At 44.9% G+C, this 60,948-nt stretch overlaps 1 protein-coding gene and 1 pseudogene across 1 annotated transcript; one reads left to right on the forward strand and one right to left on the reverse strand.

Moving 5' to 3' along the window:
• The first annotated feature begins 45,210 nt into the window (after window positions 1–45,210).
• LOC125554511 lies at window positions 45,211–46,060 on the forward strand (annotated as a pseudogene).
• Window positions 46,061–48,077: 2,017 nt separating this feature from the next.
• On the reverse strand, window positions 48,078–50,537 carry LOC125550267 (ferredoxin C 2, chloroplastic-like). The gene is made up of 8 exons (XM_048713228.1): window positions 50,292–50,537; window positions 49,976–50,192; window positions 49,822–49,885; window positions 49,472–49,560; window positions 48,838–48,906; window positions 48,671–48,715; window positions 48,488–48,546; window positions 48,078–48,416 (listed from the first exon to the last, which is right to left on the reverse strand). The coding sequence occupies exons 1-7, from the start codon at window positions 50,315–50,317 to the stop codon at window positions 48,502–48,504; spliced, it is 555 nt and encodes a 184-aa protein (XP_048569185.1). The 5' UTR covers window positions 50,318–50,537; the 3' UTR covers window positions 48,078–48,416; window positions 48,488–48,501.
• Between the last annotated feature and the right edge of the window lie 10,411 nt (window positions 50,538–60,948).

Below are 60,948 nucleotides of genomic sequence, written 5' to 3' on the forward strand. Positions count from 1 at the left end.
ATATGCCCTAGAGGCAATAATAAAGTTATTATTTATTTCCTTATAATCATGATAAATGTTTATTATTCATGCTAGAATTGTATTAACCGGAAACATAATACATGTGTGAATACATAGACAAACAAAGTGTCACTAGTATGCCTCTACTTGACTAGCTCGTTAATCAAAGATGGTTATGTTTCCTAACCATGAACAATGAGTTGTTATTTGATTAACGAGGTCACATCATTAGTTGAATGATCTGATTGACATGACCCATTCCATTAGCTTAGCACCCGATCATTTAGTATGTTGTTATTGCTTTCTTCATGACTTATACATGTTCCTATGACTATGAGATTATGCAACTCCCGTTTGCCGGAGGAACACTTTGGGTGCTACCAAACATCACAACGTAACTGGGTGATTATAAAGGAGCATTACAGGTGTCTCCAAAGGTAGATGTTGGGTTGGCGTATTTCGAGATTAGGATTTGTCACTCCGATTGTCGGAGAGGTATCTCTGGGCCCTCTCGGTAATGCACATCAATTAAAGCCTTGCAAGCATTGCAACTAAATGAGTTAGTTGCGGGATGATGTATTACAGAACGAGTAAAGAGACTTGCCGGTAACGAGATTGAACTAGGTATTGGTATACCGACGATCGAATCTCGGGCAAGTAACATACCGATGACAAAGGGAACAACGTATGTTGTTATGCGGTCTGACCGATAAAGATCTTCGTAGAATATGTAGGAGCCAATATGGGCATCCAGGTCCCGCTATTGGTTATTGACCGGAGACGTGTCTCGGTCATGTCTACATTATTCTCGAACCCGTAGGGTCCGCACGCTTAAGGTTACGATGACAGTTATATTATGAGTTTATGCACCGAAGGTTGTTCGGAGTCCCGGATGTGATCACGGACATGACGAGGAGTCTCGAAATGGTCGAGACATAAATATTGATATATTGGAAGCCTATGTTTGGATATCGGAAGTGTTCCGGGTGAAATCGGGATTTTACCGGAGTACTGGGAAGGTTACCGGAACCCCCCGGGAGCTAAATGGGCCATGATGGGCCTTAGTGGAAAAGAGAAGAGGCAGCCCTACATGGGCTGTGCGCCTCCCCCTTCCCCTAGTCCTATTAGGACTAGGAGAGGTGGCCGGCCCCCTCTCTCTCTTTTCCCCCTCCGCGAATCCTATTCCAACTAGGATTGGGGGGGAATCCTACTCCCAGAGGGAGTAGGACTCTCCTGGTGCGCCACACCTTGGCCGGCCAGCCTCCCCCCCTCTAGTCCTTTATATACTGAGGCAGAGGCACCCTAGAACACACAAGTTGATCCACGTGATCTATTCCTTAGCCGTGTGCGGTGCCCCCTGCCACCATAGTCCTCGATAATACTGTAGCGGAGTTTAGGCGAAGCCCTGCTGCTGTAGTGCATCAAGATCATCACCACGTCATCGTGCTGACGGAACTCTTCCCCGACACTTTGCTGGATCGGAGTCCGGGGATCGTCATCGAGCTGAACGTGTGCTCGAACTCGGAGGTGCCGTAGTTTCGGTGCTTGATCGGTTGGATCGTGAAGACATACGACTACTTCCTCTACGTTGTGTCAGCGCTTCCGCAGTCGGTCTGTGTTGGGTACGTAGACAACACTCTCCCCTCTCGTTGCTATGCATCACATGATCTTGCGTGTGCGTAGGAAAATTTTTGAAATTACTACGAAACCCATCAATTTGTTACACAACGGTTACCATACGTGCATGCTACGGGACTTGCAAACCTCAACACAAGTAGTATCTCTCAAATTCACAATTACTCAACTAGCATGACTCTAATATCACCATCCTCATGTCTCAAAACAATCATCAAGTATCAAACTTCTCCTACTATTCAACGCACTTTATATGAAAGTTTTTATTATACCCATCTTGGATGCCCATCATATTAGGACTAGTTTTATAGCCAAAGCAAATTACCATGTTGTTCTAAAAGACTCTCAAAATAATATAAGTGAAGCATGAGAGATCAATAATTTCTATAAAATAAAACCATCACCGTGCTCTACAAAGATATAAGTGAAGCACTAGAGCAAAATTGTATAGCTCAAAAGATATAAGTGAAGCACATAGAGTATTCTAATAAATTCTGATTTAGGTGTGTCCCTCCCAAAAGGTGTGTAGAGAAAGGATGATTGTGGTAAACTAAAAATAAAAGTCTCAAATCATACAAGACACTCCAAGCAAAACACATATCATGTGGTGAATAAAAATATAGCCTCAAGTAGAGTTACTGATAGACGAAGACGAAAGAGGGGATGCCTTCCGGGGCATCCCCAAGCTTAGGCTTTTGGTTGTCCGTGAATTTTACCTTGGGGTGCCTTGGGCATCCCCAATATTAGGCTCTTGCCACTCCTTGTTCCAAAATCCATCAAATCTTTACCCAACACTTGAAAACTTCACAACACAAAACTCAACAGAAAATCTCACGAGCTCTGTTAGTATAAGAAAACAAACCACCACTTTAAAGTACTGTAATTAACTCATTCTTTATTTATATTGGTGTTAAACATGCTGTATTCCAACTTCTCTATGGTTCATACCCCCCGACACAAGCCATAGATTCATCAAAATAAGCAAACAACACGCGAAAAACAGAATCTGTCAAAAACAGAACAGTCTGTAACAATATGTAGGTTTCGAATTCTTCTGTAACTCCAACAATTCTGAAAAATTAGTAAGACCAGGAAAATTTGTATATTGATCTACTTCAGTTGGAGTTGGTATTTTATCGCTCCCTGGTAAGACATGAAAATTATTTTCGTGAGCGCATATTTTCTGTTTTTATCAGCAAGATCAAACAACAATCACCCAAGAAGATCCTAAAGGCTTTACTTGGCACAAACACTAATTAAAACATAAAAAACACAATCATAACAGAGGCTAGATAAATTATTTATTAATAAACAGGAACAAAAAGTAAAGAACAAAAATAAAATTGGGTTGCCTCCCAACAAGCGATATCGTTTAACGCCCCTAGCTAGGCATAAAAGCAAGAATAGATCTAGGTATTGCCATCTTCGGTATGCAATTCTTCAATTGAACGCTTATAACCCTTAGGAGGTTCTTTGTTTTTGCTAATGATCAAACTCCTAGGTAGGAAATCAAGAAATTCATTTGTAGCAAAAGGTTCCTTAATGATATCTAAAAAGTTGGGGTGAACACTTATTGATTTGAGGTCTTCATTTTTCTTACTAGAAGATTCACCCTTATTGATAGGAACATAGATAAACTTGGCAACTTTGGTAGGAGGAGGATTTGATGTATTTTTAACGGCAGAGAAAGCGGACCCCAAGTTGGTAATAATATATTCGAGTTTATCAATTCTAGTGGAATCTTGATCTATCTTCTCATTAACTATGGGTTAATTTTCCTTAAGTTTTTCAGAGTAACTCCTACCATAGATCCATATTGAGTAATTTGGTTGTGGATCTTTTTATCCAATTTTTTTATTAACTCTACAATGGCAATTTTATTTTCAATAATATCAAGCCTTTGCATCACATGTTCCAAAGTTAAAATAGTTCCATTGACCAAAAGAGGTGGTGGGCTTAAAAATCTATCATGGCATTATAAGAATCAAAAGTATGGCTTCCCAAGAAATTCCCTCCAGTAATGGTGTCAAGAACATATCTATACCAAGGACTGATGCCTACGTAAAAATTGCGAAGAAGAACGGAAGTAGATTGCTTTTTAGTAGATCTATTTTGAGCATTGCAAATTCAATACCAAGCATCTTTTAGGTTTTCTCACTCCCTTTGTTTAAAATTAAGAACTTCATTATCGGGAGTGTTAACAATGATAGGAGAACTAGACATGAAGGCAAAACAAACGATCTAACACACGGACACACAAGAAGCAAGCGAAAAGAGACGAACGGAAGAGGGGCGACTAAAACGGCAAAGGTGAAGTGGGGGAGAGGAAAACGAGAGGCAAATGGAAAATAAGGTAATGCGAGGGAGAAGAGTTTATGATGGGTACTTGATATGTCTTGACTTGGCATAGATCTCCCCGGCAACGACGCCAGAAATCCTTCTTGCTACCTCTTGAGCATGCATTGGTTTTCCCTTAAAGAGGAAAAGGTGATGCAGCAAGGTGGCATAAGTATTTCCCTTAGTTTTTTCAGAACCAAGGTATCAATCTAGTAGGATACAAGGCACAAGTCACCTAGTACCTGCACAAACAATCAAGAACCTTGCAACCAACGCGATAAAGGGGTTGTCAATCCCTTCACGGTCACTTGCGAAAGTGAGATCTGATAGAGATAGTAAGATAAATATTTTTGGTATTTTGTTGTATAGATTGGAAAGTAAAGACTGCAAAATAGTAAATGAGATGAAATAATAAAAGAGATGCAATATAATAAGAAAGAGACCCGGGCGCCATAGGTTTCACTAGTGGCTTCTCTCATGATAGCATGTATTACCGTGGGTGAACAAATTACTGCCGAGCAATTGATAGAAAAGTGCATATTATGAAGATATCTAAGGCAATGATCATGAATATAGGCATCACATCCGTGTCAAGTAGATCGAAACGATTCTACATCTACTACTATTACTCCACACATCGACTGCTATCCATCATGCATCTAGAGTATTAAGTTCATAAGAACAGAGTAACGCATTAAGCAAGCTGCCCCTACTGTCATTGGGAAAGGACACCGCAAGATTGAACCCAAAGCTAAGCACTTCTCCCATTGCAAGAAAGATCAATCTAGTAGGCCAAACTAAACCAATAATTCGAAGAGACTTGCAAAGATATCAAATCATGCATATAAGAATTCATACAATAGCCAAATAATATTCAAAGATAATCAAGTTCACAAACCCACAATTCATCGGATCTCGGCAAACACACCGCAAAAGAGTATTACATCGAATATATCTCCAAGAACATCGAGGACAACTTTGTATTGAAGATAAAAGAGAGAGAAGAAGCCATGTAGCTAATAAATATGGACCCGAAAGTCTGTGGTAAACTACTCACGCTTCATCGGAGAGGCTATGGTGTTGATGTAGAAACCCTCTGTGGTTGATTCCCCCTTCGGCAGATCACCGGAAAAGGCCCGGAGATGGGATCTCGCGGGTACAGAAGGTTGTGGCGGTGGAAAAGTGGTTTCGTGGCTCCCCCTGATGTTTCTAGGGTATAAGGGTATATATAGGCGAAAGAAGTACGTCGGTGGAGCTCCATGGGGCCCACGAGGATGGGGGCGCGCCTACCCCCCTGGGCGCGCCCTCCTGCCTCGTGGCCGCCTCACGGAGTTCCAGACTTCCACTCCAATTCTCTTGGTTTGCTTTCGGTCCAAGAAAGATCATCGCGAAGGTTTCCTTTCGTTTGGATTCTGTTTAGTATTCCTTTTCTGCGAAACACTGAAATAGGAAAAAAAATAGAAACTGACACTGGGCCTCTGGTTAATAGGTTAGTCCCAAAAATAATATAAAAGAGCATATTAAAGCCCATTAAACATCCAAAATATATAATATAATAGCATGGAGCAATCAAAAATTGTAGATATGTTGGAGACGTATCAATAATCACCCAGTTACGTTGTGACGTTTGATAGCACACAAGGTGTTCCTCCGGTATTCGGGAGTTGCATAATCTCATAGTCAGAGGAATATGTATTAGTCATGAAGAAAGTAATAGCAATAAAACTTAACGATTATTATGCTAAGCTAAGGGATGGGTCTTGTCCATCACATCATTATCCTAATGATGTGATCCCGTTCATCAATTGACAACACATGTCTATGGTTAGGAAACTTAACCACCTTTGATTAACGAGCTAGTCTAGTAGAGGCTTACTAGGGACACAGTGTTTTGTCTATGTATCCACACATCTATCAAGTTTCTGGTTAATACAATTCTAGCATGAATATAAACATTTGTCATGCATAAGGAAATATAAATAACAATTTATTATTGTCTCTAGGGCATATTTCCTTCAGTCTCCCACTTGCACTAGAGTCAATAATCTAGTTCACATCACCATGTGATTTAACACCAATAGTTCACATAAACATGTGACCAACACCCAAAGGTTTACTAGAGTCAATAATCTAGTTCACATCGCCATGTGATTAACACCCAAAGAGTACTAAGGTGTGATCATGTTTTTCTTGTGAGAGAAGTTTAGTCAACGGGTCTGCCACATTCAGATCCGTATGTATTCTGCAATTTTTCTATGTCTACAATGCTCTGCACGGAGCTACTATAGCTAATTGCTCCCACTTTCAATATGTATCCAGATCGAGACTCAGAGTCATCTGGATTAGTGTCAAAGCTTGCATCGACGTAACTCTTTATGACGAACTCTTTATCACCTCCATAACCGAGAAATATTTCCTTAGTCTTCTTAGGTAACTAAGGATAACTTTGATCGCTGTCCAGTGATCCACTCCTGGATCACTATCGTACCCCCTTGCCAAAATCATGGTAAGGTACACAATAGCTCTGGTACACAACATAGCATAATTTATAGAACCTGTGGTTGAGGCATAGGGAATGACTTTCATTCTCTCTATATATTCTGTCGTGGTCGGGTTTCGAGTCTTACTCAACTTCACACCTTGTAACACAGTTAAGAACCCTTTCTTTGACTGATCCATTTTGAACTCCTTCAAAATCTTGTCAAGGTATGTGTTTTGTGGAAGTCCTATCAAGCGTCTTGATCTATATCTGTAGATCTTGATGCTCAATATATAAGCAGCTTCACTGAGGTCTTTCTTTGAAAAACTCCTTTAAAACACTTCTTTATGCTTTCCAGAAAATTCTACATCATTTCCGCTCAACAATATGTCATTCACATATACTTACCAGAAAGGTTGTAGTGCTCCCACTCACTTTCTTGTAAATACAGGCTTCACCATAATTCTGCACAAACCATATGCTTTGATCATCTTATCAAAGCATATATTCCAACTCCGAGATGCTTGCACCAGTCCATAGATGGATCGCTGGAGTTTGCATACTTTGTTAGCACCTTTTAGGATCGACAAAACCTTTTTGGTTGCATCATATACAACTCTTCTTTAAGTAATCCATTAAGGAATGTAGTTTTGACATCCATTTGCCAGATTTTATAAAATGCAGCAATTGCTAACATGATTCGGACAGACTTAAGCATCGTTGTGAGTGAGAAAATCTCATTGTATTCAACACCTTGAACTTGTATAAAACCTTTTGCGACAAGTCGAGCTTTGTAGATAGTAACACTACCATCAGCGTATGTCTTCCTCTTGAAGATCCATTTATTCTCAATGGCTTGTTGATCATTGGGCAAGTCAACCAAAGTCCATATTTTGTTCTCATACATGGATCCCATCTCAGATTTCATGGCCTCAAGCCATTTCGTGGAATCTGGGCTCATCGTCGCTTCCTCATAGTTCGTAGGTTCGTCATGGTCTAGTAACATGACTTCTAGAATAGGATTACCGTACAACTCTGGTGCGGAACATGCTCTGGTTGACCTACAAGGTTCGGTAGTAACTTTATCTGAAGTTTCATGATCATTATTATTAGCTTCCTCACTAGTTGGTGTAGGCATCATGGGAACGGTTTTCTGTGATGAGCTACTTTCCGATTCGAGATAAGGTACAATTACCTCATCAAGTTCTACTTTCCTCCTACTCACTTCTTTCGAGACAAACTCCTTCTCTAGAAAGGATCCATTCTTAGCAACAAAGATCTTGCCTTCGGATCTGTGATAGAAGGTGTACCCAATAGTTTCTTTTGAGTATCCTATGAAGACGCACTTCTCCGATTTGGGTTCGAGCTTATCAAGCTAAATCTTTCTTACATAAGCATCACAACCCCAAACTTTAAGAAATGACATCTTAGGTTTCTTGTCAAACCATAGTTCATAAGGTGTCGTCTCAACGGATTCAGATGGTGCCCTATTTAACGTGAATGCAGTTGTCTCTAATGCATAACCCCAAAACGATAGTGGTAAATCAGTAAGAGACATCATAGATCGCACCATATCAATAAAGTACAGTTACAACGTTTGGACACACCATTACACTGTGGTTCTAGGTGGCGTGAGTTGTGAAACTATTCCACATTGTTTTAAATGAAAGCCAAACTCGTAACTCAAATATTCGCCTCCGCGATCAAATCATAGAAACTTTATTTTCTTGCTACGATGATTCTCTACTTCACTCTAAAATTCTTTGAACTTTTCAAATGTTTCAGACTTGTGTTTTATTAAGTAGATATACCCATATCTGCTCAAATCATCTGTGAAGGTTAGAAAATAATGATACCCGCCGCGAGCCTCAACACTCATCGGACCGCATACATCGGTATGTATTATTTCTAGTAAGTCAGTGGCTCGCTCCATTGTTCCCGAGAATGGAGTCTTAGTCATCTTGCCCATGAGGCATGGTTCACAAGTATCAAATGATTCATAATCAAGTGATTGCAAAAATCCATCCGCGTGGTGTAAGTGCATCTAGTGCCACCCCTAGTTGGTTTTGGAGTATTGACGACAAACCAAGTTGAGGGACTAATGTGTTTGTGAGAATTGCAGGATAACACAGGTAGAAGTCCCTCATTTGATTCGGTTTACCACCAGAGATGACCCCTAAAAATGTATGAAGACATTGAAGTCAAAGGTGGTATATGAAGATATTCACATTGAAGACTATGACAAGAGAAGACACGATATGAAGCCTATGGAGCTCGAAGACTTAGATCTTTCGTAGTTCTTTTTCTTTTGTGTTGAGTCATAGGAACCACCATACTGCTAAGTGGGGTCCAAGAGAACCAGTCAGAATGACTGAAGTGATGCCTAAACCAAAAACCTATGTCTTCGAGTGAAGACTATGAGAGTGAATCTTGTCCAGAGTCGGACAAGTCAGCTTTCCTTGTAGCCCAAGTAAAGTTGCCGTGTGAGTTTGAAATCTGACCGTTGGAACACGTGTCAGTTCCTTAGTGACCCAGGGTCATTTCGGACAAATCAGGTCGGGTTGCCAAGTGGCTATAAATAGCCCACCCCCTACAACCATAAACGGTTGGCTGCTCAGATTGAAAGTACGGCTTTTGTCGTTTGAGAGCAACCCACCTCGAAGCCTTTGAGAGAGAATTCCTTGCGAGGATAAAGCCCTAACCACCAGAGCCAGAGAGAATTGGGCATCACTTAAGTCTTCTTGTCTGTGTGATCTGAAGACTTATTACACTTGAGGACTGTGCATCCTCCAGCCGGTTAGGCGTCGCGTTCTAAGCATCCAAGAGACATTGTGGATTACCGGTGAACGAAGTCTGTGAAGGTTTGGGAGTCTACCTTGAAGACTTACCAAAGTGATTGGGCGAGGTCTATGTGACCTTAGCTCAAGGAGAATACGGTGAGGACTGGGTGTCCGGGACTGTGTGTCCTAAGGTTTAAATACCTAGCCGCTCCAACCAGACGTACAGTTGTCACAGCAACTGGAACTGGTCCAACAAATCATTGTCTTCAACGAGTCACTGGTTTCATCTTCACTTCCCTTTACTTACTGTTACTCCTTGTGAAGTCATTGTATGTTTGCACTATCATTTGTCTTCACTGAGTGACTGCGTGTTCTGTTTGGCTTCACAATATCTTCCTACCTGATCCTTACTACCTAGCTGCTATTAGTCTTTGTGCTTTCACTTCATTGAATACTTGACTATGGTTTGCCTAGTGTAGTCTACCTTCCGCTGCATGCTAATAGGTTTAATTTTATCGTTTGTCTTCAAAACTTCTATGTTCTGAAGACTTTCATAAAAATCGCCTATTCACCCCCCTCTAGTCGATATAACGCACTTTCAATTGGTATCAGAGCAAGGTGCTCCCTTGTTCTGTGTGATTCGCTTTAACCACCTGGAGTTTTAGCTATGTCGACTGCAGGGATAATTAAAGTCTCCGTTGCGTGCCCCGTCTTCGATGGAACTGAATATCCCTACTGGAAGAATAAGATGCGCATGCATCTTGAAGCCATTGACGTTGACCTATGGTATGTCGTCGAGAACGGCGTTCCCAAGGCTGGAGAAGGTGTCACTGCTGCTGATGTCAAGAAATTTGTTCAACTGGACTCTACTGCCAAGAATATCATCTGTGGTCATCTGACCAAAGGACAGTATGGCCGTGTGAGTGCTTTGAAGACATCCAAGCTGGTCTAGGACTGGCTCTCCAAGGTCAATGAAGGCATCTCAACCTAGAGAGATCAGAGAATCAGTGTCCTTCGCAACCTCTTCAACCGCTTCAAGCGAAATGACAATGAGAATGTCCAGCACACATTTAACCGACTCACTGACATCACAAATGAGTTTCAAGCCCTCGGCGCCACTGAGATTACCAAACACGAAGTCGTCAAGACGCTGCTGAGATCACTTGATAGTTCGTTTGACATCCTGGCCCTGATGATTCAAGAACGTCCTGATTTCAAGACACTTGATCCGTCTGACATACTTGAGAGGCTCAACACACATGAGTTTCAGCTTTTGGAGAAAAGAGATATCTACGGTCCAAACTATGGGTGAACTCGTGCCTCGAAGGCAAAAGCTGTCTCCTCATCTGAAGAACAATCTGACAGCAGTTCTGATGATCCTGAAGACATTGGAAGGGAACTTGCTATGCTTGTCAAGAAGTTCCAAAAATTCACCAAGAAGAAAGGCTTCAGAAAGTCTTCCCGATCAAGTTCAAGGAATGATGAAGCTCCTGCTCATGACTACAAGAAGAAAACATGTCACAAGTGCAAGAAACTTGGCCACTTCATCTCTGAGTGTCCACAGTGGGACAATGAGAACAAAAAGAAGAAGAAGAGAAAGGAATATGACTCTGACGACAAGAAGAAGAAGAAGAAATACTCAAAGTCTTCTTCCAAGTCTTCCTCAAAGTCTTCATCACACAAGAAGAGCTCATCTGGCAAGGCATGTGCGTTTGTTGGCAAGGAAATGGATTCAGAGGAGGAGTCTGCTTCTGAGGAGGCGGAGGTGGAGTCTGAGAAGGAATCCGACTCAGGCGTCGCAAGTCTGGCTACAGCATACGTTGCCAAGTCCATCTTCAACACTGAAGATAATGACTTCATCACCGACACCGATGCAAATGACAAGGACTACTCCGCTTCTACCTACTGCTTCATGGCACGCGGTGCTAAGGTAAACACACGCACTAATCACTATCAAACATCTAGTGACAATGACTCTGATTGTGGTTCAAAACCTAGCTACAAAACACTTGCTAAAGTTGCAACTGAACAACAGAAAGCTATGGAACATATTCAAAAACTGTTAGACAGAAGCGATGATCTGTTAGGTGCTGAAATGACTCGATCTGAATCCTTAATTGAAGACATAAAAAATCTTCACGTTAAGTATCAGGAACTTGAAAGTCGTCATGAAACTCTCTCAACAACTCATGAAAAGCTTTCCTATGATTATCTTCAAAGGAAGCAAGATCTTGAGAAATTGAGAGCGGTTCATGAAGATCTTCAAACTGAAAACGAGTCACTTCGCGCCAAACAGATCAGTCCCGCTCAGGAAGGATTTGAACCACCATGTCTTAAATGCATTGAGCATGATAATGCTACTTCTGTTGCTGAATGTTCTACTGCTACTGCTGTTGCAATATCTTCAACTGTTGATGTGGTAACTAACCCCTCTGCTGAGGATACCACCGCTATTGCTGATGAGAATGCTAGGTTGAAGACATTGCTTCAAACAGGGATGTACAAAAGTCTTAAAGGGCATCAGACACTGTGATGTCCTGAAAAAGCAGATTCTGAATCGAAACCCTAGGAAAGAGGGTGTAGGGTTCGTAAGGAAAATGAATGCAGATGGCTCTTACTGGAAACCTGAGCAGTACCCCAAAACCATGTGGGTTGCTGCAAAGGAACCTTCAGCAGATCCATCCAATCTATCTGGCTTCACTTGTGCTAACCCCATTATCATTGATGAATCCTTTGATGCAAACTATATACTGTTTAAGAATCAGAATGGTGAAGTGTTTGCCAGATACATTGGTACTAACTGCAGGAATAGACCGCCTATGAAGAAGATCTGGGTTCCGAAAAGGTGTCTGGAGAGCCTTCCTGTGAATGTCATCATGACACCTCACGTGAAGAAGACAAACCTCAGACCAAAGGCTTCATACTGTCCAAAGGCTTCATACAGACAGAGGACTCACCTGAGTCGCACTAACGCAAATGTTTTGCAGGGAAACCATAATCAGGCATATGAATATGAGAGCGGTTCATCAAACCGCCATGTTCATAAGACCAAGAACTATTCTGCTTATTCTTATGAGTACTATTGTCCGCCTGCAAGACTGTTTGCTAAGGCTTCAAAGCCAAAATTCTCAGATGCTGCACTTAGACTTATTGCTTCTAAGCCGCCCTTGATGTGGGTGGCTAAGAAAGCTTAACTCTCTTTTGCAGGGAAAGGTCTCCAGCAGAAAACCAAAATTGTCTGACGCTATTGCTGGGGACCTTAAACATCTTGTAGGGCGCAAGATCAAATGCCCAAATGGTCTTACTATGTACTTCGTACCTGAATCGCTTGCTACTCTCCCTATTAGTCCTAACCTGGATCTAAGCTTTCATAACCCACTGGTTCGTCAAATGTTTTTTCTTCACAATGCTCTTGGTGAAGCCTATCCCCCTAACTGCATTGTAGGGTACGACACCAGCGTCTTCAGAATGGATTATTGACAGTGGGTGTACAAATCACATGACTGGCAAAAGAAGTCTTCTTATGGACTCAACCTTACGTCCATCCGACAAGAGCCACATCACATTTGCTGACACTGGTAAAGTAAGGTATTGGGTCTAGGTAGAGTTGCAATCTCAAGGGATCAACACATGGATAAAGTCATGCTTGTTGAATCCCTTGGCTTCAACTTAATGTCTGTCTCAATGCTTTGCGATTTGAACATGATCGTAATGTTTGGAAAATATCGTTGTCTTGTACTAATGGAATCTGACAAGTCTCTAGTGTTTGAAGGGTATCGAAAAGATGATTTGTACGTGGTAGATTTCTTAGCAGGGCCACAACTTGCAGTATGTCTTCTAGCAAAGGCTTCAGAATGCTGGCTCTGGCATCAGAGGCTTGGACATGCTGGCATGAGGAACCTCCACACCCTTGCGAAGAAGAAGCATGTCATAGGCATCGAGGGCGTCAAGTTCAAGAAAGAACACTTATGCGGTGCCTGTGAAGCAGGGAAGATGACGAGGGCCAAACATCCCTCGAAGACAATCATGACTACTACTCGACCCTTCGAACTGCTTCACATGGATCTTTTCGGTCCCACTCATTACTCAACTCTAACTACTACTGCTTGCCTCTATGGCTTCGTTATTGTTGATGATTATTCTAGATATACTTGGGTGCACATAATCCTTTACAAGACTGAAGTGCAGGATGTCTTCAGACGCTTCGCCAATCAAGCTATGAACAATTTTGGCGCCAAGATAAAGCACATCAGAAGTGACAATGACACTGAATTCAAGAACACTGGCCTTGATACATATCTTGATACATTGGGCATCACACATGAATTCTCAGCCCCGTACACGCCACAGCAGAATGGCGTCGTCGAACGCAAGAACGGAACACTAATTGAGATGGCCAGAACGATGCTAGATGAATATAAGACCCCAAGAAAATTCTGGCCCGAAGCCATTGATACTGCATGCCATACAATCAATCGTGTTTATCTTCACAAGCTACTGAACAAGACATCTTATGAGCTCCTTACTGGCAAAAAGCCAAATGTCAGTTACTTCAGAGTATTTGGCGCAAGGTGCTGGATCAAGGACCCACATCACACCTCAAAATTTGCACCAAAAGCACATGAGGGTTTTATGCTTGGATATGGAAAGGATTCGCACTCCTACAGAGTCTTCAATCTCTTTCATTACAAAGTGGTTGAAACAGTGGATGTGCGGTTCGATGAGACCAATGGTTCACAAAGAGAGCAGCTGCCAAATGTGCTAGATGAAGTTCCATCCAGTGAATCAATCAAGCTAATGGGAACTGGAGAAATTATACCTTCTGAAGCTCATCCTGAAGAAGAACTTATCATTTCAGCACCTGATCAACATGAAGACAATGCTCAGCCTGAAGACATTCCTTCCAACAATGACAATGAACAGCAAGAGCAAAGTCTTCACCCTGTACATCCTCGCGTTGCCAATGAAGTGCAGATTGAAAGAATAATTGATAGCATCAATGCACCTGGTCCAGTCACTCATTCAAGGGCAACTCAGCTAGCAAATTTCTGTGGGCACTTCGCATTCGTCTCAATAACAGAACCCAAGAAAGTTGAAGAAGCCTTCATGGAACCTGAATGGATTCAAGCTATGCAAGAAGAGCTTCAACAGTTTGAGCTGAATAATGTATGGGAACTGGTTAAGCGTCCTGATCCACGGAAGCACAATATAATAGGCACCAAATGGATATACCGCAACAAGCAAGATGAGCATGGTCAAGTTGTCAGAAACAAAGCTCGTCTTGTTGCTCAAGGATATACTCAAGTGGAAGGCATTGACTTCGATAAAACATTTGCTCCTGTGGCTAGACTTGAAGCCATACGCATACTGCTGGCCTATGCAAATCATCATAACATACTTCTATATCAAATGGATGTGAAGAGTGCCTTTCTCAATGGCAAGATTGAAGAAGAAGTGTATGTTGCACAACCGCCTGGCTTTGAAAATCCAAAACATCCTGACATGGTATACAAGCTCAACAAGGCATTGTATGGCCTCAAACAAGCCCCTCGGGCCTGGTATGACACACTCAAATACTTCCTGGAGAGCAAAGGCTTCATACCTAGTTCCCTAGATCCCACTCTTTTCACGAAGACATATGATGGTGAACTATTTGTGTGCCAAATATATGTGGATGACATTATCTTCGGCTGCACCAATCAGAAGTACAATGAAGAGTTTGGATATATGATGCAAGAGCAATATCAGATGTCCATGATGGGGGAGCTAAAGTTCTTCCTTGGTCTTCAAATATGACAACAACACAATGGCATCTTCATATCTCAAGAGAAGTATCTCAAAGATTGCCTGAAGAAGTTCGGTATGCAACACTGCAAAGGCTTCACAACACCAATGCCGGCCAAACATCATCTGGGTCCTGACGACAATGGTAAAGAGTTCGATCAAAAGGTATACCGCTCCATGATTGGTTCTTTACTTTATCTATGTGCATCTAGGCCAGATATTATGCTTAGTGTTTGCATGTGTGCTCGATTTCAAGCGGCACCAAAGGAGTCGCATCACTTAGCTGTGAAGCGAATTCTTCGATATTTGGCTCACACCCCAACTCTAGGATTATGGTATCCAAAGGGCTCAGAGTTTGATCTGGTTGGATTCTCGGATGCTGATTATGCTGGTGACAAAGTTGATCGAAAGTCTACATCAGGCACATGTCACTTTCTGGGACGATCACTTGTATGTTGGTCTTCAAAGAAGTAGAACTGTGTATCTCTCTCCACTGCTGAATCTGAATACATTGCTGCTGGATCTTGCTGCGCTCAGCTTCTATGGATGAAGCAAACACTCAAGGACTATGGCATTCATCTGAAGCAAGTGCCACTTTACTGCGACAAGGAAAGCGCCATCAAGATTGCCAACAACCCAGTTCAGCACTCGAAGACAAAGCACATTGAAATTCGTCATCACTTTCTCAGAGATCATGTTGTGAAGGAAGACATTGATATCATACACGTCAACACTGAAGAGCAATTGGCAGATATCTTCACCAAGCCCTTGGATGAGAAGAGGTTTTGCAAGTTACGGTGTGAGCTAAATATCCTGGAATCCTCAAATGTCCTGTGATCAGGCACACATCCTAACCCTTATGCATATTGATGACTTAGATGTGCAACACACGAAGTAAAGTATATCTTCAATCAATGAAGACATACATTCTAAGTGTGAATACATCAATGTGGAATTTGACTTCGGAGCGCCACGATAATTGTGCGCCGTGTCTGGGTCTAATACTTCCTATACGGTGGGTAATGCCACCACCAAACGTTCCATTTTGAAGTGTTTCACTCATGGCGTTACCTTGCAATGTCTTCACATTTGGTTTGGCTTCGATATCAACATATTTTCATGATTATCATCACTATGTTGATTATAGATATATATATATATATATACTAGTGTTCTGTCCTCTATAGCATTCACTTATAGCTATGTCTTCGTGTTGAATCTTTTGAACTAAGTGAATGTGATCGGACCCTAACCTCTCTATGCTTTCTATCTCAAACTCTATCTCTCCAAGTCATATGCATTCTATTGAAACTGTCGAATGTCTTCTCTACGTCCTTGTCAGCAGAAGATACAAAGACAACCATTAAGTCCGTTTTCAATGCTCTTTCCTCCACATGAAATCCGGAGAAGTAGGAACGACCACCCGACAATCCAGACGTGCGTGGGTCGTGGAACAAACCCCAAAATTCCGCATAATGGCCATGTGTTCCTCAGATGCGAATCACCAGGGGCACCTGTGTAATAGCACAGTGTCGCCCCTGTACCTATAAATACACACTCACTGCGGTCATTATCTCTTCTTCCACCCTCGCACGAACCCTAGCGCCACAACTAGCCCTCGACGACGCCGGCGACGAAGCGCTTCGCTGCCGCAACCTCTCCGACGCCGTCTTCACGCCGACCACGGACATCGTCCTCTCCGGCGTCGCCGTAGGTGTCCTCTGTCGCCAAGTTAGGGCACGGAAGATCGAACTGCTCGGCCTCATCTTACACTCCGTCTAGCAGTTCTTAGTGTGGTAAATAAAACTTCCTCTTTTTACAGCACCATTGATCCTATGGATTTGTCACTTTCTACCACAAGCAATTTCTGTTCACACAAGCTATATCTCTCTCATACTGCATCTCATAACATGCCTAGTATATTCACTTGTGCTTCACAAAGTAGTTAGATTCCTCACTTGTACTGATCTGTGGATTCGTACAAATCTGGAACCAACTTCTTATCTATGAGTGAATGTCTTCGCACGATGAGGTCAATGTCTTCTAAACTGATTTATCTTCAAAATCTTCTGAGAATGCATATGACCTCTTCCCCTTCCCTCGCACCTTAATGCTGTCACAGGTACATGTCCGTGGGAGAATCCTTTGGTTCTCATAGTCTGCATTCATTTGCAGAATTCTTACAGCATCACATAAATTCTCCCGAAGCCAGTTCCTGTTGGTCCAGCAAACGAAAACCTTTGAAGCCTTTGAACATCTTGAAGCCTTTCAATTTAAAGTTTATGGCTTCAGAGAAAGCAGCAAGGAAGGGTGGCAGAAAGCGTCATGGTGAGACCTCTAGAGATCTGCCAGATGAACTCTCAGAAATGTACAAGACAGATCCTGAAGAGGATTACAGTCAGCGCAAGACCTGAATCCAATGGATTCGAAGATATTGGGCAGAACAATGGTTCAAATACAGATTTGTGACCCAGGAGTATGCTGAGAAAAATGCCATCAAGAGACCGTGGGGAGACATCCTATTCAAGAATCTTCTACCCAGGTCCAGAGATGAAGCCATTGCTCAAGGCTTCTATCCATGCATGGTCCGTGGACCACAGCCTGCTGATGCACACTCGTCGTCACTACTATGGTGTCATGACGACAATCTATTCAAGCGCAACTTCCAGTTTGCTCAAAACTCAGCGAAGCAGAACAAGAAGACTTTTGGGTTAGACTTCAACCCTGGTCCCTCATCTCCTAGGGCAGATGGGACACGACATGCAGAACCCAATGTCATCGGTCCTTTTGCCAACCTTGGAGGCCTCATCACCTACATCTTGGTTCAAGGGACTGCAGTGAATGAGCCTGCAGCTGACACTGAGTCTGATGACGCGCCTGCAGTGCCGAAGCCAAAGCAGTTGAAGAAGCCAAAAGCGTCAAAGCCGGGCCCTTCACCAAAAATCTCAAGGGCGAAGCCATTGGCAACTGCACCTCCTGAAGACAGTGTGCAGTCTGAAGACTTATCACGCGTCTCCAAGCCCCAGAAGGCCAAGATGCCTCTGTCTCACACTGGCAAAGAGCTAACAGCTGCTGCCATTCTGCGCAATGACGACATTGATCTGTCAAGTGATGCAGATCTTGCAGATGACGCTCTTGAGCAACTCATCAAGAGCAAAGAAGAAGCAGAAATCTTCAATGATCTGCCTCTCTTTGATGTCACCATCATCCACAACTTCATTGACGAGTGGTTTGACACGCCAAACATCAGCTTTGAAGATCTGCAGCTACCCATTGGCCTCAGTGTCGCCTTCCAAGGCGCCATTGCTTCAGAACTTGCTATTGCCCAGCGCATTGTTGAAGTGAAGCAGAAGATTGACTATGAAAAGGCTCAGTTCAAGAAGCATATGGCCAAGCTTAGCATGCAAGAAGTGAAGAACTTCAAGACAATGATGCACGAGCTCAAGGAAGCCTTTGTGAAGAAGCGTGCAGAAGCTCAGGGTTCGCGTGAGCGCATGAAGACTCTGGCTGACAGATGTGTGCAAGCCTATAATGAGGCTGAGAAGCGCAAGGCACTTGGGCGTCCTGGCATCGACCCTAGGATGGCCGCAAAGAAGAAGAAGAAGCCTGCTACGGCTAAACCTGATGCACCAAGGCAAGAAGCAGTTCCGATTGTCTTCCCAACTAGACTGACTGGCTTGAAGCCAAAAAGCCAGTCAACAGCTTCAGAGCTCAAGAAGACAAGGACTGCTGAGGCTGAAGCCAGGAAGAGAAAACACTCTGAAGCCTCTCCTACTGCCCCCTCCAAGAAGAAGAGGAAGACCAAGAAAGCTCGGGCTGCTTCCACAGAGCCCTTGATAGTTGAACCCATTTCTATGGTCTATCCTGAAGCTGAACGACAACTGACAATTCATGAGCCTGCTTCCACAGAGGCTCATGAAGCTGAAGACATTCCAGCAGCTGATCCCATCGCTGCTGAAGACATTGGTCAACATGACAATGTAGAATATGGTGCAGTCCTTCCTCGGCATGAAAATAGCGAACTCATCAGCATTGGTCGTCCACTGACGCCAATTGCACAGGATGCCTCATGGGCGGATCGCCCACAAGAGGAAGAATACTATGAGGCCCAGCCCACTCCAACTCCACAGGGGTCGTCTGCGTTCCGCAGGCTTCGCAAAGGTCCAAGGCCTCAAGTCTCTGCTGAAGACATTCTGGCTGCATCAGCCGCAGAAGGAGTCCCACAAGATCCCACTCCCCTGTCCCACCAAGAAGCAGTTCTCTAGGAGAATGTGCTTGTAACGGACCCTCCAGCTAGTCAAGTGGAGGATGAAAATCGTGAGGCTGCCACAACCACCAATGAAGCTAATGTGGAGCCCTCCCCAGCAAAAGCTTCAGAAGACAGCGAAGCCACTGATCCCGCCACTTCTATTCCTGAGTCTGCTGCCGGTCCCCAGTTCAACTATCATGTTGAGCACAGGCCTCAGGTCCAGAAGCCAATCCCAAGACTGCCAAGGTTTCCAGGTCCTGCATCAGCACCTGGCTCCTTCAACATTAATGGCTTCAGGGCAGACAACACATTCTTCAATAGCTCCAGGAACCCCTACTCAAGGGAAAGGATATCATCTGATCGGTTCTGGAGCTATCCTCAGCGAAGCTATTACTCTTGCATTCTTTACAACCAAGGTCGCATCTTCCCACACAAGCGCCTTGACGTTGAAGCTATAGCTGGTATGCCCTGTCTGGAAGAAGCTTTAGATTGCTTCAAGGAAGTTGGACTGCTGCCGTTCATTACTGACGAAGAGCATTGGAATGAAGGGCTGCTGCTTCAATTCTATGCCACACTTCACATCAGAGGGTACAGCAGAGATCCGAAGACTTGGGTCCTGGAGTGGATGACTGGCAACGTTCATCACGAAGCCAATACATCTGACATCATTGAGCTCACTGGCTTGCCCACTCCTGGCGATCTCTTTGAGCAAGGTTGTCAGCTGCATGCTGAAGCTATTGAGAGCATTTTTCAGCGGCCAGAACCTGATATGAGTCAGATGCTCAGCATGATGAAGCCATTGCCCCAAGATGCTGCTTATCCCACAGAGTTCTTCGTTGAAGACCTTGAGTACCTGCCAAGAACCATCTATCACATCATCAGGCGAACTCTCTGGCCTATCAAAGGCACTCTCAAAATGCCAAGCTTCAGGGTGCAATGAAGACTTTGGTCTTCTATATACTTCATGGCAAATGCTTCAATGCACAGGACTTCTTCATATGCCAACTTGCTGCATCAGGCATTGATCTGTTTGGTTTGAAGTTCTACGCCCCTTGGGTCATGCGGCTGATCAAGCTACACTCCACCATCTCGTATCAGCCCTCAGCCTGCAACCATCGGATCTTCTTGCCTGACGTGGACATGTCTACTGAAGCCATATATTCTGAGCCTGCCAAGCAACCTCTAAGTCTTCAGAATGCAAAACATCAGAGTTTTACTCAGAACGTTGAAGGAGTTGAAGCATTTTCTCGGGTGTATCCTTTGGTTGGCACTACACGTGCACCACACCCTGCTTCCACTGAAGCCACTGACAGTGCCACTGCTCCAAGACCCAAGAAGCGCACTCGTGTTCTCAACGACCGAGAGCTTCTTGTGGCTCTACATCAGAAACAAGATAGGCATCATGACTGGCTGAAGCATCAGATGAAAGCCTCTTGGTGGATGTTAATCGCACTCGAAATCTTGCCACCAAGAATGCTTTCGTTGCCCATGAAACCTGTCGCCACACATGGAAAGGGCTCTCGATGATGTGTTCTGAAGCTGATCTTCAAGAGGATGGCTTCACTGAGAGATTCAAGTTTGACTCCACACCTCCTCGAAGGGTTGTGCTGCTAGGAACTCCATCCCTTGAAGATTCTGAGTTCTCTTCCTCTGCTGCCACAGTGACTGCCAGAATTATTGAGGAAGAAGACGATGCTACTTCATCACCACCTCCTTCAGCACCTCCAAGCTCTTCTGCACTGCCAAACAACACCAACAACCCTGCTACTTCACCTGCTCCTCATGGGAACGAGTAGAGGCTCTATGTCTTCAAACCTTTTTGTTCATTACTGACAAAAGGGGGAGAAGCATATGAGATTGATAGTCTTCAAGCGGGTCCATATGGTTGGGTGCTCTATATTTTGCTTCGTGCTTACAACTCTCGTTTTTGCTACATTTGGTTCTTATGAGTTGTAACACTTAAACTAGATGGTCATCTACTACTTATTTGCCACCTTGTTTTGCGAAGATAAATTCCGCATGTGCGACGATAAATTCCGCACTTAGCTCATTCTGCAGACGTCCATTTTCCATTATGCATGTCATTATCTTCATATACTTTCACATGCATAGTGGATTGTCATCATAAGTTGAAGTGGATCTCCACAAGTACAACCTGCCATGTGCATTTGCATTCCAAAAGCAAATTAACTCATATGCACATCTTCAGGGGGAGCCCTTGCAACTTATGAAGACAATTCCTTATTCTTTACAATTTCACAGATTATATTCCTCGTTGAAAACTTCAACTAGTTTGTCATCAATCACCAAAAAGGGGGAGATTATAACTGCATCTAGTGCCACCCCTAGTTGGTTTTGGAGTATTGACGACAAACCTAGTTGAGGGACTAATGTGTTTGTGAGAATTGCAGGATAACACAGGTAGAAGTCCCTCATTTGATTCGGTTTTACCACCAGAGATGACCCCTAAAAATGTATGAAGACATTGAAGTCAAAGGTGGTATATGAAGATATTCACATTGAAGACTATGACAAGAGAAGACACGATATGAAGCCTATGGAGCTCGAAGACTTAGATCTTCCGTAGTTCTTTTTCTTTTGTGTTGAGTCATAGGAACCACCGTACTGCTAAGTGGGGTCCAAGAGAACCAGTCAGAATGACTGAAGTGATGCCTAAACCAAAAACCTATGTCTTCGAGTGAAGACTATGAGAGTGAATCTTGTCCAGAGTCGGACAAGTCAGCTTTGCTTGTAGCCCAAGTAAAGTTGCCATGTGAGTTTGAAATCTGACCGTTGGAACACGTGTCAGTTCCTTAGTGACCCAGGGTCATTTCGAACAAATCAGGTCAGGTTGCCAAGTGGCTATAAATAGCCCACCCCCTACAACCATAAACGGTTGGCTGCTCATATTGAAAGTACGGCTTTTATCGTTTGAGAGCAACCCACCTCGAAGCCTTTGAGAGAGAATTCCTTGCGAGGATAAAGCCCTAACCACCAGAGCCAGAGAGAATTGGGCATCACTTAAGTCTTCTTGTCTGTGTGATCTGAAGACTTATTACACTTGAGTACTGTGCATCCTCCAGCCGGTTAGGCATCGCGTTCTGAGCATCCAAGAGACATTGTGGATTGCCGGTGAACGAAGTCTGTGAAGGTTTGGGAGTCTACCTTGAAGACTTACCAAAGTGATTGGGCGAGGTCTGTGTGACCTTAGCTCAAGGAGAATACGGTGAGGAGTGGGTGTCTGGGACTGTGTGTCCTAAGGTTTAAATACCTAGCCGCTCCAACCAGACGTACAGTTGTCACAGCAACTGGAACTGGTCCAACAAATCATTGTCTTCAACGAGTCACTGGTTTCATCTTCAACTTTTATGTTTGCACTATCATTTGTCTTCACTGAGTGACTGCGTGTTCTGTTTGGCTTCACAATATCTTCCTACCTGATCCTTACTACCTAGCTACTATTAGTCTTTGTGCTTTCACTTCATTGAATACTTGACTATGGTTTGCCTAGTGTAGTCTACCTTCCGATGCATGGTAATAGGTTTAATTTTATCGTTTGTCTTCAAAACTTCTATGTTCTGAAGACTTTCATAAAAATCGCCTATTCACCCCCCTCTAGTCGATATAACGCACTTTCACGTGGAGTTTCTTCATGCGCTTTACACCAATATGACCTAAACGGCAGTGCCACAAATATGTTGCACTATCATTATCAACTTTGCATCTTTTGGCATCAATATTATGAATATGTGTATCACTATGATCGAGATTCAATAAACCATTTACATTGGGTGTATGACCATAGAAGGTTTTATTCATGTAAACAGAAAAACAATTATTCTTTGACTTAAATGAATAACCATATCGCAATAAACATGATACAATCATATTCATGCTCAACGCAAACACCAAATAACATTTATTTTGGTCCAACACTAATCTCGAAGGTAGAGGGAGTGTGTGATGGTGATCTTATCAATCTTGGAATCACTTCCAACACACATCGTCACCTCGCCCTTAACTAGTCTCTGTTCATTTTGCAATTCCTATTTCGGGTTACTAATCTTAGCAACTGAACCGGTATCAAATACCCTGGGGTTACTATGAACACTAGTAAAGTACACATCAATAACATGTATATCAAATACACATTTATTCACTTTTCCATCCTTCTTATCCGCCAAGTATTTGGGGTAGTTTCGCTTCCAGTGACCATTCCCTTTGCAGTAGAAGCACTCAGTTCCAGGCTTAGGTCTAGCTTTGGGTTTCTTCACGGGTGTGGCAACTTGCTTGCCATTCTTTCTTGAAGTTCCCTTTCTTTTCCTTTGCCCCTTTTCTTGAAACTAGTGGTCTTGTTAACCATCAACACTTGATGCTCTTTCTTGATTTCTATCTTCGCCGATTTTAGCATTGCGAAGAGCTCGGGAATAGTTTTCTTCATCCCGTGCACATTATAGTTCATCATGAAGTTCGAGTAACTTGGCGATAGTGACTAGAGAACTCTGTCAATCACTATCTTATCTGGAAGATTAACTCCCACTTGATTCAAGCGATTGTAGTACTCAGACATTCTAAGCACATGCTCACTAGTTGAGCTATTCTCCTCCATCTTGTAGGCAAAGTACTTGTCGGAGGTCATATACCTCTTAACTCGGGCATTAGTATGAAATACCAATTTCAGCACTTAGAACATCTTATATGCTCTGTGGCGTTCAAAACATTTTTGAAGTCCCAGTTCTAAGCCGTAAAGCATGGTGCACTAAACTATCAAGTAGTCATCATACCGAGCTTGCCAAACGTTCATAACATCTGCATCCGCTCCTACAATAGGTCCGTCACCTAGCGGTGCATCAAGGACATAATGCTTTTGTGCAGCAATGAGGATAATCCTTAGATCACGGACCCAGTCTGCATCATTGCTACCATCATCTTTCAACTTATTTTTCTCTAGGAACATATCAAAAATAAAAGGGGAGCTACATCGCAAGCTATTGATCTACAACATAGATATGCAAATACTATCAGGACTAAGTTCATGATAAATTAAGTTCAATTAATCATATTACTTAAGAACTCCCACTTAGTAGATAGACATCCCTCGAGTCATCTAAATGATCACGGGATCCATATCAACTAAACCATGTCCGATCATCACATGAGATGGAGTAGTTTTCAATGGTGAACATCTCTATGTTGATCATATCTACTATATGATTCACGTTCAACCTTTCGGTCTCCAGTGTCCCGAGGCCATGTATGTACATGCTAGGCTCATCAAGTTTAACCCAAGTATTCCGCACGTGCAAAACTGTCTTGCACCCGTTGTATGTGAACGTAGAGCTTATCACACCCGATCATCACGTGGTGTCTCGGCACGACGAACTCTCGCAACGATGCATACTCAGGGAGAACACTTATTTCTTGAATTTTTTAGTGAGGAAACATCTTATAATGCTACTGCCGTACTAAGAAAAATAAGATGCATAAAAGATAAACATCACATGCAATCAAAATATGTGACATGATATGGCCATCATCATCTTGTGCCTTTGATCTCCATCTCCAAAGCACCATCATGATCTACATCATCACCGGCTTGACACCTTGATCTCCATTGTAGCATCGTTATCGTCTCGTCAACTATTGCTTCTACGACTATCGCTACCGCTTAGTGATAAAGTAAAGCAATTACATGGCGATTGCATTTCATACAATAAAGCGACAACCATAAGACCCCTGCCAGTTGCCGATAACTTTTACAAAACATGATCATCTCATACAACAATTTATATCTCATCACGTCTTGACCATATCACAGCACAACATGCCCTGCAAAAACAAGTTAGACGTCCTCTACTTTGTTATTGCAAGTTTTACGTGGCTGCTACAGGCTTATAGCAAGAACCGTTCTTACCTACGCATCAAAACCACAACGATTTTTCGTCAAGTGTGATGTTTTAACCTTCAACAAGGAGAAACAGACACCCGCCAGCCACCTATGTGCAAAGCTCGTCGATAGAACCGGTCTCATGAACGTGGTCATGTAATGTTGGTCCGGGCCGCTTCATCCAACAATACCGCCGAATCAAAATAAGATGTTGGTGGTAAGAAGTATGACTATTATCGCCCACAAATCTTTCTGTTCTACTCGTGCATATCATCTACGCATAGACCTGGCTCGGATGCCACTGTTGGGGAACGTAACATGCAATTTCAAAAAATTCCCTACGATCACGCAAGATCTATCTAGGAGATGCATAGCAACGAGAGGGGGAGAGTGTGTCCATGTACCCTCGTAGACCCAATGCGAAAGTGTTAGGTTAACGCGGTTGATGTAGTCGAACGTCTTCACGATCCAACCGATCTAGTACCGAACATACGGCACCTCCGAGTTCAGCCAATGTTCAGCTCGATGACGTCCCTCGAACTCTTGATCCAGCAGAGGGTCGAAGGAGAGTTTCGTCAGCACGACGACGTGATGACGGTGATGGTGATGTGATCTGCGCAGGGCTTCACCTAAGCAATACGACGCTAGGACAGGAGGAGTAAACTGTGGAGGGGTGCATCGCACACGGCTATGAGAACTATTGGTGTGCCTTTGGGGTGCCCCCGCCATCGTATATAAAGGAGGGGAGGATGAGGTGGCCGGCTAGGAGGGGGCGCGCCATGGGGGGAGTCCTACTATGACTCCACTCCTAGTAGGATTCGCCCCCTCCCACTTTTCCTTTCTTCCGCCGGAGGGAAAAGGAAGGAGAAAGAGAGGGAGAGGAAAGGGGGCGGCGCCCCCTCCTACTTGTCCTATTCAGACTCCCTAGGAGGGGGGCGCCACCCTCCCGCGGGCTTCCCTCTCTCTCCCTTAGGCCCATGTAGGGCCAACACTTCCCCGGGGGTTCTGATAACCCCTCGGTACTCCGGAAAAATACCCGAATCACTCGAACCATTCCGATGTCTGAATACTACTCTACAATATATGAATCTTAACCTCTCGACCATTTCCAAACTCCTCGTCATGTCCGTGATCTCATCCAGGACTCCAAATAAACTTCGGTCACCAAAACACATAACTCATAATACAAATCATCATCGAACGTTAAGCGTGCGGACCCTACGGGTTCGATAACTATGTAGACATGACTGAGACACATCTCCGGTCAATAACCAATAGCGGAACATGGATGCTCATATTGGTTCCTACATATTCTACGAAGATCTTTATCGGTCAAACCGCAATAACAACATACGTTATTCCCTTTCTCATCGGTATGTTACTTGCCCGAGATTTGATCGTCGGTATCATCATACTTAGTTCAATCTTGTTACCGACAAGCCTCTTTGCTCGTTCCGTAATACATCATCCCGCAACTAACTCATTAGTCACATTTCTTGCAAGGCTTATTATGATGTGCATTACCGAGAGGGCCTAGAGATACCTCTCCGATACTCGGAGTGATAAATCCTAATCTCGATCTATGCCAGCCCAACAAACACCTTCGGTGACACCTGTAGAGCATCTTTATATCACCCAGTTACGTTGTGACATTTGGTAGCACACAAGGTGTTCCTATGGTATTCGAGAGTTGCATAATCTCATAGTTAGAGGAATATGTATAAGTCATGAAGAAAGCAATAGCAATAAAACTTAATGATCATTATGCTAAGCTAACGGATGGGTCTTGCCCATCACATCATTCTCCTAATGATGTGATCTTGTTCATCAAATGACAACACATGTCTATGGTTAGGAAACTTAACCAGCTTTGATTAACGAGCTAGTCTAGTAGAGGCTTACTAGGGACACTATGTTTTGTCTATGTATCTACACATGTATCAAGTTTCCGATTAATACAAATCTAGCATGAATAGTAAACATTTGTCATGATATAAGGAAATATAAACAACAACTTTATTATTGCCTCTAGGGCATATTTCCTTCACTAAAACCCATCATATACCGCTCACTGAGTTTTGCGAGATATGTTTGATTCCCTCTGACGAGGAATTAAGAGAGTCTAGACCGGCAGAGTTTGAGGACTTTCTCCTCACTTTGACACATGGTGAGGAAAGAGGCGTGTCGAAAGCCACCGCCACTAGTTTGCAGTTTCCTTCGGTGCATTACTTTGCTTTACTCAACGCGATGTGTTTAACTGCTAGGGAGAAAGCTGGTGCATTGAGTGCTCCCGACCTCGCCATTTTGCGCCGTGCACTACATGATGATCACACCTTTAACTTAGGAGCTATTATTGCATGTCGTTTGCACCTTAACAGAACTAAGGGCAAGATACATGGTGGTATTTATGCCACTCGCTTAGCGAGTCACTTTAATGTTCAGATACGCCAGCATGACTATCGGTTGCCTCGAATTTATCTAGATCACCAGGCGATGAAAGATCACCAGTTTATTGACATTGCTGGTTCCTTTAACAACATTCATTACAACTTGGTTTTCAGTGAGAAAACTCGTGATATTATCCCGTTTCCTGCACCTGCTTTGTTTGATTCTATCACGAGGAATGGATACATGATCATGCCAGCAGACATTATTGCCTACCGGAACGCCCACGCAGCGGCAGAACATGAGCCCCAGGAGTGGGATGCTCAGGTGCAACCGCCCCCGCACTTCCACATGGGACCGGATGACTACTATGGATGGTGGTTACCAAGCTGGGCCAAAAGCCTAAGCTTGGGGGAGTACGTATTTCCACAAACATTATATTCCGGCCGTCTCACACATTTCATTCCAGTTATCGGTGTCCACACTTTTTCATTATACTATCCATGTTAGATTTATTTTCTCGCTTTCTTCTTGTGTGATTGAAAAACTTTGAGAAAATCCAAAACTATTTCTTGCTTCTTTTCGGTTTTACTTTCTAGCTTAATTACTTGTAGTATTAAAAGAAAATGAAAAAAAATATTTCTCAATTCTTATTTTGCTCGTTGGGAGCTTTCCTGTGTAAATAGTTTTTTTTCGTTTTTGTTTTTCCTTATTTAATTTGCTTTCATCAAGAAAAACTAAAAACTCCAAAAATATCTCAGTGTGTTTCTCTGAAATTCTTTTCTTTTTATTGAGTCATACCAAGGGGAAGACCAAAATGAAAATGTTGAGTGGCTCTCATATGCATTGTTATTGATCTAACAAAGAGACCAAATTACCTTGTCTTCTCCTTTTTAATAAAATGTTTGCAGATTTCAACTTAGTCCACGACACTCTTGCACTATTATTATTTTCATATCATTCGGTCATGCAAGTGAAAGGCAATAATGACGATATTTGATGAAGTGATTGTGGCAAAGAAAAGCAGTTATGAACTCAACTTGTTTTTGGTTTTGGTTTTGTAAATATGTTTAACTCAGTATCCATGATTCATCATGTTATGATCAAACATGTTTGCAATGACAATTAGAGATTATAGTTTCTCATGCCATGCTTAAGTAGCTAGGAGTGGATAATGATTTATCTTAGGTGTCAACATGCATTAAAGTGATTGTGATGTAGTATGATGATATGGTATCCTCCTCTGAATGTTTCAAGTGGCTTGACTTGGCGCATGTTCACGCATGTAGTTGAATCAAAAGCAACATAGCCTCTATAATATTTATGTTCATGGTGTCAGTATCCTACTCATACTAGTATTCAATGTTAAATATTCATAATGCATGTTCATGACCGTTTTCTCTATTTAGATGGCTGCTTCTCAACCTATTTGCTAGCCTTCACCTGTACTAAGCGGGAATACTACTTGTGCATCAAAATCATTAAACCAAAGTTCTTCCAGATGAGTCCACTATATCTACCTATATATGGTATTACCCTACCGTTCCAAATAAATTTGCATGTGCCACCTCTAAAATTTCAAATGAACATCTGTTTTCTTTTCCTAGACTGCTCATGGAGCGATAGGGGGTGGTCAGTATCTTCCATTGTAATTCATTGTTGAGTCATCACCTTCTCAAACAAGCGCCATACCTGAGAGCATCATGATTGGATCCTTTCTACCAAGAATTACAATGTTTAGTCCTTGCTTGAACTTTGGAGGTGCTCTGCATTTATGTTTTGCGGTCTCGGAAAGGGCTAGCGAGATACCATTATTGTCATATTATATCATGATTGTTTTGACAAAGTGTTAGCATTTGAGATATCTTATTATTGCTCGGTAGTTGATTATGCCATTCATATGAGTTAATATAATTTCTAAGAGCTATTGTTGATATGCTTAGTCATGATCTTTGCTGAAAACCCGGGTGCTATTGAATCATATATATGTAAACAAGAACAAAAGTGTTCGTAAAAGTTTTTCTTTATCACTTTCAGTTTGTCAACCGAATTGCTTGAGGACAAACAATGGGTCAAGCTTGGGGGAGCTGATACGTCTCCATCGTATCTACTTTTCCTAATGCGTTTGCTCTTGTTTTGGACTCTAATTTGCATGATTTGAATGAAACTAACTCGGACTGACGCTGTTTTCAGCAGAACTACCATGGTGTTGTTTTTGTGCAGAAATAGAAGTTCTCAGAATTTGACGAAACTTTTTGGAGAATTATTTTGGAATAAATAATAATTTTTGGAACCAAAACCCACTAGAGGGGGTTGGCTGCCCACAAGACACCAGGGCGCGCTCTGGCACGCCCTAGTGGGTGGTGGGGCCCTCAAGGCCCTCTGACCCTAATTCCAACGCTATAAAATTCTTTTTTTCCAGAAAAAATAGGAGATGAAGTTTCATCGCATTTCACGATACAGAGCCGCCGCTACCTCCTGTTCTTCATCGGGATGCCAGATCTGGAGCCCGTTCGAGGCTCCAGAGAGGGGAATCTTCGGTCTTCGTCATCACCAATCCTCCTTCATCACCAATTCCATGATGCTCCCCACTGGAAGTGAGTAATTCCTTTGTAGGATCGTTGGTCGGTGTCGGTGTCAAAACCGGCGGATCTCGGGTAGGGGGTCCCGAACTGTGCGTCTAGGACGGATGGTAACAGGAGGCAGGGGACACGATGTTTTAGCCAGGTTCGGGCCCTCTTGATGGAGGTAAAACCCTACGTCCTGCTTGATTAATATTGATGATATGGGTAGTACAAGAGTAGATCTACCACGAGATCAAGGAGGCTAAACCCTAGAAGCTAGCCTATGGTATGATTGTTGTTCGTCCTATGGACTAAAACCCTCCGGTTTATATAGACACCGGAGAGGGCTAGGGTTACACGGAGTCGGTTACAATGGTAGGAGATCTACATATCCGTATCGCCAAGCTTGCCTTCCACGCCAAGGAAAGTCCCTTCCAGACACGAGACGAAGTCTTCAATCTTGTATCTTCATAGTCCAGGAGTCCGGCCGAAGGTATAGTCCGGCTATCCGGACACCCCCTAATCCAGGACTCCCTCAGTAGCCCCTGAACCAGGCTTCAATGACGACGAGTCCGGCGCGCAGATTGTCTTCGGCATTGCAAGGCGGGTTCCTCCTCCAAGTACTTCATAGAAGATTTTGAACACAAAGGTAGTGTCCGGCTCTGCAAAATAAGTTTCCACATATTGCCATAGAGAGAACAATATTTACACAAATCTAATCTGCTGACGTATTCCGTAGCGTGACATCACACCACGGCCAAGTCTTTATTCGAATCATTTTACTATCCCACCTCAGCGCGTTTAGCGAGGCGGTTTCCTTGGCACGTCTTGTCAAAGCAGAGATCGTGTCCCCTCATTTCGGGATTCTCATCAATACGGGCGTGGGTAACCCAACCGCGCCATCGATTACGGTGCTTGGGAGATAAGCGAGTTTTACCAGGCTGGTGGGGACACATAGTCGCGTCCGCCTATATAAGGGGATAAGGATCCACCTTTTCATCCACGCCTTCTTCCTCCTTTGCCTATCCATTTCTACGCACTCGAGCTCCAGCGCCCAAGTCTGCACACCCCACCTCAACCTTCTCCAGCCATGTCCGGAGCGGGAGGCAAGTGGATGGTCTCCTCCGTCACAGAGGGACACATCAAAAAACTGAGGAAGGTCGGATACTTGTCTAACGACATTGCGCACCGGCTTCCCGAAGAGGGGCAGCTCATCCCCACCCCTAGGCCCCATGAGAGGATGGTGTTCCTCCCCCATTTCCTCCGCGGACTGGGCTTCCCTCTCCACCCATTTGTCCAGGGGATCATGTTCTACTATGGCCTGGATTTCCACGATCTAGCCCCGAAATTTGTCCTCAATATCTCGGCGTTTATCGTCGTGTGCAAGGCTTTCTTCTGCATCCGCCCCCATTTCGGCCTATGGCTCAAGACTTTCAGTGTCAAGCCGAAGGTGGTGCGCGGCACCCAGGCGGAGTGCGGAGGTGCCATGGTGGGCAAGATGCCCAATGTCCTATGGCTCGAGGGCTCCTTCGTGGAGTCCCTAAAGGGGTGGCAATCGGGGTGGTTTTACATCACCGAGCCGCGCGACCCTGAATGGGTCACAGCCCCCGAGTTCCGATCCGGACCCCCTACGCGGCTCACCTCCTAGAAAGAGACGGGCCTGTCGAGGGGTAAAGAAGGAGAGCTGACCGGACTCCAAACATGCGTCCAAACCCTGGTGGACAAGAAGCTCAAACTTGTCAACGTAGTCCAGGCTATGCTCATCCGTCGGATCCTCCCGTGTCAACAATGGGCTCTCAACCTGTGGGAGTTCGACCCAGCGCAGCACCGACCTCTGAGCAGGCTCTTCGACACGATGTATGAAGATGCCTGGAAGTTCCTTTTCAAGGGCGCTGAGGCCCCCGCATCCGCTACCGAGGATCGCGGATTCAGCACGCAGCGTCACGCTCGTTCGGTAAGCTGTTTTTACCTTTTACAGGGTATTAGTTTTTCATAGTTTGACTCCATGCGGGATCTAAGCTCCCTTACCTTTGACAGGATTGGCAGGAGACGTCCGGACAGATCAACTGTCCAGCTCCTTTGCCCGAAGGCCCAGCGGACGCTCGCTTGGCGAAGCTGCTGGTTCCGGCACCCTACGTGGTGCCGGAGAAGAAGGCCACGGGGACTCAAAAGAGTGCCCGGCGCCAGGAGGTGTCGGATTCATCATCCGACGACTCCAAGACGCACTCCTCCCATGAAGACGAGGAGGAGGAAGAAGAAACCTCTCCCCCTCCAGCGGGGGGAGGGAAGAAAAGGAAGGCCGCCCCAACTAGGGAGGCCGAAGGGTCCAAGAAGGGGAAGACCCCTCCTCCGGACTACTCCACCAACGCCGACGACGGTGAAGAGGAGTGGCCGCACAGGGCCAAGCCCCTGGCAAGATCGTAAGTATTCAGACACCAGAGCAATTCATAGTGTTCCTTTCTTGCACAACCCCTCCTTACGCCGAATATGACTATGTAGTCCGCCCAAGGCCGGGCTCGACGAGTCGTCGAGTGGCTCCCTGGATTCGTCGGACGTGAATTCACTTCCGCCCGCTACCTCCCCCCACCCTACGGACGACGCTGAGATGCTGTCCCAACAGGTTCCAAGCTAGGAGGAGGTGGTCCTGGAGGCGCCGCAAGGCGACCTCCCGGACTCCAGGCGCAAAGGGGATAAAATCCCCAAGGGCCCCGAGTCCGGCCTTGAGCCGGACACCGCGCCGGAACCTTCAACGGTTCCGGACTCTGGTAGGCAGCCTCCTTCCAAGAGGAGCAAGCCTACCGAGCCGGTGACCTCCGTCCAACCGGAGGCACCGGACAATTTGCTGGAGGTGCTTAAAGGTGCCTCCATCGACAAGGAGCACCGCACTATTATGAGTGCGGTGATCCAGAAGGTTCAGTCCGCCAAGAGAGGACTGACTGAAGCCTGTGCCAGCCTTCTAACAGGCTTTGAGGTAAGTAAAGAATAAAAATATTACCGCATAGACAGTAGCCCCTGATGCTCTGTTCGGCGTTCGGAAAGAAAAGCCGAATAGAGGATCTAATAACATTCGCAGGAGTCTAACATAATCAAGTCAATATGCGTATACAGGCTTCGCTGCTGGCCTCCGCCGCACTGACTGCGGAGGTGGATACACTGAAGCAAAACCTCGCGCGGTCCGAGAACGAGCTCGGCCATGCCAAGAGGCAACTCGAGGAGAAGGAAGGTAAGTAATACCTTGCACAAGTATATAGAGAAGATGTGGTTGCAAAAAATGACAGGATCGACGTGCTATTATAGGGGCCACGACCGAGGCGGCAACCCTTAAGAAAGCGTTGTCCGAGGCCAAAAATAGAGCAGCCGTGGAGCGCACAGAGAGAGGGAAGCAGGAGGCGCGGGTGGAGGCGGTGCAGAAAGAGCTCCAGGTTCTCGTGAAAAAACACGAGAGTTTGGAGCTTGACTCAAAGACGCAAGCGTCCGAGCTTGCGGCAGCCCTCGAAAGCGCGAAGTCTGCCAAGGCCCAAGCCCAGAAAGCCCTCCAAGAAATTGAAGCGATGAAGAAGATAGCGGCGGGTAAGGCATTCATTATGCAAAGCAAGCACGTGAAAGTGAATTACTTGTTACTTATCCAAGTCTGGAGCTCTCCAGGAGCATTCGCAGATTTGCCCCGTAGTGCCTCTGATGCCACCGCCTACTACCGATCCGAGGAGGGGAGCTCGACGGAGAAGGTGTTCTGGTCTCAGTATGCTGAGGCCGAACACCTGGTGCCTTTGAACGACCAGCTGAAGCAAATGGTCGAGCTCCACAAGGTGGCCGAACAGGCCATAAAGGGCCTCGTAGTTCGGCTTTGGCCTAGAGAGGCTCTGCCTGGGAGCTACTTCGGGCTGGTGAGGCGGCTGGTGGATGCCTGTCCACGGCTTGAAGTAATCAAGCGCTCCGTCTGCATCGAAGGTGCTCATAGGGCGCTTTCCCATGCTAAAGTGCACTGGGGCAAGATGGATGCGGAGAAGCTGGTGAAGGACGGGCCGCCGCCGGGCAAGGAGCATCGCGTCCCGGAAGCGTATTATGAGGGCGTCCTGAAGGGTGCCCGCCTTATAGCGGATGAATGCTCCAAAGATGTAATTTTTGAGTAAACTCGCATTTGTGATCCTGTACGCTGAAAAGTTGTTCATATGCGCTAAGCAACACTTTTGAATTTAAAATATTACCTTCTGTGCGTCCGTTTATCAAATTTGAGAGATGGCGAGTCGTCGGCTTCTGCCCCCATGCCGCGAATGCTGGGGTGTTCGGGATAAACATGAGCGCTCTTTTTCCCATTCTTGGGTCCTTCGAGGGAGGCGCTCAACACAACGAACAAGGCAATCAGACTATAATGCTTGAACACTCTCACTTAGCCATAGAATTCTATAATTTTAAATTTCGGCGAAGCCCCTAGTGTTCGGAAGACCGAGTTCGGGGCGCTATCCACGCCTAGGCCGGACAAAGCCGACTCCTCGCCCTAAGCGGCATAAGTCTTTAGGGACTCAAAAACCTCTCAAACAGCGACCAGCTCTCGTCTCATCATGACGGTCAGTTTTAGCTTTCTCTACTGAGATGCTTAGCCCAGCTCAACTGGGGCACAATCGCAGTAGTTCTCCTAGTGCTACCTTAGCCGATATAACGGAATGTAAGGTACCAAAACATAGGAGCCGGGCAAACCCAACTATTGACCCAAGACATGATTCGGAGCCGATGCATATAATGCTATAAGTTCGGGGTGCCGCACTTGTGAAAGTGTTCGGACTTCTCACACCGTATTGTGGGGTACTTAAGCCCCTGGCGTATTGGCCCGTACCAAAGTGTACGGGTGCAACATGTCATTAATGAACATATATTCGTAAAAAAAGGTAATGCAATAATAGACGGAAGCTATGCATTGTTTATTTAAAAAAGCTGCGATCAAAGCAGAACGATACAAATAGTGCAATAAGCAAAAGATGGGACTATTTGACATGTCCTTTCCAGGGGCGAGCTGCGGAATGGTATTTGAAATAGGTATACTGCTTGTTATAGAGACCACCTTAGAGTTCCATAGTGCGGCGTAGTTTTCTGCTTCCCTGGTTGTATCGTTTGTGCGGCAATTATACTGCCGGACAAGCCTTCCGAAGAATGGAGTCCTGAAAATAAGAGAAAATTAAGAAATCGGAAGCCCCTAGAGCGGTTTAAGCCGCGATTTCGCGCGTGCCGTGATGGTGCCCCTCCCCCTGTGCCCATGGTATTTCCAGAGTGTAGTTATGTACGTGCAACACTGGTTTCGCAAGTTCGCGAGGGCTGGGGTTGGGGCCGCATTGCTACACTTGCTCGGAACGTGCCAGGCGGTCTTGTTGTAGGTTACTCTGGGCGCGCTTGACGGTGTCCAGACGTTTAATGACCGGACTAGAGAATTGCCTTGAGAGGCTGCTTTGCACTTTCGCTGCGATAGCCGCCGTATGCTCCTCCATTCGGAGAGAGAGTTTGGTGTTTCCATTGACCGTGATGACTCCTCGAGGGCCTGGCATCTTGAGCTTGAGGTATGCGTAGTGCGGCACCGCATTGAACTTAGCAAATGCGGTTCGCCCGAGCAGTGCGTGATAGCCACTGCGGAACGGGACTATGTCGAAGATTAACTCCTCGCTTCGGAAATTATCCGGAGATCCGAAGACCACTTCAAGTGTAACTGAGCCTGTACAGTTGGCCTCTACACCTGGTATGACACCTTTAAAGGTTGTTTTAGTGGGTTTAATCCTCGAGGGATCGATGCCCATTTTCCGCACTGTATCCTGGTAAAGCAGGTTCAGGCTGCTGCTGCCGTCCATAAGGACTCTAGTGAGGTGAAATCCATCAATAATTGGGTCTAGAACCAATTCGGCGAATCCGCAATGACGGATGCTAGTGGGGTGGTCCCTTCGATCAAAAGTGATCGGGCAGGAAGACCATGGGTTGAACTTTGGGGCGACTGGCTCCATCGCGTATACGTCCCTTAGCGCACGCTTCCGCTCCCTCTTGGGGACGTGGGTTGCGTATATCATGTTCACCGTCCGCACTTGTGGGGGAAAACCTTTCTGTCCACTGTTGTTCGGCGGCCGGGGCTCCTCCTCGTCATCGCTATGCAGCCCCTTGTCTCTGCTTTCGGCATTTAACTTGCCTGCCTGCTTGAACACCCAACAATCTCTGTTGGTGTGATTGGCTGGTTTTTCGGGGGTGCCATGTATCTGGCATGAGCGGTCGAGTATTCGGTCCAAACTGGACGGGCTCAGAGTATTTCTTTTGAATGGCTTTTTCCGTTGACCGGGTTTAGAGCCTCTGAATCCAGCATTAACTGTCGTATCCTCAGCATTGTCGCCATTAATGCGATGCGTTTGCTTGTTGCGATGCGACCTGCCACTGCTGTCCTTGGTATCTGAATTACCAGGGCTCTTGGTCATGTTATTGCTGTGAGCTAGCCAGCTGTCTTCTCCCGCGCAGAAGCGGGTCATAAGTGTCGTGAGGGCTGCCATATATTTCGGCTTTTCCTGTCCTAGGTGCCGTGCAAGCCACTCGTCACGGATGTTATGCTTGAAGGCTGCTAGGGCCTCTGCGTCCGGACAGTCGACGATTTGATTTTTCTTGGTTAGGAACCGTGTCCAGAATTGTCTGGCCGATTCCTCTGGCTGCTGAATTATGTGGCTTAGGTCATCGACGTCTGGTGGTCGCACATAAGTGCCCTAGAAATTGTCGAGGAATGCGGCTTCCAGGTCCTCCCAATAACCAATTGATTCTGCTGGCAAGCTGTTAAGCCAATGCCGAGCTGGTCCTTTAAGCTTGAGTGGGAGGTATTTGATGGCGTGTAGGTCATCGCCGCGGGCCATGTGGATATGAAGGAGATAGTCCTCGATCCATACCGCAGGATCTATTGTGCCATCGTATGATTCGATATTCATGGGTTTGAAACCCTCGGGGATTTGATGATCCATTACTTCATCTGTGAAGCATAGTGGGTGTACGGCGCCTCTGTATTGGGCTATATCACAACGCAGCTCAAACGAGTTTTGTCTACTGTGTTCGGCCCGGCCGGATTTACTGTATCCAGAGTGACGATTACCGTCTCGTGCCGTGGGGCGCCCATGCGATCCGTAGATCGATCTTTTTTGCCTTGCCTTGTCCTCTCATATATCTCATAGGTCTGGCGTGTTTTCCCGTGCCTTGGTATTTTTTGAGTGGCGCCGGGGTGTGGCTTGAGTGGAGGGCCGAGATGCCACTCTGTCGCGGCCACGGGGTGGCCGGTCGGCTGCATCATGTGCTGGTGATGTAGGTTTAGGTGCTTCCTCCTCTAATTGGGGTAGCAACCTGCACTTTGGGTAGCTCTTGGAGGGGCGTTCGAGTTCATACTCTTCGGCCGCAAGGACTTCAGTCCATCTATCGGCTAGCAAATCTTGATCAGCTCTAAGTTGTTGCTGTTTTTTCTTGAGGCTGCTCGCCGTGGCCATAAGCCTGCGTTTGAAATGCTCTTGTTCGACGGGATCCTTCGGCACGACAAATTCGTCGTCGTCGAGGCTTTCCTCGTCTTCGGAGGGAGGCATATAATTATCGTCCTCGATCTCTCTGTCTGCCGCTCTCTCATGAGGGCTGGCTTCTCTATCCTCCTGTGTTGAATCTTGCTGGAGGCGGTTGTCTTCGGCACTGTCTGGGGTGTTATTATCTCCCGTGCCGGAATCACCGTTTTTGCTTTGGCGGGATTTAGAGCGGCGCCGCTGACGCTGGCGCTTAGGCTTGGAGGGGTCATCCTCCGTTGTTCCATCGCCATTGCCTTCTTTTGGGGTGTCCACCATGTATATATCATACGACGAGGTGGCTTTCCAGTGCCCTATAGGCGCTGGTTCTTGATCGTCTCCTGCATCGGCGTCCATACCGTCGATGTCTTCGGAGTCGAAGTCGAGCATGTCGGTTAAATCATCGACAGTGGCTACGAAGTGGGTGGTGGGTGGGCTTTGAATTTCTTCATTATCCGCATCCCAACCTTGCTGACCATAGTCCGGCCAGGGCTCTCCTGATAAAGAGAGAGACTTTAGTGAATTCAGAATATCACCGAAGGGCGAGTGCTGAAAGATGTCCGCGGCAGTGAACTCCATGATCGGCGCCCAATCGGGTTCGATCGGTAGGGGCGCGGAGGGCTCGGAGTCAGGAGAGGAGTTCGGCTCCTTGGAGTCACGGGCTTCGCAGAGACTAGGGCTGGTGTTCGGCTCGATCGCCGTAGAGATTGCTGTTGGGGAACATAGTAATTTCAAAAAAATTCCTACGCACACGCAAGATCATGGTGATGCATAGCAACGAGAGAGGAGAGTGTTGTCTACGTACCCTCGTAGACTGGAAGCGGAAGCGTTAGCACAACGCGGTTGATGTAGTCGTACATCTTCACGGCCCAACCGATCAAGCACCGAAACTACGGTACCTCTGAGTTCTAGCACACGTTCAGCTCGATGACGATCCCTGGACTCCGATCCAGCAAAGTGTCGGGGATGAGTTCCGTCAGCACGACGGCGTGGTGACGATCTTGATGTTCTACTGTCATAGGGCTTCGCCTAAGCACCGCTACGATATTATCGAGGATTATGATGGAGGGGGGCACCGCACACGGCTAAGAGATCAATGATCAATTGTTGTGTCTATGGGGTGCCCCCCTGCCCCCGTATATAAAGGAGTGGAGGAGGGTGCCGGCCAAGGAGGGTGGCGCGCCCTAAGGGGGATTCCAACTCCAACAGGGAGTAGGACTCCCCTTTTTCCTATTAGGATTAGGAGAGAGAAGAAAGAGGAAGGAGGGAGGAAGGAAAGGGGGGCCGGCCCCCTTCCCAATTCGGATTGGGCTTGGGGGGGCACGCCCCCTCCCTTGCTCCTTTCCCCTCCTTTCCACTAAGGCCCAATAAGGCCCATATACCTCTCGGGGGGTTCCGATAACCTCCCGGTGATCCGGTATTGTCCCAATCTCATCCGGAACCTTTCCGGTGTCCAAATATAGTCGTCCAATATATCGATCTTTATGTCTCGACCATTTCGAGACTCCTCGTCAAGTCCGTGATCACATCCGGGACTCTGAACAACCTTCGGTACATCAAAATATATAAACTCATAATGAAACTGTCATCGTAACGTTAAGCGTGCGGACCCTACGGGTTCGAGAACAATGTAGACATGACCGAGACACGTCTCCGATCAATAACCAATAGCGGAACCTGGATGCTCATATTGGCTCCTACATATTCTACGAAGATCTTTATCGGTCAGGCCGCATAACAACATACGTTTGTTCCCTTTGTCATCGGTATGTTACTTGCCCGAGATTTGATCGTCGGTATTTCAATACCTAGTTCAATATCGTTACCGACAAGTCTCTTTACTCGTTCCGTAATACATCATCCCGCAACTAACTTATTAGTTGCAATGCTTGCAAGGCTTATGTGATGTGCATTACCGAGAGGGCCCAGAGATACCTCTCCGACAATCGGAGTGACAAATCCTAATCTTGAAATACGCCAACCCAACAAGTACCTTTGAAGACACCTGTAGAGCACCTTTATTATCACCCAGTTACGTTGTGACGTTTGGTAGCACACAAAGTGTTCCTCCGGTAAACGGGAGTTGCATAATCTCATAGTCATAGGAACATGTATAAGTCATGAAGAAAAGCAATAGCAACATACTAAACGATCGGGTGCTAAGCTAATGGAATGGGTCATGTCAAATCACATCATTCTCCTAATGATGTGATCTCGTTAATCAAATGACAACTCATGTCTATGGTTAGGAAACATAACCATCTTTGATCAACGAGCTAGTCAAGTAGAGGCATACTAGTGACACTCTGTTTGTCTATGTATTCACACATGTATTATGTTTCCGGTTAATACAATTCTAGCATGAATAATAAACATTTATCATGATATAAGGAAATATATAATAACTTTATTATTGCCTCTAGGGCATATTTCCTTCAATTGCAGCCCCCGAGGCGGTGTCTAACCACCCATCCTCGATTGGTGTGATCGGCTCCGAGCTAGGGGTCGGAGTGGATACAGGTGCGGCCTCCAGGGCATTGTTCGGCGGCAGAGCTAGATCATGCCCATCGTGACAGTGCGGCGCGCTTGGCTGTGGCTCGAATCCGTCGAAGATCAAGTCTCCGCGGATGTCGGCTGTGTAGTTCAAACTTCCAAATCTGACCTGATGGCCAGGGGCATAGCTTTCGATCTGCTCCAGATGACCAAGCGAATTGGCCCGCAGTGCAAAGCCGCCGAATACGAAGATCTGTCCGGGGAGAAAGGTCTCACCATGGATCGCATCGCTGTTGATGATCGGAGAAGCCATCGGGCCTAAAAGTGACGACACGGAGGAACTCTCAATGAAAGCACCAATGTCGGTGTCAAAACCGGTGGATCTCGGGTAGGGGGTCCCGAACTGTGCGTCTAGGCCGGATGGTAACAGGAGGCAGGGGACACGATGTTTTACCCAGGTTTGGGCCCTCTTGATGGAGGTAAAACCCTACGTTCTGCTTGATTAATATTGATGATATGGGTAGTACAAGAGTAGATCTACCACGAGATCAAGGAGGCTAAACCCTAGAAGCTAGCCTATGGTATGATTGTTGTTCGTCCTATGGACTAAAACCCTCCGGTTTATATAGACATCGGAGAGGGCTAGGGTTACACAGAGTCGGTTACAATGGTAGGAGATCTACATATCCGTATCGCCAAGCTTGCCTTCCACGCCAAGGAAAGTCCCTTCCGAACACGGGACGAAGTCTTCAATCTTGTATCTTCATAGTCCAGGAGTCCGGCCAAAGGTATAGTCCGGCTATCCGGACACCCCCTAATCCAGGACTCCCTCAGTCGGTGAGGGGTTGGATGAGATTCATCATGTAATCGAGTTAACTTTGTTAGGGCTTGATCCCTAGTATCCACTATGTTTTGAGATTGATGTTGCTATGACTTTGCTATACTTAATGCTTGTCACTAGGGCCCGAGTGTCATGATTTCAGATATGAACCGTTTATGTTTTCACCATTATATCTATGTTCTAGATCTGATCTTGCAAGTCATATGCACCTACTACGTGTTATGATCCGTAAACCCCAGGGTGACAGTAATTGGGATACTTTCCGGTGACAACCGTAGTCTGACGAGTTCATGTATTCACTATGTGTTAATGCTTTGTTCCGGTTCTCTATTAAAAGGAGGCCTTAATATCCCTTAGTTTCCTTATGGACCCAGCTGCCACGGGAGTAGGACAAAAGATGACATGCAAGTTCTTTTCCATAAGCACGTATGACTATTTACGGAATACATGCCTACATTATATTTATGAACTGGAGGTAGTTCTGTGTCGCCTAGGTTATGACTGTTATATGATGAATATCATCCAACGTAATCACCGATCCAATGCCTACGAGTTTTCCACATATTGTTCTTGCTAAGTCACTATTATTGCTAGTGTTGATGTTCCAACTGCTACAAAATTGTTACTATTGTTATCGTTACCACTATTACTATTACTACTGTTATCAGACCATCATATTATTGTGCTACTGGTCACTTTGCTATAGATATTTAACCTCCAGGTGTGGTTTAATTGACAACTCAACTGCTAATACTTGCAAATATTCTTTGACTCCCCTTGTGTCGAATCAATAAATTTGAGTTGAATATTCTACCCTCGAACTGTTACAATCCCTATACATGGGGGTTATCACCCACAGGATCCTCCTCCTACAATATAAAAGTACATCCATTACTATTAATTACAGGAAACCAACAAAAAATTCAAATACAAACAAAAGTCACAGTGATCATATTATCCATAATATTAACCTATTTGCATTTTGCATAGGCATGTGCACAGATTTCACAACAAAGCTAATGAAACTATATATGGTGGATAACTTTATAATTAGAGGAAACTTATAGAAAATAAAATTTTAAATCTACCTAAACATTTTGATTTTGGATAATGAAGCAAAGCTCCAAACTATATATGTTGAAAAAGTGCAGTTAAAATAAATTGATAGGTACATATAAATTAATGCATTCCTTTTTAATTATAGCCAAATCTACTGAAGATCAATGCTGAATTAATGATCAGCTTACGCGCGATAAAGAAATATATGCCCAAAATGAGTGTACATGAAGATGACAGTGACAAATCTAGCCATGTTAATTAATGAAATCAATTGTAAGAATCCAATTCCAAATATTTCAAACTGCTTGATTATATAATTGCTGAGGTGATATCAATTGGCATAGCAAGCACGAATCTAATACAAAAACCCTTAAACCAACTAATCTAACCAACTATACTAACGCATGAATCATAATCTAACTAACTAACCCTATATTCTTAATCTAAGATTAACTATGAATGGGAAATGAGAAGAAGTACCTCCTCGACCACCTGCTCGTCGCCGGCCTGCGCACCACGCACTGCGCCGCTCGATGCCTTCACCTCCAGCTCTGACATGGCCGAGTCAGAGACGGCCACCTCCTCCACCAAATCCGCCACAGCAGCTGCAGCTCCAGCGACTGCGGTTGCAGCATCTCCTGCACCACCGTGGATGCAGGCAACTTCCGGCACGGCATCCGGCGCGGTCCCCGTGACCTTCTCTTCTAGCACATCTCCGACGGAAGCAGCGCCAACGCCACGAGCGTCCTCCATCGGAGCCGGAAACAAGCGGACGGGCGGAGGGAAGTACGATGGGGGTGAGCGAGTCGGTGTGATTGGAAGTGCGGTGGGGGTGAGGGTTTTGCTGCGGTGAGGGGGGCGATTTGGGGGGGTGGTGGGGGCGATGCGTTCGGTAGTGGTTCCCCTCCTCTTATACGATGGGACATTTTTGGACGTTTCCATCGACATGTGCACACCCACGAGCGCAGTACGGTGCACTAGAAAGCGAAACGCCGACGTACAAATACTAGTATACGGTCGAGCCCACGCCCAAGGCTCTACGCATGAGTAAATTGACAAGCCTACGTCCACTTGTCATAGGCTGTAACGGCCAGGCCCACATGTCATGCGCAGTCCACATGTCTATCCGGCTCCACACGTCAGTAACTGAGGAGGTAACGGTCAACGGCGTTGACCAGATGGCAAGGCTCCGTTTGGGCTTTTGTGAGAGTAGGGCGAGTGGGGGAGAGAAAAAGTGAGGAAATTTAGACTCCTTGGGCAAAACTGAGCACAACTAAGCAACCAGGGGCACAGAAATAGAAAATCTATTTTTTTACTATTGTGTCACTAGACCATCTTTCTCATACATTCTTCTTAGGTAAAATGCATTGGTAACTATGTTACTATTATGTTCTTCAAAAGAAGCTCCAGTATTGTTGTGCCTCTGTTGATGGATGTCGAAGATGAGATGACATTGTTTGCGTACAGCCATGGACCATTTTCAAATATACATACTCGACTGAACGTCAGACAAATGGATGCCTCAAAATCGAAGGATGGAGGCAAATAGTGAATGACCGCATGCCATAAACTGGAGACTGGTGGATCTCTGTGCTCCATCATGGAGATGGAGGGATTTTTTTTGTTTTATTCTATTTTATATAAGAGAGAGGAGTAGGTCTGAGACATTGTTATAACCTTATGATAATGATGAGTTGTTATATCATTTTGATGATGACGAGTTTTTATATCACTACGATGATAATGCGTTGTTATATCATTATGATGACGATGATGAGTTGTTATATCATTGCTAGTGTATAAAATCTGTATAAGGTTGTATAAGTACTTCCTTCGTTCGGAAATAATTGTCATCAAAATGGATAAAAGAAGATGTATCTAGACTAGATACATTTTCTTTTATCCATTTTGATAACAAGTATTTTCAGAAGGAGGGAGTACATTATAAATATTCAAAAATAAAATACACAGATTTAGTAGTGGCGCACCTTGGCTTTATGTCAGCCAAGTCATCTAAGAAATTTGATAAGCGAGGAAGGAAAATCATATCTCTCCTCTCACGGCTAAAAATTAAACAAATCAAGTCCAATGCTTTGCCTAAAGATAACTCTAGGACTCTAAGAATTTGCCTTTTACATCTTGGCAGTTTTTATTTCCTAAACAAAACTGATGCGCCAACTTAACATAAAATCAGCTGCTGGTGGCCCCATCCGCAGGCTGCAAAGAGAGCACGTCACGTGGCAAAAAGTGACTGGACCTGGAACTATCTGGTGTATGAACTCTGCGAAGTAGTATTCCACACGGCTTCTTGTTTTTTTGCTTTTTGAAGTACGGCCGGCTTCTTGTTTTCTTTGTGTTACATGCGTAGGTGGGCACCAAAATCGTAATGTGCTCAGCTCAAATATTTTTTTTGTAATGTGCTAATATCTTGGTTGCACGCCAATCAAAACCATCAGCGTAATCACGTGCACGTACATGATGCGGTGCATGCATGTATGACTATATGCAATTCTTTTTCACTTACTTTATTGTAGGAGTATTTTTCTTTCGACTCTTCATGTCATGTATGGCTACATGCAATTCATTTTCACTTGCTTTCGACCTGTTTGGATGCTCTCACGTCCTTTAACTCCTCTCCGCTCCAGGAGCTAGTTTAATACTGCTCCCTGCTTTTGTGTTGTAGCTCCCTCCGCTCCGGGAGCTGCGGTGGGGGAGTGAAGGGGATCCGAACAAGGCCTTTATCTTGGCATTTTTCTTTCTTAACTCTTCATGTTTACCCGTCGCAACAAAAGTCTCTTAATTGAAATATTTTTGGCATGTAAATATTATTGATCTTTAGTTCATTAAAATGTGACAATGTGTGAACAGCATGCAACAACAGCATCGGCAGTCGTGGTCATATTAGTATTTTTCCAAGTCGTGGAAGCTGCGATGGCATGGCATGAATCCAATTAAACCTAATTAGTTTGGCTAAAAAAGGAGAGGAGATCACTCGCAAGAAAAAAAGAGAGGAGAGGAGGAGATTGCTAATTTGGGCGCGGTAATCTCTCCTGCCCTCTCACCGTACGGATGTATAGATAGAGCTAAGCTCCTTCATTCTCACACACCACACCGCAGCCTCTCCTCCGACGTACTGTGCAAACCGACCAACGCTAAGAAAAAGAGCAGCAGCAATGGCAGTGCAGCAATGCACGGTGGCGCTGGTGGTGGCCGTCGCCCTCGTGGCAGGGCCAGCCGTCTCTTACGCCGCCGAAGCCGGCTACACCCCGGCCGGGGCACAGCCCAAGGCGACGACCGAGGAGCAGAAGCTAACTGAGAAGGCCAACAACGCCTTCAAGGCGGCCGTGGCGGCTGCAGCGGCAGCCCCTCCAGTGGACAAGGGCAAGATATTCGTGACTAACTTCACGCAGACCTTCGGCGCCTGGTCTCTCGAGGGGATCTCCGAGGCGTCCAACTCCAACGCCACTCTCACCACCAGGGTCTCCTTCGCTTTGACGAGGGCCTTACTCAACACCAAGGGCGCTACCCCGGAGGCCAAGTACGATTCCTTCGTGGCTATCTTCGGCGAGTCGCTCCGCATCATCGCCGGCATCCTCGAGGTGCACCGTGCACGCCGTCAAGCCCGCTGGCGAGGAAGTCAAGGGGCCGATCCCTGCCGGCGAGCTCAAGGCCATCGACCAGATCGACGCCGCCTTCAGGACTGCAGCCACCGCCGCCGACGCTGCCCCGGCCAAGGACAGGTCCACCGTCTTCGACTCCGCCTTCGACAAGGCCATCAAGGAGAACACGGACGGTGCATACCAGGGCAACAAATTCGTCCCCGCCCTCGAGTCCGCCGCCAAGAAGGCCTACAACAACACTAGTCCCAAAGCGCCCAAGATCAGGCTCGCGACCTATGAGTCCTACCTGGCCGACACCATCATCGCCATGGCCGCCGCGGCGGCCGCCGCCGCCGCCACTCCCACTGCTGCGGCAACCGCCACTCCCACTCCCGCCCCCGCTGCCGGTGGCTATAAAAGCTGACCTAGTGAGCTCACCGTACCTACAACGTATGCTGCATATGCGTACGTGCGTATCTGACTGTGGCGGCACCAATTTTGATCGACAATCAATGTCCATTCTTGTTTTTCGTGTCATGCACCCGCGATCGAGATTGATGACTTCTCATCAATTATTAAATGCGAAAAATCTGGAGAAAAAAAACTAGATTTCATAGTTCAAGTGTGAAACGGACCTTAAAATCTAAATCCCAGAAATCAGCACACTGTTTTTATCTAATCCCAGCTTAGCCCGGCCCTTTTTGGCTGAGAAGGTGTTTGTTCCCGCTGGGATTGCGCAGGATGACAGAGATTGGGGAGAAACAGAACAGTTTTGTCGTAGCTATTTCAATGAGAACGAGGGAGACTTACCAAGGTGACTGTTCAGTCTTCAGTGCATGCTCGATCACTGGCCGTTCAGTCTTCAGCACACAAGCTAAATTGCTGGTAGCTAGTTAAGCAAGTGCGTAGCTGTGTAAAGAAACGTGCATGTTTCATCGTCAATCAGTAGTGGTATAAAAATTCTCAATCCTGTCTATAGTTCATCTTCTTCTAGACAGCTATATATCTCTTGCTTCGGTGGATTACTTGTGTCACCATCTACTGCATTTTCTAATATTTATATTCCAACTTATTGCTGGAATTTTGTCTATTTTGGGCCTAGCCCAATAGCAGTTTCAGAAATTCCTAATAAATCCTAAAGGCCCACACAGCCCATTTGTGCAACGCAAGAGGTGGAACAAAAGTTTTGTCCCACATTGCTAGTTGAGTGGGAGTTGGACCTCCTTATAAGGGAGGTTCTCTCCCCACTTGTACGAGCATGAGAACAAGAGGGATATCCACACGCGCTCCTCCTCCGCCGCTCGTCGCGACGCGGCGCGGGTTGCGGGAATGAGCCGAGCCGATGTCTAAATTTTTGCCACGCACGACGGGTATACGAAAGGTCACGTGGGAGTTGAAACGTTTTTCTGTAGTAGACACTGAATTCGAACGGCGCGCCTCTTCGGCCGCTGCCTGTTCGCTTCGTTGCTTCACCTCCCGTCGCAGCCTCTTCGCGTCCTTCTCTTGTGCCTATATAAGAGAGGTCGCTCCTCTCCAGAGAGACACACCAGAAGATCCCCTTCCTCTCGCCACAAAGTTCCTGAGCACTGCGTTGCTGCTACGATCTTTCCCATCCCGGCTTGCGGCGTGCACCGCACGTCAGGACAGTAGGCCTCCGAAACCGCACCTTTTGAGTCCTGTACGGGAGAAGGGTGATAAGGTTTTTGGGGAGCGCTCAGCGCGACTACTGGCTGCTTCATCACGGACGATCCGGTCGCCGACGACTACTTCCCCGACGACGACTTCTTCCCCGACGTCCACGACCTCCTCGACGACATGGCAGGCGAGGACACCGACCCCAAGTCCAGCGCTTCTGCTGCTGCTGTCCCGTACGTGTTCTTGTCTTTCCTGTTAAAGGTTCTGTCACAGTTTCTTGTTCTAGTCCTTATCCTACACATGTTAGGTTCTACTTCATATATACTACTTGCTATACTGTCTGCTTTAGATATGATAGGCTACGGTTCATATATGCAGAAGCTATTTACCTACTCTCTGTCAGAACGCATGACTTGTTTTATCTCTTCTATATTAGTCATGCTTTATCTAGTATTTCTGTTAATAAAATCATTTGGTAAATTGCTCATATTTCCAACACTTATTATTAATTTGGTTTGTAATGCGTCGTTGAACCATTTTATTCACCGCCTATACATATACTTGCCTTATCCATGTGAGTCCATTTTTGGAAAATGTTCTTTTCCCGTATTTCGTATCCGTATCCAAGGATGAGCACCGTAGATGACAATCTCATACATGCTAGCTGGACATATATCATGTTAATGCACTCAAAATAATTTTTAAAATTTAACAACTTCTGAGTTGTGCTCCTATATATCGCTACCATTAGAAATGTATGTTGTCGACCACATTCCTACAGGCTAGGCATTCAACCACTCTGAAGCTACAGAATAATAATCAACATCAACTGAAACGTCCCGCCTTCACAGCCAGAAGCATCATTTCGTTGCACTCAAGATCGAGTTGAGGTGCTAAATAAGTAGGTACTACAAGTTCACAGCTTTTTACATACATACAGTCCATAGCGTTCTTCGTCTACTGTGAATACAGAGGAGCAAAAAGGATGGCATCTCTGCAAGAAGCATATTTGCACAGCAAATTTGCAAAAACACAGAGAGCATTGAGCAGAGGGGTCTTTTTGTTTTCTCTTCTTTCTCCACTTGCAAATCAAGTCTTTTTTGCAACTCTATATAACTACAAACCGCAGCTTAAAAACCGTACCGCTGGAAAGAGTGGAGACAGAGTGTCAGAATTGGATGAGGTTGCAGAGACTCAAGTTTGTGATGGCTCCAACCTGTCAGTCACGTTTCACTCGTCTCCCATTGCAAGCTCTAGCGCGTAATCATCTCTGTCCTGAAATAGAAAGACGGGTCAATTTCATCTCAGCAAAGTTTGAAAGATGCACATATTTAAGGAGAGAGGGGTGCCAATAACATGAAACCGCTCTTCTCGAATAAGCAAAGTTGGCTATACTTACAACAGGCCCCCGCGCAAAGTATCTTCCAAACTGGAGCCAATATACCTACAAATTGAGATAGACGCGCAATCATCGGAATTCAGAAGAATATTTCATACTAGTTCCTATAGCATATTTGAACTAGAAATTTCTTGAAATTCATTAGGCGTCTTAAGAGAATTGCTTGCCTCATCTTCATCTTGCGTTTCAACTTCAAGATCAGAGGATGGGTAACCAACACATAACAAAGCATAGCCCTGAAAAGGAAGCCATACAATTGCAACATCAACATGATTTCAGTTTGCAGAGGTAGAATCATAATGATTCACGAAGCCTATAACATATGTCCTCGTCCTGTATAGGAAGCACACATAGCGCACCCAATTCGTGTGATAAAACTGAAAGCAGTTGGCAATTCTAGAGCACCAGACAGAGTTGAAGTCGACCTTGATCCGTCCTAACAAGTCACTGCTCACCAACTCATCTCTACATCAGTTGTCTTGGTACAACCTCTCCAAACTACTCAGATCCAGTAAAATGCAAGACTTTCTTAATAAAACAATAGGTTACTGCGACGTGTAATAAAGCTTGGTCCAACAGTTGCACTGATCACCATGCAATGCAAATGATAAAATTGAACTGGATCAGTTCAAAAAAAACAAAAAGAAACTTAACTGGATCATCTGACAGTAACACAGTAGCGCGTACACAAACGACATAACTAATCAGATCACGGGACAATAATTGTACTAGTACCGCACACAAACGTTTTGACAGTAAGGAGCATGAAGATCCCAATCACGCACAACAAAGTGGGTTTACCTGCTCTCTTAAGTCGGCGGATATTCCAAGAGCTTCAGGCTGTCTTATTTGCCCTGATTTTATCCTAACAGCACAGCTGGTGCAGCAACCTGATTACCACAAATTTCCTAATTCAGTAGCTTCTATAGATCATATGAAGTTAATGAAGAGGATAGGCTAGCCAGAGGGATAGAAGAACTAGTTAAACGATTTGGTACCAACTAGAGGAAAATTCAGCAACCATTTGCGGCGATTTAGATGAAATAAATAGAGCATCATACGTTTTTGTAGCTTATAATTCAGTTGGCGCTAATTGGTAACATTAGAATGAGACGAGGAGGCCGAGAAATTAAGGCAGCATGTAATACTACCATGGCGGCAGGCGAAGGGGAGCGTGATGTCCTGCGCCTCCGCGGTGTGCAGAATGTACTGGTCCTGCAAGCGGCCGTGGCACGCACACCAATCAGCACCACCTCGAGAGGAGGCGAGAGCGAAGCAAACCCAGCAGCATGCATTGATGCATACCTGGGGCACGAGGAAGTGGTGGACGACCCCGCGCTCCCGGTCGTGGACGGTGACCTTGTGGGTCGGGACGGCGGCAGCGGCGGCGGGGGCGGGGGCCTGCTGCAGCTCCGAGGCGCGCGCTGCCGTGCTCGTGCCACGGGCCGGGCGCGCGGGGAAGCTCGGGCTCCTCCCGCTTCTCCTCCAGAGGCCTCCTCCGTGCGCTGCTCCCACGCGAGCCCTGCATGCCACCCAAGGAGAGGAGAGGAGAGGAGAGGAGCGCGTCTGTTAGGACAAGCCGCGGGGGAGGGAGGGGAGGCGCGGAGTGCCGTGCGCGTACGTGGTCGCGGCGGGGCACGCCGCCATCCTGGCCGTGGACTGCCTGCCTGTGGTCGCCGGGCCGGCGAGACGAGGCCGGCGAGGAGCGGGGGCGGGAGCGGCAAAATCCCAAGGATTGGTTGGTTGGCTCGGAGCGGATAAGGTGCTTCCGGAGTTCCGGTGCCGTTAACCGGGAGCGGCCGCGGTGTGCCGTGTCAGCCAGCTGCCAGCGTGTGCGTGACAGCCGAGTCTATGTCCCGCTTTAGACACAAGACCGCGTCGCCTACAGAGCCGGCCCATTAAACATTGTGTTTCGTCAGGCTGGCTACATAAAATATATTCACACATTTCAAAAATATGTTCGTGACACTTTACAAAAAGTTTATACAATGTAAAAAAAATCCAGCATAGTTTACAAAAATGCTTTGTATCATTAAAAAATGTTTCAACATGAATTTGGAAAATGTTTAACAGATATTTGAAAAATGTTCAAGTGTATAAAAATTGTTAATCTTGTAGTATTTGAAGAATGTTAGACGCATATAAAAAAAGTTTTATACGCATAAAAAATGTACAATGTGTGTGACAAAAACAAACATCAAAAAATATATTTGAAAAATGTTAATCGTGTATTGAAAAAATGTTGAATGTGTATAAAAACATTCTGCTGTACATAGGGAAAATGTACAATGTGTATTAAAAATTTACACTTGTGTTTAAAAAAAGAAAAAGAAAAGAAAAGAAAAAGGGAAAGCCGAAGAAAGCCAGAGAAAAACCAAAGAAAACGGTGCTAAAACAGTGGATACCCGAACAAAAACCAACAGGAAAAAAACTCGCGCTCACGTACAATGCTAGCCCGGCCCAATAGCTGCCGCGTTGTAGGTGATTCCTAACAAGAATCAGCGCGAGCGAAACATAGTTATCGCGACCCGACTCGCTCGTGCAGGCTCTTGCGTACACTCCTGCGTAGAAGATCCTCTTCTTCTCTTCCAAAAAGGAGTACTTCTTAGGGGGGAAAAATGTGGCACAGGAGAACTTCTTCTTCGGAGCATATTTTTGATTTTACCCCGAAAGGCATGAGGCCATATATTAAATATTACAGGTCCTGCCAATTAATAAGCATTATAGAAAAAGGAAAATATCAAATCCCTTATTAGGGGTGCCAAAGTCTTCTTCCTTCTACATCCATCGGGGGCGCGCCATGAGCGAAGCTCGTTTCAGCCGTTGGACCTCCATCCTGATGAAGAAAACTTGTTTAAACCTAGGAGCTTATAGAAGCAGCGGCGAAAAAGTCATCGATGTAGACCAAAAGACACTGACAGTCATGATCTGCGTAGTAAGTCACCACTTCGGAGAAAAAACATCGGAGAAGCCCGAAAATACTCCAAAGATCATGAGCGTCGACCATCACCCCAACGACATGACCAAGTCGCATAAAGCATCCACCCATATCTAAAAAAATCCAGACGACGCACACACCGTCTCCTAAGTCCAACACCAATAACAATGTGCGGAGGAACCTTATCCGTCACTACCATCGCCATCGCCGGAGCCGCATAGGAGAACTCGTTGTTCCTGCATCTGAGGTCTACCACATTTTTGGGATTTGATTCGGGGGGGCTCATTGATGATTTTCACACGGTAGATTTTTATATTGCTAGATTGAATTATAGCCTAATTACCTTGATTCATAAGTGCAACGATGTCAAATAGATTAAAAAATTAACCCCATTTTGACTTCATAATGTGAGCTTTAAATTCACTAAAGTTTAGATGAATTGGTTGACTAGGGTGGTTGATCTTGTCATTTCACCTATACAACTATTGTTGTGAAAGGAAGACAATCATGCAGGGAGTCCTGGTTCTTCGTGAGACTTTGAATACTATGCATCGTTAAAAAAACTAAAGTGCTCTTAGTTTAAAGTTTATTTTGAAAAACCATATGAAAAAATAAAATGGCATTTTTATGTCAAATGTGTAGATACAAAGGTTTCTCTCATGTTTGGATTGATCGGAAGATGAAACTTATGAGAGATAGACATGTGGGAATAAAAGCCAATAATGATATTGGTCCTTTTCTCCAAACCTTTAAAGGGCTCGGGCAAGGGGATTCCTTGTCTCCTTTAATTTTCTAATCTTGTTGTGATGCCTTGACATTGTTGATGCACAATGCTAGGTATGATGATATAGTCAAGGGATTGATTGATGATTCCCGCAAAAAAAGGATTGATTGATAAATACACTGAAGGGGGTATAAATATGTTGTAGTGCATTGATGATATTGTTTTTCTACTTAGAGATGGTTATGAAAGTACACACAATTTAAAATTCATTTTGTGCGTGTTTTGATCAAATGGCTGGACTTAAAATTAACTTTCATAAGAGCGAGCTTTATATGTTTGGTGATGTCAAGAATAAAATTGTATGATAAAGACAATATTCATTTGCCACATTGGCAATCTACAAATGAGATATGTAGCAATTCCAATATTCAGCAATAGGATTAATAAAAGGATTAGAAGAATGTGGAAGACAAAATTAAGAAAAAGGCACGGGGTTTGGTAAGGAAGATTATTAGCTATTGGAGGAAGGACAATATTGATCAGTCATGTTTGAAAAAAATCCCTAGATACATGATGTTATTTTATCCTTTGCATGTGGGTGTGACGAAAAGGAGTGGCTTCTTTAGAGCTAGGTTACTTTGGCAACAAGATGTTGATAAATGAAAATATGATCTTGTTAACCGGATGACGGTTTGTCTTCCAAACGGTTTGGGAGGGTTGGGTGTTCAGAATTTAGAAACAATGAATAATCCTTTGCTCTCAAAATGGTTATGGAAACCATACAATATTGAAGGGGTGATTTTGAGAAGAAAAAAATATATAGGAGACAAATGCATACATGATGTTTAAGTCCAAGCTAACGAATTCTAAATCTTGGGATGTGTCGATGAAAAACACGATAGTTGTACTGAAGTATGCCCCTCATCATATCAAGTGGTTTCTTACTAACAATATTGTTTTTACTGTCACAACCATGAATAAGAAGCTCATTGTTGTTAATGTACATTTCTCTTGTAAATTCCAATGAAAAGTGAAGTTGACATTGAAGATAAAAAATGCGGTCTATTATGAAACAGAAATAGTGTGCATATCAAAGATACCCTGATGCATAGGGGATGGCATGGTAGTGGTGCTTGCCAATCTTGTGGTCAGGAAGAAAGTACTAATCAACTTTTTTAGATTGTTCATTTGCTAGACTTATGTGGAATATACTGAAATGTGCTCTTAGTTTTCGAGATATCTTCCTAGCATAGATAATCTTTTCATTTCTTGGCTCCTCGGATTTGGAAACAAGATACAAATTTGACTATTGTTTGTGTTGCTATAATTTTTTTAGATGCTTGGAAATCCTAAACAATACATCACTAGTAGAAAACAGGCCTTTAGTCCCGGTTCCAGAGGGCCTTTAGTCCCTGTCCTGGAACCGAGACAAAACAAACGGGACTAATGCCCAAAACCTTTAGTCCCAATTGGCTTACGAACCGGAACTAAAGGAGCTCCACGTGGCCGCTGTCTGGAGCTCCACCTTTAGTCCCAGTTGGTAACACCAACCGGGACTAAAGGAACTTTTTTGAATTTTTTTTTAAAAAATGATTTTTCGATTTTCAAATTTTTGAATTATTTGACAATTTAATCTCTAATCACCCCTCATCACTCCCATCCTCTCACTATTCCAGCCTAAGCACGCTTAACTTCCGAATTCTATTCCCCCTAGTTTCCAAGTCTGCACTTGTTGTTTTCCTGACAATGGTAAGCTGTCAATCCTATTAACCCTTAGGAGTTGAACTTGAGCATGAAGTCACACGTTTCACTGTTTGGGTTTGATCTAAAAAACAATAATTATTTAGTAACACTAATATTTCTTGAATAAGTATTTTGACCAGAGTTTGACCAAAAATTCAAACAAACTTAAATTTGAGGATAACTTTTTTCCTTTCAGAATTTGAGGATTCTAAAAATGTGCAAAACGGCCTATGGTAGACGAAATCGGAACCAGGTTTTCGTGCTGAACATTTTGATATATTATACGTTTTTCTTCGACATCGTATGCAAAAGTTATAGCTGTTTTACTTTTTCATAACATTTTTTTGCAAAACATGTCGAAATTTATGTTTTTTTAATTTTCCTAACTAGTAGATGTACTAACATAACTACATCTCGAAGGATTTTAATTTTTGAAGTTTTTATCATTTTCTTTTGTTTTTTTTCAAAACTAAGATGGTGATAGGGGGTAGAGTTTGAAAATTGCAGAACCCTTTTAGTCCGGGATGGTGTCCATCCAATCCTACCGTCGACTACATCTGCTAGCACCGTCCCAGCCAGAGTCACAACTAAGGTTAACCAAGCCAAAGTTTCTATTAAAGTGGCAGAAAGAATTACTTTTTAATATAGCAAAACTAATTCTATCAACTATTATTAAAGGCTAAACAACTATTAATACAAAACTGCAGCAAAATTAATATTAATTAATTATAAAAATTTATCTACTATTGTCTAACAGAAGCATAGTACAACATGTTAAAATCTACAGAAAGAACTAACTAAAAATAATTGATAACAACAATTAAAGGACTAAAACAACTATATAAGCAAAACGGTATTTTTTTAATTAAAATCCTAATTTAAATTATTCTAAAAATAACCAAATAAATCTTACTATGACAACAATCTAACATGTGACTAGGAGGAAAAAAATTAAATTAAACTATTTTAAACTCAGATTATTCACAATCTAGGGTTTGAAGAAAATTTGAACACATTCATATTTAAATCATTCAAATTTGAAAACTAATGGCACAAACAAAAATTGATGACTACACATTGTAGACCATCTTGGTTGCTAATTTTATGCAAACAAAGCAGGAAAATATGAGGTCTCGGGTCGGGGGGGGGGGGGAGGTAAACTATAATCGAACAGGTACCAAGGGACGTGTTCAAAGCCGAGCCATGGATGAGGCCTAGGACGAGATTTATTAGGGCATCATGAGGATCCATTGGGGGCGGGGTGCAAGAGCTATGCTTTTGCTTCCCTAGATCATTGCTTATTAGTCTACACGTTTTTTCTCACTACAAAACCTCGTCTTTTATCATAATTATGAAAAACTTGATGGTGATTCCGTATAATTAACTCTTTGAGTGTTGGCTCCGTTTCTAGGACAGTGACACCCCTATTTATATTTGCTCTCTCCATCTTGTAGTCCTGGTTTGAGTTTCTAGTTTCTAGTACTCTGTATTCAAGCAATGGTTTCCATATGAATGAGAAAGCAGAGGCTCTCTTTCTTGAGAGAGAAAAACATGTGTACTATTGTTTGTTTTTTCAAACTGTCCCACAGTCTGTGACATGCCACACATTTGATTCGCCCATACTTTGGTTGCTTGCCCAAAGTAATAAGAGTGCTAAATATCTGCAATGAAGAAAAGTCATGTTTCTATATTCTACTACGCCAGTAAGATGCCAGCCAGATGCATGAAAACGAGGAAATGCAAACCTAGTCAAACTTCTATGGGACCTCTCTCCATGTGCTCTGTTTCGCCTCCCCTCATTCCCCACTGATTCCCCATTTCTTGCTCTGTCATCACTTGTGTGACGTGTGCGATCACTTGCAACATACTAAGCGTGCGCCAATTCAATACAACAGACTAATAATGGACACAAACAATACTAAGCATGGGTCAACTCAGCACAAGAACTAAGAATGGACAATTCAACAACACTAGTAGGCCCATTTCTCCGTGTGTGACAAATAAAAATAAAAGGGAAGACGGACATGACCCAGAATGGTCAACCCGTAATGCTCCAGCCGCTGCACCTCTGTGCCAGCGGTGCTTCTTATGGTACTCCTCCTCAACCAGAGCGTGCCCGACGCAACGACGCCCGCCTCTCAGAGGCATGGGGCCTCGTTGAGTACCCCCTTACCCATCCTCCCATGCATCTAGGCAAAAGCCTGTGTGCTTCTTGGGAACACAATGGCGCTACGAACTTTCCCCTTCATGAAGACATCCGTCCTTGGACCACAAGGGTGGTTGGGATCGTAGCAGAAATTTAAATTTTCTACGCATCACCAAGATCAATCTATGGAGTCATATAGCAACGAGGGATAGAGGAGTGCATCTACATACCCTTGTAGATCAGGAGGGGAAGCGTTCAAGAGAACGGGGTTGATGGAGTCGTACTCGACGTGATTCAAATCACCGATGACCTAGTGCCGAACGGACGGCACCTCCGCGTTCAACACACGTATGGTTGGGAGACTCTCCTCCTTCTTGATCCAGCAAGGGGGAAGGAGAGGTTGATGAAGATCCAGCAGCACGACGGCGTGGTGGTGGAAGCAACGGTGATCTCGGCAGGGCTTCGCCAAGCGCTGGGAGACGGAGGAGTGTCACGGGAGGGAGAGGGAGAGGCCAGGGGCTTGTTTGCGCAGCCCTCCCTCCCCCCACTATATATAGGGTGCCTAGGGGGGGCGCCAGCCCTAGGAGATCCAATCTCCTAGGGGGGCGGCGGCCAAGGGGGTGCCTTGCCCCCCAAGGCAAGGGTGGCGCCCCCACCCCTAGGGTTTCTAACCCTAGGCACAGGGGGAGGCCCAAGGGGGGGCGCACCAGCCCACTAGGGGCTGGTTCCCCTCCCACTTCAGCCCATGGGGCCCTCTGGGATAGGTGGCCCCACCCAGTGGAACCCCGGGACCCTTCCGGTGGTCCCGGTACAATACTGGTGACCCCGAAACCTTCCCGATGGCCGAAACTGGACTTCCTATATATAAATCTTTACCTCCCGACCATTCCGGAACTCCTCGTGACGTCCGGGATCTCATCCGGGACTCCGAACAACTTTCGGGTTACCGTGTGCTAATATCTCTACAACCCTAGCGTCATCGAACCTTAAGTGTGTAGACCCTACGGGTTCGGGAGACATGCAGACATGACCGAGAAGCCTCTCCGGTCAATAACCAACAGCGGGATCTGGATACCCATGTTGTCTCCCACAAGCTCCACGATGATCTCATCGGATGAACCACGATGTCGAGGATTCAATCAATCCGTATACAATTCCCTTTGTCAATCGGTACGTTACTTGCCCGAGACTCGATCGTCGGTATCCCAATACCTTGTTCAGTCTCGTTACCGGCAAGTCACTTTACTCGTACCGTAATGCATGATCCCGTGATCAATCACTTGATCACTTTGAGCTCATTATGATGATGCATTACCGAGTGGGCCCAGAGATACCTCTCCGTCATACGGAGTGACAAATCCCAGTCTCGATTCGTGCCAACCCAACAGACACTTTCGGAGATACCTGTAATGTACCTTTATAGTCACCCAGTTACGTTGTGACATTTGGCACACCCAAGGCACTCCTACGGTATCCGGGAGTTGCACAATATCATGGTCTAAGGAAATGATACTTGACATTCAGAAAAACTACAGCAAACGAACTACACGATCTTTGAGCTAAGCTTAGGATTGGGTCTTGTCCATCACATCATTCTCCTAATGATGTGATCCCGTTATAAATGACATCTAATGTCCATAGTCAGGAAACCATGACTATCCTTTGATCAACGAGCTAGTCAACTAGAGGCTCACTAGGGACATGTTGTGGTCTATGTATTCACACATGTATTACGATTTCCGGATAACACAATTATAGCATGAACAATAGACAATTATCATGAACAAAGAAATATAATAATAACCATTTTATTATTGCCTCTAGGGCATATTTCCAACAGTCTCCCACTTGCACTAGAGTCAATATTCTAGTTACATTGTGATGAATCGAACACCCATGCAGTTCTGGTGTTGATCATGTTTTGCTCTAGGGAGAGGTTTAGTCAACGGATCTGCTACATTCAGGTCCATATGTACTTTACAAATCTCTATGTCTCCATTTTGAACACTTTCACGAATGGAGTTGAAGCGACGCTTGATATGCCTGGTCTTCCTGTGAAACCTGGGCTCCTTGGCAAGGGCAATAGCTCCAATGTTGTCACGGAAGAGAGTCATCGGGCCCGACGCATTGGGCATGACTCCTAGGTCGGTAATGAAGTCCTTCACCCAGACTGCTTCTTGTGCTGCCTCCGAGGCTGCCATGTACTCCGCTTCACATGTAGATCCCACCACAACGCTTTGCTTGCAACTGCACCAGCTTACTGCCCCACCATTCAAAATATACACGTATCTGGTTTGTGACTTAGAGTCATCCAGATTTGTGTCGAAGCTAGCATGGACGTAACCCTTTACGACGAGCTCTTCGTCACCTCCATAAACGAGAAACATTTCCTTAGTCCTTTTTAGGTACTTCAGGATATTCTTGACCGCTATCCAGTGTTCCATGCCGGGATTACTTTGGTACCTTCCTACCAAACTTACGGCAAGGTTTACATCAGGTCTGGTACACAGCATAGCATACATGATAGACCCTATGGCCGAGGCATAGGGGACGACACTCATCTTTTCTCTATCTTCTGCCGTGGTCGGGCATTGAGCCGTGCTCAATCTCGTACCTTGCAATACAGGCAAGAACCCCTTCTTTGACTGATCCATTTTGAACTTCTTTAATATCTTGTCAAGGTACGTACTCTGTGAAAGACCAATGAGGCGTCTCGATCTATCTCTATAGATCTTGATGCCTAATATATAAGCAGCTTCTCCAAGGTCCTTCATTGAAAAACACTTGTTCAAGTAGGCCTTTATGCTTTCCAAGAATTCTATATCATTTCCCGTCAACAGTATGTCATCCACATACAATATGAGAAATGCTACAGAGCTCCCACTCACTTTCTTGTAAATGCAGGCTTCTCCATAAGTCTGCATAAACCCAAACGCTTTGATCATCTCATCAAAGCGAATGTTCCAACTCCGAGATGCTTGCATCAGCCCATAAATCGAGCGTTGGAGCTTGCACACCTTGTCAGCATTCTTAGGATCGACAAAACCTTCCGGCTGCATCATATACAATTCTTCCTTAAGGAAACCATTAAGGAATGTTGTTTTGACGTCCATTTGCCATATCTCATAATCATAGAATGCGGCAATTGCTAACATGACTCGGACGGACTTCAGCTTCGCTACGGGTGAGAAAGTCTCATCGTAGTCAACCCCTTGAACTTGTTGATAACCCTTAGTGACAAGCCGAGCTTTATAGTTGGTCACATTACCATCCGCGTATGTCTTCTTCTTAAAGATCCATTTATTTTCTATGGCTCGCCAATCAACGGGCAAGTCAGTCAAAGTCCATACTTTGTTTTCATACATGGATCCTATCTCGGATTTCATGGCTTCCAGCCATTTGTCGGAATCCGGGCCCACCATCGCTTCTTCATAGTTCGAAGGTTCACCGTTGTCTAACAACATGATTTCCAAGACAGGGTTGCCGTACCACTCTGGTGCGGAACGTGTCCTTGTGGACCTACGAAGTTCAGTAGCAACTTGATCTGAAGTTTCATGATCATCATCATCAACTTCCTCTCTGGTCGGTGCAGGCACCTCAGGAACATTTTCTTGAGCTGCGCCACTTGCCGGTTCAAGAGGTAATACTTCATCAAGTTCTACCTTCCTCCCACTTATTTCTTTCGAGAGAAACTCTTTCTCTAGAAAGGACCCATTCTTGGCAACAAAGATCTTGCCTTCAGATCTGAGGTAGAAGGTATACCCAGCAGTTTCTTTAGGGTATCCTATGAAGACGCATTTTTCCGACTTGGGTTCGAGCTTTTCAGGTTGAAGTTTCTTGACATAAGCATCGCATCCCCAAACTTTTAGAAACGACAGCTTAGGTTTCTTCCCAAACCATAACTCATACGGTGTCGTCTCAACGGGTTTCGACGGAGCCCTATTTAAAGTGAATGCGGCAGTCTCTAAAGCATAGCCCCAAAATGATAGCGGTAAATCCGTAAGAGACATCATAGATCGCACCATATCTAATAGAGTGCGATTACGATGTTCGGACACACCATTACGCTGAGGTGTTCCAGGCGGCGTTAGTTGTGAAACTATTCCACATTTTCTTAAGTGTGTGCCAAATTCGTGACTCAAGTATTCTCCCCCACGATCTGATCGCAAGAACTTGATTTTCCTGTCACGTTGATTCTCAACCTCACTCTGAAATTCCTTGAACTTTTCAAAGGTCTCAGACTTGTGTTTCATTAATTAGACATACCCATATCTACTCAAGTCATCAGTGAGGGTGAGAACATAACGATAGCCACCGTGAGCCTCAACACTCATTGGACTGCACACATCAGTATGTATGATTTCCAATAAGTTGGTTGCTCGCTCCATTGTTCCTGAGAACGGAGTCTTGGTCATTTTACCCATGAGGCATGGTTCGCACGTGTCAAATGATTCGTAATCAAGAGACTCTAAAAGTCCATCTGCATGGAGCTTCTTCATGCGTTTGACACCTATGTGACCAAGGCGGCAGTGCCACAAGTATGTGGGACTACCATTATCAACCTTACATCTTTTGGTATTCACACTATGAATATGTGTAGCATTAGGCTCGAGATTCATTAAGAACAAACCATTCACCATTGGAGCATGACCATAAAACATATCTCTCATATAAATAGAACGACCATTATTCTCGGATTTAAATGAGTAGCCATCTCGAATTAAACG

The sequence above is a fragment of the Triticum urartu genome, chromosome 4, assembly GCF_003073215.2.
Source record: "Triticum urartu cultivar G1812 chromosome 4, Tu2.1, whole genome shotgun sequence".
Taxonomy (NCBI): Eukaryota; Viridiplantae; Streptophyta; class Magnoliopsida; order Poales; family Poaceae; genus Triticum; species Triticum urartu.

Bases quoted from the DNA above. Each gene is read 5' to 3' on its own strand.
- LOC125550267 (XM_048713228.1), bottom strand. From the start codon at position 50,317: ATGGCGGCGTGCCCCGCCGCGACCAC. The intron at 49,886-49,975 runs GTATGCATCAAT...GGCCGCTTGCAG, and splicing joins ACCACTTCCTCGTGCCCCAG to GACCAGTACATTCTGCACAC. The intron at 49,561-49,821 runs GTAGTATTACAT...TGTGGTAATCAG, and splicing joins CCCCTTCGCCTGCCGCCATG to GTTGCTGCACCAGCTGTGCT.